General features: G+C 40.4%; 3 protein-coding genes and 1 pseudogene across 8 annotated transcripts; 3 read left to right on the forward strand and 1 right to left on the reverse strand.

Annotated features, from left to right (window-relative positions):
* Positions 1-332: 332 nt before the first annotated feature.
* On the forward strand, positions 333-8039 carry ORMDL3 (ORMDL sphingolipid biosynthesis regulator 3). 3 transcript variants are annotated; one of them, XM_077164507.1, is made up of 4 exons: positions 333-460; positions 4975-5173; positions 5916-6067; positions 6418-8039. In XM_077164507.1, exons 2-4 carry the CDS (start codon positions 5000-5002, stop codon positions 6551-6553), a joined length of 462 nt encoding a protein of 153 aa, XP_077020622.1. In that variant the 5' UTR covers positions 333-460; positions 4975-4999; the 3' UTR covers positions 6554-8039. The 3 variants fall into 3 exon arrangements, with proteins under 3 accessions (XP_077020622.1, XP_077020620.1, XP_077020621.1); XM_077164505.1 differs by lacking the exon at positions 333-460 and adding an exon at positions 708-857; XM_077164506.1 differs by lacking the exon at positions 333-460 and adding an exon at positions 1277-1384.
* Positions 6084-41190, forward strand: GSDMB (gasdermin B). 3 transcript variants are annotated; one of them, XM_077164502.1, is made up of 12 exons: positions 8150-9238; positions 10208-10355; positions 11673-11924; positions 13607-13787; positions 32383-32545; positions 33156-33240; positions 33605-33643; positions 38178-38204; positions 38855-39015; positions 39135-39273; positions 39647-39720; positions 40141-41190. In XM_077164502.1, exons 2-12 carry the CDS (start codon positions 10223-10225, stop codon positions 40291-40293), a joined length of 1407 nt encoding a protein of 468 aa, XP_077020617.1. In that variant the 5' UTR covers positions 8150-9238; positions 10208-10222; the 3' UTR covers positions 40294-41190. The 3 variants fall into 3 exon arrangements, with proteins under 3 accessions (XP_077020618.1, XP_077020617.1, XP_077020619.1); XM_077164503.1 differs by lacking the exons at positions 8150-9238; positions 10208-10355 and adding an exon at positions 6084-6417; XM_077164504.1 differs by lacking the exon at positions 39647-39720 and having other exon boundaries at positions 8150-10355; positions 40141-40290.
* A 16838-nt stretch (positions 41191-58028) lies between these two features.
* Positions 58029-67221, reverse strand: ZPBP2 (zona pellucida binding protein 2). 2 transcript variants are annotated; one of them, XM_077164508.1, is made up of 8 exons: positions 66977-67221; positions 66771-66836; positions 65505-65630; positions 64596-64757; positions 63601-63819; positions 62969-63051; positions 58969-59149; positions 58029-58383 (listed from the first exon to the last, which is right to left on the reverse strand). In XM_077164508.1, the coding sequence occupies exons 1-8, from the start codon at positions 67026-67028 to the stop codon at positions 58289-58291; spliced, it is 984 nt and encodes a 327-aa protein (XP_077020623.1). In that variant the 5' UTR covers positions 67029-67221; the 3' UTR covers positions 58029-58288. The 2 variants fall into 2 exon arrangements, with proteins under 2 accessions (XP_077020623.1, XP_077020624.1); XM_077164509.1 differs by lacking the exon at positions 66771-66836.
* LOC143687496 (transcription factor Dp-1 pseudogene) lies at positions 59727-61081 on the forward strand (annotated as a pseudogene).
* Positions 67222-70933: the final 3712 nt, after the last annotated feature.

Raw genomic sequence — 70933 nt, forward strand, 5'->3', positions numbered from 1 at the left:
GGGGCGTACAGAAACGAAAACTGTACACAAGAGAGATGGAGCCTCCCACACATTGACCTGGGAGAGGAATTCAGTCACCTAACTCTCCATTAAGGAGTATTTCCATGACACATGGCCTTCTTCTCTGCAGCCTGCCGGGGGCGGGGTGAAGGCCGAGCATGTGGGCTGGACAGGACGTTCTGAATCAATGCTGTCTCTGGGCCACCTACTCCACCCTCCAGTCTCTCACCCCAGCCAACATTGTAAGGACTCGCTCCCAGGAGAGCCCAGCGAGCCCAGGGGCCGACCTCGTGCGCTTTTTGGAAGAGCCAATCTGGGATTAGGGCGGGGGCGGAGAGATGTAGTGGAAAAAGCCTTTCCTTGGGGTCAGAATCCTAGGCTCTGGTCCAGGGGCTCAGCGGGAAATTTCAGCAAGTTACTTAAGACTCCAAGTTTCCTCACGTGCAAAACCGAAGTGACGGTAAGCCGCAGTTGGTGGACGAGGACGAGAAAGCAGGGATTTTTATGCGCCAAAGTCATACCATTTTATTATCACATCCGGGTGAGGCATTCGGTTCTGCGATTCCAGCGAGGTCGCGACAGGAGCAGCGGGAAAAAACTACAACTCCCAGGAGCCTTCGGGCAGGTCCGCGAGAGGGGCGGGGGAGAAACTACAACTCCCAGGAGGCACCGGGCAATCTGGCGCGGGGCGGTGACGTCACGGGGGCCGGCACGGGGCGCTGATTCGGCCCGGGCTGCCAGCGGGGAGGCTGCCCCTGCGGGTTGTTACAGGGCTGGGGCAGCAGCGGTCCCGGCGCTTGCCCCGTCCCGCAGCCCCCGGGTACCCGTCCTGGGCCCTCGACCTCTGGTTTCGCAAGGTGAGTCTGGACGGGCGGCCTCCGGGATGGAGGGGCCGGAGGGTCTTTGGCAGTAGAGGCAGGGGGTCCGGAGAGGAGTGGGGGCTGCCGGGGAGGCGTCCCGGGCTGGAGGAGACCTGGACAGCGTGAGAATGGGGTGCATCAGCCTAAGGGGCGCCCAAAGAGGGACGTGGGGGCGGGAGGTCGGGGTTCGGACGACCGGGAGGGGCGCTGTAGCTGGGAGTGGGGGGCGGGGAGCGGCTTGGCTTTGGGGATAAAGGTTTGGCCGCTTCCAAGGCTTGGTGTACGCGTGGAGATGGGGGTGGGGCCCTGGAACGGGCCAGGCTTCCAGTGCTAGGTCCCGGGCTGGGGAGCGGAGTGGGAGGCTCCTCCGGCGGCCGGAGGTCCCATTCAGAAAGCCCCACAACAATAGTGAGAACTCCGCCTCCTCGCTCCTCCCTCTTTCTGGGCTCTTGGGGGTTTGCTTCGGTACTCGCGGTCTTTCTTCTCCCACGGCGGAGTCCCGGAGGCCCAGCCGGAGCTGAGAGGTGAGGAACTGCAGCCTTTTCTGGGTTTGGAAGGTGGGCGGAATGGAAATGGCGTTGTGGAGTGCTGCCGGGGACTCTCCGTTGGGGTGCAGACCTGGATTTTTGTACCCTGAACCCAGAAAGCAAAAGGTTTGCGTAAAGGGCTGCCCTTACCTGGGGAAGGGGATGGAAAGCGCTCACCTGGCTGCTGCCCTGGGGCATACTCTGGCCTTGACTTAGTTGTCTGACAGACTGGCAGAGCCAGGATAGCAGTGTGGGGTGCCAGTGGGTAGGGGAGGGAGGAGGAGGAGTGGGAAAAAACTGCTAGCAAGAAAGTGGTTAACAGAACAGAGTTGCTGCAGGCACTGGTTTGGGGCAGGTTTTGAAACCACATCAGGGGCTGGTGCAGGCAGCCACCTGCCAGCTGTGGAAGTAGAACTTTTCAGGCTGGTCTGCTGTTGATTGTACCTCTGCTGGCCTCTTCTCCACGTTTCTTCCCTTCAGGGAGAGGGGTCAACTGATTATTTTACTAATGGAAGTGATATTTACCTTTACTCACAAGGGTGCTTCCTGGCTGTCAGTCTTTTTTTTTGGTTTATGGATTTCTTCTGCCTTTGTCTTTTGGGGGGCAGGGGGCAAGGAGGTGTTCCTGGGTTTTTCTCCTCTCAGTGCACCTAGTGTTCAGTGTCAGGAAGAAGCTTCCCAGAGCAGTTAGCTAGGACATGGGGTCTAGGCCCCTCCTACACCATTCAGGCTGGATGACAAGACCTGTGCCAGCCAGAAGGGGGTGTTGGGTCTTGTGATCTAGGATTCAACTAGGGTCTTGGCACTTTTGGACAAAATACTAGGGAAAACTAGAGGTCTTTCTATACCACCCCACACCTGGGTGCGGTAGTCTGGGTAGAGAGAAGGAGGGGAGGTGTCGGGAGAGCAGCAGTTTTGGTCAGACTTGGGGAACTTTTCCCTTCAGTTAGTAATAAGTCCTTCAAACTCTCACTTCACAGCCTCCGCACACACACACACCGAGGCTTTTATCTAGTAGTAGGTATCCCAGGGGCTGTGTTAGGGTAACTGAAGCCCCAAGGCCCTAGGAAGGTAAACAGCCGAGCTGGCTCTGGTTTTCTACTTCCTTAGGCTTCTGATAGGCCCAATTATCCAGCCTAATGGGCTAGGCTGATGAGCCCCAGGAGCATCGCTTCTTTCACTTGTCACCTTGGGCCAGCCCTTATGTTTGTATGCTGGGAAGATAAGTTATAAGGCACGTTTTCCCTGAGAGCTCTAAGCTTGGAGCTGAATGAGAAAAAGAAACTTGCTCCCATTATCCTGGAAATAGAGAAGGGACCCTTGGGAATTCTGGCTCTTGTGCAGACCCGCTTGGGATCCTGGCCAGAGGGAGACTGCAGATGATCTGAGAGGGTTGTTTGCAGTGGAGTGAAAAAGGTGGCCTTCTGGGCACTCCCAGAATAGCTGCATTTGGGGTCCCTTTCTGCATCTCCAGGAAAGATTGGTGAGGACCTTATGGTCTTCGTGAGGCAGGACATTCCCTTGAGCAGGAAGGTGAGTCAGTACACAGGCACCATCTGTTCCCATCTCCAGCTAGTCCAGGACCCTCAGGGATCTGGGAAGAGCCAAGCTCTGGACAAGGGACTGCTCATTCCCCTCCCTGCCTTCTCCACGTCACTTAACCCACTCTGGGTTGTTGCCACCATTGTTTCTTGGGCATGAAGGGCAGCCCTCCTGGTTCCTCCCGCTGCATAGCTTCTACCGTTGGAGTTGGGAAGGTGGAGATATGGTGTTAACTTACACCTGGAAGTAGGTCCTAGTTTGGAAAGAAGGCTGAGGTGAGGATAGGCGGGGCAGAGAAGGGCAGGAGGGAGGCTGGAGGTAGGGCTTTGTGTTCTTGGGAGGAGGGTGTTGCTATGGATTCCAGCTACCTGTGGGAGCGTAGAGTCAGCCAGGTTTTTTTTCCCATTCATTATACATTTTATTGTATTTCCTTCTGTACTTAAAAAAATTTTTTTTTATTAATTAAAAAAATTAACAAACAAAACAATCAGATATCATTCCATTCTACATATACAATCAGTAATTCTTAGTATCATCACATAGTTGCATATTCATCATTTCTTAGAACATTTGCATTGATTTAGAAAAAGAAAGAAAAAGACAACAGAAAAAGAAATAAAATGATAATAGAGAAAAAAATTATACATATCATACCCCTTACCCCTCGCTTTCATTTACCACTAGCATTTCAAACTAAATTTATTTTAGCATTTGTTCCCCCTATTATTTATTTTTATTCCATATGTTCTACTCTTTTGTTAATATGGTAGATAAAAGGAGCATCAGACACAAGGTTTTCACATTCACAGAGTCACATTGTGAAAGCTATATCATTGTTCAATCATCATCAAGAAACATGGCTACTGGAACACAGCTCTACATTTTCAGGCAGTTCCCTCCAGCCTCTCCACTACATCCTGAACAACAAGGTGATATCTACTTAATGCGTAAGAATAACCTCCAGGATAACCTCTCGGCTCTGTTTGGAATCTCTCAGCCATTGACACTTAGTCTCATTTCACTCTTCCCCCTTTTGGTCGAGAAGGCTCTCTCAATCCCTTGATGTTAATTCTCAGCTCATTCTAGGGTTTTTCTCAGTCCCTTGATGCTGAGTCTCAGCTCATTCCAGGATCTCTGTCCCCCATTGCCAGGAAGGTCCACACCCCTGGGAGTCATGTCCCATGCAGAGAGGGGGAGGGTGGTGAGACTGCTCGTCATGTTGTCAGCCAGGTTTTTTATCCTCACTGCTCCTCTGGTAGGTCAAAGGGCCTTTTTCTCTGAATGTTTTGGTGGCAGAATAGGTGGCATCACAAGGGTTAGCCTGAGTGACTGCTAAATGGAGAAGACATCTGGATGGATTGTTCTGTGTCAACAAGATGGAACCTACCAGGTCTGGGCAAAGGTTGTCCCTACGCTTTTGTTTTCTTCTTTCTTCTCACCTTCTTTCTTTTTACCCTGTCAGTGTCCTAGTAGGGGTGGGGAGAAACCCAGGATTGGAGAATTAGGGAAGGTTGGTGGAAGTGATGTCAGCAAAAGATTTCATCCAGTGCTGCTGGTGCCCATAGGCCCTGTCTCCTTTTACGGGAAGGACTTGGGGGAAGAAGATGTCCCATGCCAGGCCCTCAGTGTGACAGAGTCCGGCAGGGGTTGTGTTGAGTGAGAATTCTTAGGGAAGGGGAGGGCCTCTTCCCCTTTCCCCTGGCTTCAGGGAGGAGGGCCTTCATGGGATAGCTATAGGGGATGGGTTTGGGGATGAAGCATTGATTCATTTGATCTGGGACTGGATGCCACTCGATGACTCGGCCTTCCAAGCATTTCCAGTGCCGTCATGGGTGGGGCAGCATGTTGTTTCTCCCAGCCTGGCAGTGGGGAATGAATAGAGCTGTCAACATGGACTTCCTCCTACCCTCTTGCTTGAGAATCAAAACAGCGGAACTGTGTGTAGTTCTCAGGGAGAGAAGGGTCTGCCTTCTTGTAGGATTTAGAGGTTGTGAGGGGGCAGAGAAAGTGGCACGACCTGTCTCACCTGTACTGCTTGTTTGCAGGACAGCGGCAGAGAGGGGCGGCAGGATGAACGTGGGCACTGCGCACAGCGAGGTGAACCCTAACACGCGGGTGATGAACAGCCGAGGCATCTGGCTGTCCTACGTGCTGGCCATCGGGCTTCTCCATGTGGTGCTGCTCAGCATCCCCTTCGTGAGCGTCCCTGTCGTCTGGACTCTCACCAACCTCATCCACAACATGGTGAGGGGTAACCTGCCACCCATCCCTGGCCTTGTCAGCTGCTGTTTGGTAGAAGGAGCCCACCAGACAAGAGCCAGATGTCAGGGTGATGCACTTAACATCTGTTTCCAGAGCCCAGACCCAACTCTCATCTCTAATTCCCCTCTTGGATTCCAGGCCTGTGCACTCCTATAGGAGGGACAAAATCTGTAGATTTGTCTATATCTCCAGGATGAGTTGGTTTGTGTATCAGGAAAATGGGCCAATGAGAACTGAACCAAGGGCTCCAGGAGTCCTGGTGCCTAGCCCAGTGCAGAAATGCCCCTTTCCCAAGTGAAGATCTCAAACCGTATCTCCTTTCTGCTCCCTGGTCACCTTCTACCTTATACCCTTTGGGTGGGCAAGTAGGGTTCTGGTCCCTTTTCATCTTGCCAAGAATACTCCCCTTCCAGCCACATAGGGAGGCTACAGCTGGGCTCGGGGAAGGTGGGTCAGGCATCTCCGTGCCCATTCTGGAACTAACTTCTCCTTTGAGTGCTGTCCTCATGCCAGACCTGTCCTCTCACCCAGTTGGTCTCCTTCATTCTTCTCCTGCCAGGCTCCTGTCTGCTCTGTCCTGACCTCTAGCCTGCATCCCCCTGCCCAGCAGAGTGAGGCTGTACATTACATGCCCCCCCGCCCCCACTGTCTGTGACTAGGGGGGAGTAGCTGAGTGGAGGGCCTTTTGCCTTTCATATCCTCTAACGAAGGCCCCTTTCTTCAGGGCATGTACATCTTCCTGCACACGGTGAAGGGGACACCCTTTGAGACCCCGGACCAGGGCAAGGCAAGGTTGCTGACTCACTGGGAGCAGATGGACTATGGAGTCCAGTTCACCGCATCTCGCAAGTTCTTGACTATCACACCCATCGTGCTGTGAGTGCTTTGGGTGAAGGAAGGCACCAGTAGGCAGAGCAAGGCCTGGGAGACTGTGAGGCCCAGCCAGGCTTAAATTTCCCAGTTCTGGCCCCTGGGATAGGGAGGAGCAGAAGGAAGATCTCTGGGTCTTCGTGACTCAGGCCTTGGGCCTTCCTGGTCCCATCTTCCCTCAGGGGTTGGGGGCTCTTTAACCTGGGAGATCTAGCCCCCCCTCTTCTGGTCTAGGGCTGGGTGGGTCTCCCATAGTGCCCTGGTTGCTCAGAATTCTGCTTCTTCCCATCCAGGAAGGAGGGAGAAAGAAGTCCTCCAGACAGAGGCTTACACTTCTCCCCAATCCTTCCACTCAGGTACTTCCTCACCAGCTTCTACACCAAGTATGACCAGATCCATTTCATTCTCAACACTGTGTCCTTGATGAGCGTGCTCATCCCCAAGCTGCCCCAGCTCCACGGAGTCCGGATTTTTGGAATCAATAAGTACTGAGGATGCAACCCCTCTCCCTGCCCAGGATGACGGGGGAGGGTAGAAGGCCTGTGCTGGATGCTGAAAAAGGAAGGAGCCTCTGGACACTGCCAGAGATGGGGGTTGAGCCTCTGGACCCTAGTTTAACCCCTTGCTTCCCCCAGTAGCCGACTTGGAGTAGCTTACAATGGGCACGGAGATGCCTGTCCCACCTCTCCCAGGGCTCCAACCCTTCTGATTTTTTTGATCTTTTTCTTTTGTCTTTTGAATAGAGACTCCGTGGGGTAGCCATGGAATGGGTTAGGCTCCCAGGCTGAACATGGACCCAAGAGATTGGGACAGGAGGCTAGGGGAACCTTCTGCTCACTTGCTTACCCTCAGGTGGCCAAAGCACTTTAACCCCTGCAAAGGGAGCAGAGGGGACGGTACAGCTTCTAGATTGCTCACTGTAATTCTAAAGTCTAGGATGACACTCAGTGTGTGCTTATATTTATGAGAGCAAGCGTGTGATGCTGCTTCATCTCTCTGGGCAGAGTGCTGTCTAATCCAAGTCACACTTGGGGACTGGGTGGGGTTGGGGAGGGTAAGGTAGGATGGTAGGGCTGGGTGTGGATGCTTGTTCCCAGAGGTTTGGGGGCACTCTGCTGTCATCTTGGCCCTAATGGGGGAGTGTGGAAAGAGTGTGGATTGAGTTTGGAAGAATGGGCCTCATAGCAGCAGAGATTGGTGTAAGTAAAGGAGTGGGGACAGAAACCACACCCAGCGTTATCATTTGGGATATGGGCAGGGAAAGGAGCAGGCTTGGAGGGTTAGCTTACCCGCAGAATGGCAGTGGTAATGGAGGAGGGAGGCTGCTGTGGCTTGGAAGCTGCTGGGTTAGAGTGAGGAGGTGGAGCTGAGTAAAAGAGGCCTGTGAGTTGTTATGCTTACAGGTCCACTTGGACACCACACTGGTGTGAGGGGCTCGGGGAAGCTGAGACAGAAATGATGGATCATGGGGTCTCTTTTGCAGCACCTCTCCTCTAACCCCGCACAGTCTAGCTTTGGGGCAGGGTCTCTCTTATGTGGCATGCACATGTAGGGAGATGAGGTCACTCCCAATGGGAATGGAGGGCTGTAGAGCCCCTAGAATCCCTCCTCAAGTACGGCGATGGCAGGAGCAAAGACTGGCCTGCAGGGGCTGTCTTAGCCTGTGAGGAAGAGCGAGGTAGGGCCAGGAGCCTGAGCATAGACCTGGAGAGGAGCATTCTACTCCCCTACCCAGTCTGTCCAGGGTTTCTGAGTTACTTTTGAAAAGGTATGGGTTCCCTTGCCCTCTCCCAGGGGCCTGAAGGAAGAGAGGAAGTTACTGGTTCAATTTTCTGCTTCCTGGCCCTTCCCCTTCCTAGCCTTGTATCATAGGGAACTTTCATCTCCAAATCTTTCTAAGCAAAGTGTGAATAGAATTTTTACTCTCTTTGTACAGTATTCTGAGAGATGCAAATAAAAGGCAATGTGTTCCTCTTTCCTCCCGGCCTGGCCTCTGCTTTCTGGAGGGCCCTGAGGGAAGGACAGAGGGAGGGTAGCAGCTCTGCTGAGGGCAGGGGTGTGGGCATCAGTTTGACCCTCTGGATGATGGAAAGGACTTGGGGAGTGCTGATCTCTACTGCCCCACTTTGGGGAAAGGGATGCTGCCGGAGCAAGCAGAGGGAACTAGATGGAGCTGGCAGAGGCAGCAGCTGGCCAGACAGCAGATCCTGCCCTGTGCCTTTGTGGGCTGCTCCTCTGACAGGCCTTATGCTTCTGGGCTCCATAAGCTAGGTCAACCCGAAGGGGGCCCATCTTTGTTTCTGTCTAAGCCCCCATTACTTCTCCATTCCTCATTCTTTCCAAGGCTGTTTTCCCCTCAGCCATACCTGTCCGGAAAAGGCTGCATTTCCTTCTGATATTTCTGAACCAGAGGGATCTTCACTGGTCCTCCCTTCCGTAAGCCTGAGGGGGAGAAGAAGAGGTCACCTCCCCTCCCCCCAGGATTTATTAAGCTCAGGCCAAGCCAGATAAGGGAGGAGTCTACAGCTGTGGAATCCTTATCTCCAGAGGGCATGGCCTTTCAGAATGTTCTGTGCTGTTCCTGGGACAGTACAAAGTCCCTGGCAGGAGGGGGGTGCTGCCGCTAGTAACCTGGACCCCTCTCTGGTCCTGGTTCAGTGTCACAGCGTCCTGAGTGGGCAGCTGGAAGAGGGTGGGCTCTTTGCCGGACTCCATGATCCCCAGAGTGAGGCCGACACAGTGCTAGGAGGAGAAATGCAGTCCTGTGGGCTCACCCTTGGGGTGGGGTGCCTTGGAGCTTCCATGGACCTACAAGAGTGCAGCCACAGTGAAGGCCTGGGGCGCAAGAACTATCTGGGTTCAAATCCCAGCTCTGCCACTTTCTAGCCACATGATGTGTCAGATCGCTTCCCTTCCGAGTCAGTTTCCTCGGTAGAATAAGGATAATACCTCTAGGGCTATTGTGGGGAATAGCATGGATCCTGGCATGTAAGTAGACGCTTTACCTGCTAGCCATGCTGTTGTTACTACTGTTACCATCAGCATCATCGTCATCACTGTCCCCTTAACTGCTCTTTTAGAACCGAGGGAGGCAAGAAGACAGGCGGAGCTCTCTGGGGTGGTTATATCTGAGACAGAAGAGAGGATGGGGCCAAAGATCTCTCCCTGGAGAAGAAGGTGGGAAAGAGGGTAGAACCTATCCAGTTAAGGAGTGTCTGCATGCCCCTTTGAGGGGCACATGGGAGTGTGAGATGGGGAGGGAGGCTGAACCCTCCCTACTTGACTCATCCCGTTCCCACTAGGTGTTAGTTGCTGTGTTCTGACCCTTCCTTGTTGCCTGCCCTGTGTGGCATTTGAGAAGCTGGATCCAGCTAGCTTACTCTTCTTTTTTTTTTTTGGCCATACAAAGGGGATTTACTAGGTTACAAATGGACAATTCTAAGGCCATGAAAATGTCCAAATTAATGTATCAACAAGAGGATGTCTTCACTCAAGAAAGGCCAATCATATCTGGGGTTTCTCTGTCACATGGGAAGGCATATGGCAATGTCTCCTGGCCCTTCTCTTCTGGGTTGGTTTCCAAAATGGCTCTCTCATTAGCTGTACATCCTTCTGGTTTCTGCTAGGGCATGTTCTTTCCATAAGCATCTGTGCTTTCTCCAAAAATGTCTCCCTCTCAAAGGACTCCAGTAATCAGATTAAGAACCACCTTGAATGGGAGGGGTCACATTTCCGTGGAAATAACCTAATCAAGAGGTTCTACCCAACAATAGGTCTCCTCCCACAAGATTGGATCAGAAGAACATGGCTTTCTGGGGTATATAACAGTTTCAGACCAGCAATTCCCCTCTGGACCTCCAAAAGACATGCTTTTTCCATATGCAAAGTACACTCATTCCATCACAATATTACAAAGGGCTTACTCTACTAATGTCCCTGGCACAGCTGTAGCCTTTTCCTGCTGGCAGTTGGCTGATACCCACCAAATTTCCAATTCTCTATCCAAACTTACTGGATTTCAGTGTACCTTGTTCTACACCATTCTCTGGCCCAGACCCATGTAGAATATATATCAGGATCTCCCCACCCACTCCTTGTGTCAGAGACGAAGGAGGGGTTCTGACCTCTGGCCTCATCTGCTTCCAGCCAGGCATATTTAACATGGCATATCTAAGGGAGGTGGGGCACCTAGCCACACCCAGCCTTCAGTTAAGTGCTCAACCTGGAGAGCTTTTGACTTCCGGAGGAATCCTGCAGAGCTCTGACGAGGGAATTCCTACAACCTCCACATTTGGTGAGCGACTGAGGAGGGAGGAGAGGGAGTAGAGAGGAGGTGGATGGGCCCTGGGTTCAGACTTTCCACTCAACCCAGGAAAGTTCCCATTTGGGGGGTGAATTGAGTTGGCCATGGTAGGGCAGGAGCAGAGGAGAAGAATCAGTGAGCAGAAGGGACTTCAAGAAGGCAGATAGGATGGGGAAATAGAGCCCAGGGAGTTGTAAGGGTAGTCCTGGCCCCAGGAGAAAAGCAAAGGAGCCTGAGTAAGGTAGAAAGATCTCAAGAGGAAGGAGTTGTGGAGTTATTAGCAGAACGGGAGGAGAGCAAGATGCATTTGGAAGTAAGAAAGCCTGAGAGATGGAATGTGGCTATGAAGAACTGCTGAATAGAAACAGGGAAGAGCCAGCTATGTTGGATAGGGTGGGTGATGGGCATGTGGAGAGTTCAGCAAGGGCAGGGCAGTAGAGGCCCTGAGACTGGAAATAGAGCAGGAGAGAGTGAGGGGATGGGAGTGATGGTGTCCAGGTGAGACGTTGAAATTCATTTTACTGAGGGGTAAGGAACTCTTCAAAAGGTGGCCAGACAGTGAGGAGAAAGGACCTATGACAGTCATGGTGTCCAGCTTCAAACTGCTCTTGTACTTTTTCCTTTCGCTTTTGCTTCTTCCTGAGGCTAGCTTATCACTGCTTCTTTTTTTTTTTTACATGGGCAGGCACCGGGAATCGAACCCGGGTCCTCTTGCATGGCAGGCAAGCATTCTTGCCTGCTGAGCCACCGTGGCCTGCCCGTCACTGCTTCTTTTGATGAGAAGTGGTTGGAAGGGAGGTACCCATCCAGGTGCTTTGGAGAGTACAGCTTGCCTAGGACAGAGGGTGGGGGCCCAGAAATCAGAGCCAAGGGAAGTTGGTGCTGACAAAGGAAGGTCTGGCAGCTATGCCCCTCATCCCATCCAGGTTCCTCTGCTCATCCACATTGGGTTGCCTGAGGGATGGTGGGCTTGAATTCTCACCCTGCAGGCTGCTCTGAGAAGCGGAGTAACTGCTATAGAAGATGCAGAAACTGGGCCTCCTTTTCCTAGTTTAGGGCAATCTTGGCTTCGTCTTTCCTCCAGATAATTTCAATGAAAGACTGAGGAGAGTCTGGGATTTGTGATATCCACCCTCCTTAGTGTGTCATGGTCAGCTTACTGTCTAGAAGGAGAAAAAGCAAATCCTCTCAGGTCCTGATTATCCTGAGATCTTTGGCTCTTACTTGACCCAGGCAGCCAAAGGGAAATTTAAGAACTTGAACCCCATATGCCCCTCTACAAAACTGAAATTGCCCTCCTTTTCCCAGTTGGTCTAGGCACAATGCCCAGCGCATTTGAGGAAATCGCGAGAGGTGTGATCCGAAAGCTGGACTCTGGAAGGGAGATGATTGCTGTTAGAAATGTCATTGATGCAGACAGATTCCGTTGCTTCTGTCTGGTGAGAGTGAAGAGAAGTTTCTTAAGACTCCAGTATTACAAAACAGACCTCACCCTGAAGGACATCCTGGAGAGGGAGGAGGGTGAAAGGCCGATTGATGAGCTGGATTCTGAATTCCCAGGTCAGTGTGAAATGGGGGAGAGCCAGGAGGCCTTGTCCACTTTTTAAATCTACCCCACCATTATCTCCTCATTGCCATCAACCATGTCAACCTGCTGACAAAGAAGCTGTGAGATTTATATGTACCTGTCCACATACCCCAATTGAAGAAACACACAGAAGAGCTACACAGGGAGAAGGGAGCAGGGGAAGTAATTTATTTATATTGCAAACTATTCCTAATAGTCTTCCTTTCTCATGCTTCCCTTTAGTAAAGAATTCACTTTTAAATTAGCTGAGCTGTCCTTGTGCATTTATGTATTTATAATTTAAATCAACAAATAAATTGAGGCATTTGAATGCAGGCTTTAAAGCTGGGGATATCTGAGTTCAAAGCCTGGTTCTGACACTTTACCAGCTGGGTAACCATTACATTATGCAAGTCTGAGTTTCCTCATATGTCTGTTGTAGAAGACTGTCTTAAGAATCAAAGAGATAAAATAAGCTCATTGTTTTGAGGTGGTGTTAATTGTATTTTCTCTTCATTTTTCCTGGAGATCATGACTGAAAGGAAGTTACTGTTGAGTAGAAGACCCTAAGGTCTTAAAGGGATTTAGAGAAGTCTCCAAACTCATTTATTCCTGGGGTGCCATCTTGGTTTCCAGAACCGCAGGGAGAATGTTGCACTGTCGTTTGGAGACCCATTTCAGTATTTCACTTCCTCTTGGTGAGGAGTTGATAGCTCAGACCTCTCTGCTAGGCTGCTGCTTCTTGTTGGGTCATACCGCATACCATAGATGGAGGAGTTCAACAATGCCTCTGAACTATTTTGGACCATATACCATGGACCAGGCATGGGTATAGTGTGACAAGAGAAGTGTCCAGGGCACTTGGAGGTGGTGGGTCTTTCACAGGTAGAATTTAATTGAGCAAGCAAAGGGCTTTAGGAGAAATTTCAAGTGAGAATTTTTAAAAAACTCTAAGTTAATTCTCTGAAAAGCAAATTGCCAAGACCCAATTTACTAAACACCAGTTCTCAAAAAATTAGTTTGGCAAATGTCTAGTACACTAAAAACAAAAATATTTTAAACTGGGACTAGGATGTTTTGTCACAATGACTACCTAAAGGCACGGGCAAAGTCTAAGTCCAGAAAAAGTTTTGACTAAGTTGATGAAATTCCCTTAGGGGAAAGCACATTTGTGTAAACACCAAAGATTGAACTCTGCTCAGTATTCATTTCCCAATTCTCAGGAATACCTAATTTTTCAGGTTTACTTTTCCTTGTCTCATTTTAGCCTCTCAAAGAGTTAAGTAAAACTAGCTTGCATTTATTGAGAACTTAGTATGTGTACCAGGCACTATGTTAAGTGCTTAACTGAATGATTTTATTTATTTTTTCCCAAGCATATAGGGAGGAGGTACTGTATTATTCTTTCATAGTAGAAGAAATGGAGATTCAAATAGGTTAAGTGACTCATCCAAAATCACATGCTAAGAAAGTGGTAGAATGGGCTCAAACCCATTTGTGTGACCCTCATTGATTCCTAATGAGAATATTATTTCCTGGAGAGCCACAGCTGCAGCGCTCAGAAGGTGGGGGAACATTGAGGCAAGCCCAGTATGGGACTGTTCCAGAGAGAGTCTTCCAGGAAGAGATCTATTGGGTTAGCACCAGAGTATGACCTTTATCCTTTTCTTTCCAGGTCAAAGGGCTGAATTCCAAATTGTTGGCACTGTGGACTCAAAGACAGAGTTTACAGTGAAATTACCAAGTATTATAACAATCGAAGGGATGGCTGGGGAGTGCCAGGGGACCCAGGAGCAGGGTATCAAGATATTGATGACCCAGATATCCCAGCAATGTCTGCATTCCCTTAATAACAGGTGAAGTAGGTGGGGAGCAGTGGGGGGAGAGGTTGGGAGGGAGGGAACAGCCATCATGGGTACCAAGTGCATCTGGGGGACAGCACCCTTACTGGTGCAACTTCTCACTCTTCCTCCTGGCTCTTCCCCATCCCCACCTGTACTCAAGCTAACCTTCCTCTCCCTCTTGGAAGTCTTCTCATTTTTCCAGGATCAGCCACTAGGAAATCTTCCTCTGATACCCCAGTGCTACCCTCCAGGCTGATTAATTCCTCTGGTGGATGAAACTTGGTGGCTTCAAGAGGTCACACGCCTGCCCACCGACCTGCCTCAACTTGTATTTTGCTTGTTGACCTCTGCCTTGTAAGCAAGCCTAATGGTTTCCATGTCCCTCCCCCACTGGACTGGGAGCAGCTAGTGACCAGGGGCTGAGTTTACTAACCTCTCTATATTGATCCCTAGCGCATGGTACGTACTTAGTAAAGGCTGAAATGAAGCAAAATGAAATCAAAGCGCCCCTTGTAGAATATTCAAATATTCTTTGTTTGAATAAAGGGCCACTACCCCCTCCCACCAGGGAGCAAGATGACTCTTCTCAGGAGACTCACCCCAATCGAATACCACAGAGTTTCTGATAGCTGGGGCCATCGTGCTTCCACCTTATGGACACACCAGCCTTCCCTTCAGCAGTAGTTTTGTTGATGGCGATGGTGATTTTTTCCTCCAGCTGGGATTATTGGAGAATGAAGAGATGTGCAGGGAAGGTGCCCCACAATTCTCCTGTGCTAGCTCACCCAGTGGGGTGGGTGCCTTTTGTTTTTCTTGTTTTAATTAAAACTGAAAGACTTACAGTGAAAATCCACTGGTCCCTTAAACTACCTCTTCCTACCCACAGTGTTGCTGGACATGGCTTTTCTGAGTTATTTATTTAGGTAGTTTGTTAGTATTTTTTAGAGCAGTTGTAGGTTTATAGAAAAAAATCATTTGGAATGTACAGAGTTCCTATATACCCCCATCACAGTTCCCTGTTAATATTTTGTTTTAGTGTGGTACATTTTTTATAATTGATGAGCCAATATTATTATGATTATGTTACTAACTGAAGTCCATAATTATCATTGTTAGGGTTCATTCTTTGTGTTGTATAGCTCTTTGAGGTTTTCTAAAAATTTTTATCGTGGTATCATAGGTACAATATCAAATTTTCCCTTTAACCACTTTTAAATACAGGCACACTTTGGAGATATTGCAGGCTTGGGTCTAGACCACTGTAAGAAAGTGAATATCGCAGTAAAGTGAGTCATGTGGAGCTTTTTCTTTTCTAGTACATATAAATACAGTAATATTTATTGTATATGAAATACAATAACGTTTACTATATTATAGTCTATTAAGTGTGCCATTGTATTGTCTAAAAAAAAAACCAATGTACATACTTTAATTAAAATGTGATTTTACAAAATATAAAAGATGGAAGCAGCCCATGTGTCCATCAACCAATGGATAAATAAAATTTGTTACGTATATACAATGGAATATTATTCAGCTATAAAAAGGAATGAAGTCCTGATGCATCAGGCAACATGGATGAACCCTGAGGACATCATTCATGTTTAGTGCAATAAGCCAGATACAAAAGGATAAATATTTTATGATCTCACTATTCTGAAACAATTAGAATGGGCAAACTCATAGAGTCAGTATCTAGAGTATAGGTTACAAGGAGGTGGGGTGGGGATAGGGAATGTGAAGTTAAGGCTTAAAATGTGCAGGGTTCCTAGGGTAGCACAACATTGTGAATGCAATAACTGCACTGAAATATAAATCTTTGAATGTGATCAATAGGGGAAATGTTATATTGTATCTATGGTAACAGAATAAAAATTAAGAAAAAAAATCCTTGGAACAACACTATACAAACAATGAGCCCTAAGTTAAACCTCAGACGTTAATTAATGGTACAACTATAAAAACGTACTATCATCAGTTGGAACAAATGTTCCACACCAGTGCTGGGTGTTCGTGGTAAGGTGGTGTATTGGAATCCTGTATTTTATGCATGGTTGTTTTGTAAACCCACAACTTCTGTAAATAAAAAATAAATAAATTAAAAAAAATGTGACATGGAGATGTGGTGCACTTCCTAGTAGAAAAATGGTGCCAATAAATGTGCTTGATGCAGGGTTGCCACAAGCCTTCAATTTTTAAAAAACACAATATCTGCAAAATGCAATATGGATAAGTACAGTAAAGCTAAGGGCAGTAAATTGAGGTATGCCTATGTACAATTCAGTGGTGTCAATTACATTTACAATGTCGTGCTAATTAAAACTGAAAGACTTACAGTGAAAATCCACTGGTCCCTTAAACTACGTCTTCCTACCCACAGTGTTGTCATCGCAGTAAAGTGAGTCATGTGGAGCTTTTTCTTTTCTAGTACATATAAATACAGTACTATCCATTTCATCCATTTCCAAACTTTTAGACATTGGATTTGTACCATTAATGACCAGGTTTAACTTAGGGCTTATTGTGTAGTGTTGTTCCAAAGATCATCCATTTCCAAACTTTTCATCAACCCAAACAGAACTCTGTACCTGTTAGTCATTGACCCTCCATTCCTCTTTGCACCCCATCCCCTGGTAACTTCTATTCTAATTTCTGACTCTATGAATTTGCATATTCTAGTTATTTCATATGGGTGAGATCATATAATATTTATCCTTTTGTGTCTGACTTATTGCACTAAACCTGATATCTTCAAGGTTCATCTGTGTTGTGCTATGTATCAGAACTTCATTTTTTTCTACGGCTGAATAATAGTCTATTGTAGGTATATACCACATTTTGTTTATTCATTCACCCACTGATGGGCACTTGGATTGCTTCCAGCTTTTGGCTATTGTGAATAAGACTGCTATGAACTTTAGTATACAAATATCTGTTTGAGTCTCCGCTATCATTTATTTTGGGTATGTCTCTCTAGAAGTAGGATTGCCAGGTCATATAATAATTCTATATTTAACTTTTTGAGGAACCACCAAACACTTTTTCCGATTTTACCACATTCTCACCAAAACTTATTTTCCTTCTTATTTATTTATTTATTTTTTAAGTAGTAGCCATTCTATTAGAATCTTATTGTGGTTTTAATTTGCATTTCTCTAATGGCTAATGATGTTGAGCATCTTTTCATGTGCTTATTGGACATTTGTATATATCTTTGGAGAAATGTTTATCCAAGTCCTTAGTCCATTTTTTAATTGGGTTGTTTATCTTGTTGTTGTTGAGTTGTAGAATTTTTTTTTTTTTTTTTAAAGGAAAGACAGAGAGAGAAGGAAGGAAGGATAGAAGGAAGGAAGGAAGGAAGAAAGGGAAACAACTTTTTTTAAACATTTTCTTGTTTTATTGTATTTTGTTTTTCCGTTTTTTGTTACATGGGCTAGGGCCAGGAATCGAACCGAGGTCCTCCGGCATAGCAGGCAAGCACTTTGCCCGCTGAGCCACCGCGGCCCGCCCAAATTTTTTTAATATATTCTTGATATTAACCATTATCAGATATATGATTTCCAAATATTTTCTTCTATTCTATAGAATGTCTTTTCACTTTCTTGATAATGTCCTTTGATGCACAAAAGTTTTTAATTTTCATGAATTCTGATCCATCTGTTTTTCATTTGCTGCTTGTGCTTTTGATTAACCTATACTCTAGATACTGACTCTATGAGTTTGCACAATTATAATGGGCAAACTCATAGAGTCAGTATCTAGGGTATAGGTTACAAGGAGGTGGGGTGGGGATAGGGAATGTGAAGTTAAGGCTTAAAATGTGCAGGGTTCCTAGGGTAGCACAACATTGTGAATGCAATAACCGCACTGAAATATAAATCTTTGAATGTGATTAATAGGGGAAATGTTATATTGTATCTATGGTAACAGAATAAAAATTAAGAAAAAAAATCCTTGGAACAACACTACACAATGAGCCCTAAGTTAAACCTGGTCGTTAATGGTACAAATCCAATGTCTAAAAATCCAATACCTAAGACAAGGTCCTGAAGATTTTCCTCAATGTTATCTTATAGGAGTTTTATAGTTTTACCTCATAAATTTAGGTCTTTGATCCATTTAGAGTTGATTTTTGTATATGGTATGAAGTAGGGATTCTTTTGCATTGAGTGGCTGGTTTTCCCAGCACCATTTGTTGAAGAGACTGTGCTTTCCCCTTTGAGAGAAGTTGGCACCTTTGTTAAAAATCAATTATCCATAGATAGGAGGGTTTATTTTTGGAATCTCAAATCAATTCTATTGGAACTGTCCTTGTACCAGTACCATGCTGTTTTGATTACTATAGCTTTGTAATACATTTTTATGTTGGGAGGTGTAAGTCCTCCAACTTTGTTCTTCCTTTTCAGGATGGTTTTGGCTATTCAGGGCCCCTTACTCTTTTTTTGGGGGGGGGGATCTTTTTATTTATTTATTTATTTATATTAATGAAAAATTAACAACAAATAAAACATTAAGATATCATTCCATTCTACATATACAATCAGTAATTCTTAATATCATCACATAGTTGCATATTCATCATTTCTTAGAACATTTGCATCGATTTAGAAAAAGAAATAAAAAGACAACAGAAAAAGAAATAAAACGATAACAGAGAAAAAAAAGATTATACATACCATACCCCTTACCCCTCACTTTCATTTACCACTAGCATTTCAAACTAAATTTATTTTAACATTTGTTCCCCCTATTATTTATTTTTATTCCATGTGTTCTACTCTTCTGTTGATATAGTAGCTAAAAGGAGCATCAGACATAAGGTTTTCACATTCACAGAGTCTCATTGTGAAAGCTATATCATTGTTCAATCATCATCAAGAAACATGGCTACTGGAACACAGCTCTACATTTTCAGGCAGTTCCCTCCAGTCTCTCCACTACATCTTGAACAACAAGGTGATATCTACTTAATGCGTAAGAATAACCTCCAGGATAACCTCTCGACTCTGTTTGGAATCTCTCAGCCATTGACACTTAGTCTCATTTCACTCTTCCCCCTTTGGTCGAGAAGTTTCTCTCAATCCCTTGATGTTAATTCTCAGCTCATTCTAGGGTTTTTCTCAGTCCTTTGATGCTGAGTTTCACCTCATTCCAGGATTTCTGTCCCACGTTGCCAGGAAGGTCCACATCCCTGGGAGTCATGTCCCATGCAGAGAGGGGGAGGGTGGTGAGACTGATCGTCGTGTTGGCTGGAGAGAGAGGCAGGGCCCCTTACTCTTCCATATGTATTTGAGAATTGGCTTTTCCATTCGGCAAAGAAGGCTGTTGGAATATTGATTTGGACTGAGTTGAATTTGTAGATAGCTTTTCGCAAAATTGACTCTTAACAATATTAAGTTTTCCAATCCATGAACACAGAATATCCTTCCATTTATGTAGTTCATCTTTCCTTTCAACAATGTTTTATAGTTCCATGTACAAATCCTTCACTTCCTTGGTCAGTTTATTCCTAGATATTTTATACTTTTAGTTGCTATTATAAATTGAATGTTTTTTTCTTGATTTCCTTTGCAAAATGTTCAATAGTGTATAGAAAATACTAACTGTGTGTTGATCTTGTACCCTGCCACTTTGCTACATTCATTTATTAGCTATAATAGTTTTGTTTTGGATGCTTCAGGATTTTCTACATATAGGACCATGTCATCCACAAATAGGGAAAGTTTTGCTTTTTCCTTTTCATTCTGGGTGTCCTTTCTTTCTTTTTGCGTAATTGTATTGCCTAGAACTTCCAGTACAGTGTTGAATAGCAGTGGTGTGAATCCTTGTCTTGTTCCTGATCTTAGAAGGATAGAATTTAGTCTTTCACCATTGAGGATGATGTTAAGTACGATGTTTTTCATATATGCCCTTTATCATATTGAAGAATTTCCTTCTATTTCACTTTTCTTAGTTCTCTACATGTTTTTATCAAGAAAGAGTGCTAGATTTTGGCAAATACCTTTTCTGCATTAATTGAGATGATCATGTTTTTTTTTCCTTTGTTCTATTAATGTGGTGTAGTGCATTAATTGATTTTATTATGTTAGTCCACCCTTGCATACCTGGGATGAATCCTACTTGATCATGGTGTAGAATTCTGTTAATGTGCTGTTGGATTCAGTTTGCTAGTATTTTGTTGAGGAGTTTTGAATCTACATTCATAAAGGTATTGGCCTGGAATTTTCTTTTCTTGTGTCTTCATCTGGCTTTTGTGTTAGAGTGATGTTGGCTTCATAGAGTTCGGTATTGTTTCCTCCTCTTTAAGTTTTTGGTAGAGTTTGAGTAGGATTAGGGTTAATTCTTATTTTAATGTTTGATAAAATTTACCAGTGAAGCCACCTTTGTTGGGAGGTTTTTAATACTGATTCAACCTGTTATTGATCTGTTGAGGGCTTCTGTTTCTTCTTGGTTCAGTTTAGGTAATTTGTGTGTCTCTAGGAATTTGTCCATTTTTTTGTAGGTTATATAATTTGTTGGTGTACAATTGTTTATAGAAATTGTTATTTCTGTGGAGTCATTAGTAATGACCCCCATTTCATTTCTGATTTTAGTTACTTGTACCCTCCTTTTTTCTTTCTCAGTCTAACTAAAGATTTGTCAATTTTATCTGTCTTTTCTAAGAACTAACTTTTGATTTTGTTGATTCGCCCTCTTGTTTTCCTATTCTCTATTTCATTATCTCTGCTTTAATCTTTGTTATTTCTTTCCTTCTGCTAGCTTTGGGTTTAGTTTACTCTTCTTTTTGTAGTTCCTCCAGGTGTGAAGTTAGGTTATTAATTTGAGATCTCCCTTTTTTAAAAAAACATTTTTTATTGTGAAATATATATAAAAAAGCAATGAATTTCAACATACATTTTATCAACTAGTTATAGAACAGATTTTAGAGTTTGGTATGTGTTATTGTTCCACAATTTTAGTTTTTTCTTTCTAGCTACTCCAAGACACTGGAGACTTAAAGAAATATCAATATAATGATTCAGCTGTCATACTCATTTGTTAAATCCTATCTTCTGTGTTATAACTCCTCCTCCTCCTCTGATCCTTCTCCCAGTCTTTGGGGGTATTTCGGCTCTGTTCCTTCTAACTTTTTCATGTTGGAAAGGGGTGTTGATAATATGGGATACGAGGATGGAACTTGTTGATAGTCTTGGTGAGGCTGACCCCTCTGGGTTTCAGGACTTATCTGGCCTAGGAACCCATCTTGTGGTTGTAGGTTTCTGGAAAGTAATCCTGGTATGTGAAACTTTTTTTTAAATCGTAAACAACAAACAAACATACAAACATTCGTGACATGGTTGCAATTAGTGGCTCACAATATCATCACATAGTTGTGTATTCATCACCATGATCATTTTTTTGAACATTTGCATCTCGCCAGCAAAAGAAATAAAAAAGAAAAAGCTCCTGCGTGCCATACCCTGTATCTCTCCCTGTCATTGACCACTAGTATTTCAATCTACTCAATTTATTTTAACATTTGTTCCTCCTATTATTTGTTTATTTTTATCCATATTTTTTACTCATCTGTCCTTTCTGTAGATAAAAGGAGCATCAGACACAAGGTTTTCATAATCACACAGTTACATTGCAAAAGCTGTATCATTATACAACCATCTTCAAGAAAAATGGCTACTGGAACGTAACTCTACAGTTTGAGGTACTTCCCTCCAGCCACTCTAGTACACCATAAACTAAAAAGGGGATATCTATATAATTCATAAGAATAACTTACAGGAGAGCCTCTCCACTCTACTTGAAATCTCAGCCACTGACAGAAGTGTTCCAGATGGTATCATCCTTTCTTGAGTGAAAGTAACCTCTTGTTGGTGCCTTAATTTGGACATTTTCACAGCCTTATAATTGTAACTTGTAATGTAATAAATTCCCTTTATGAAAGCTGTTCCATTTGTAATGTATTGCATTCTGGCAGCATTAGCAAATGAATACGCTAAGTCTTGAAGATGTTTCCCTATATTTTCTTCTACAGGTTTTGTGGTACTGGCTCTTATATTTAGGTCTTTGATCTGCTTTGAATTAATTTTTGTATGAGTGTGAGGTAAGGGTCTTCTTTCATTCTTTTGGCTATTGATATCCAGTTCTCTCATGGCCATTTATTGAAAAGACTATTTTGTCCCAGTTCAGTGATTTGGGGGCCTTGTCAAAAATCAATTGGCCATAGATTTGGTGGTCTATCTCCACACACTTGATTAGATTCCACTGTTCAATACGTCTGTCTTTGGACCAGTACCATGTTGTTTTGACCACTGTGGCTTTGTAATAAGCTTTAAAATCAGGGAATGTTAGTCCTCCTACTTTGTTCATATTTTCTAGGACATTTTTAGCGCTAAAAGGTCTATTTCTCTTCCAAATGAATTTGATAACTATCTTTTCTAAGTCTTCAAAGTCAGTTGTTGGATTTTGATGGGTATTGTGTTGAATCTGTAGATTAATTTGAGTAGAACTGACATCTTAACTACTTTAACCTTCCTATCCATGAGCAGGGAATGTCTTTCCACCTATTTAGATCTTTGATTTCTTTTAACAATGTTTTGTAGTTCTCCATGTACAGATCCTTTACATCCCTGGTTAAGTATCTTCTAAGATACTTGATTCTTTTAGTTGTGCTTTTTAATGAAATTTTTTCTTTAATTGCCTCCTCGGTTAGGTCATTGCTTGTGTTTAGAAACATAACTGATTTTTGTATCCTGCTACTTTGCTCAATTTGTTTATTAGCTCAAGTAGCTTTATCATAGATTTCTCAGGATTTTCCAAATATAGTATCATGCCATCTGCAAATAATGAAAGTTTTACTTCTTCCTTTCTAATTTGGATTCCTTTTATTTCTTTTTCCTGCCTGATTGTTCTAGCTAGAACTTCTGGTTCAGTGTTGAATAATGGTTGTGGTGGAGGGCATCTTTGTCTTGTTCCTGGTCCTAGGGAGAAGGCTTTCAGTCTCTCCCCATTGAGTATGATGCTGGCTATGGATTTTTCATATATGCCCTTTATCATATTCAGGAAATTTCCTTTATTCCTACCTTTTGAAGTATTTTTATCAGAAAAGGATGCTGAATTTTGTTGAATGCTTTTTCAGCATCAATCAATCCCCCTTTGGTTGTGGAGTATAATTCTTTTAATGTATTGTTAGATTCAATTTGCTAGCATTTTGTTGAGAATTTTTACAGCTATGTTTATTAAGGGATTGGCCTGTAGTTTCCTTTCTTGTAGGATCTTTACCCGGTTTTGGTATTAGAATGACGTTAACTTCTTAAAATGAGTTAGTAGTGTTCCTTTTTCCTAAATTTTTTTGAAAAGTTTGAGCAGGATTGGTGTTAATTCTTTTTGGAATGTTTGAGAAAATTCCCCTTTGAAGTCAAATGGCCCTGGATTTTATTTTGTAGGAAGATTTTTGATGACTGATTGACTCTCTTTACTTGTGATTGGTTTATTGAGATCTTCTGTTTCTTCTCAAGTCAGGGTAGGTTGTTTGAGTGTTTATAGGAATTTGTCCATTTCATCTAAGTTGTCTAGTTTGTTGGCATATAGATGTTCATAGTGACCTCTTATGACTTTTTAAAATTTCTTCAGGGTCCATGGTAACAACCCCCTCTCATTTCTGATTTTGTTTATTTGTATCCTCTCTCTCTTTTTCCTTGTCAGCCTAGCCAGGGGTCCATCGATTGTTCTGATTTTCTTAAAGAGCCAACTTTTGGCTTTATTTATTCTTTCTATTGTATTTTTTTTCTTGTTGTTTTTCTCCAATTCATTTATTTCTGCTTTAATCTTTGTTATTTCTTGTTTTCCATTTGCTTTTGGGCTAATTTGCTGTTCTTTCTCTAGTTCCTCCAGGTGGGCAGTTAAGTCCTTGATTTTTTTTCTCTTTCTTCTTTTTTAATATAGGCATTTAGGGCAATAAATTTTCTTTTCAGCACTGCCTTTGCTGTATTCCATAAGTTCTGATATGTTGTATTTTCATTTTTGTTTGTCTCCAGATATTTACCAGTTTCTCTAATAATTTATTCTTTTACCCACTGATTGTTTAAGGGTGTATTCTTTATCTCTATATATTTGTGAAAATTCTCGTTCTTTGGTGGTTATTGATTTCCAGCTTCATTCCATTGTGATCAGAGAAAATGCTTTGAATAATTTCAGTCTTTTAAAATTTATAAAGACCTGTTTTGTGCCCCAGCATATAATCTATCCTAGATAACATTCCTTTAACACTAGAGAAGAATGTGTATTCTGGTGTTTTGGGGTGTAATCATCTATATATGTCTGTTAGGTCTAATTCATTTATCAAACTGTTTGAGTTCTGTATTTCCTTGTTGAGCCTGTGTCTGGTTTTTCTATCTACAGAGGAGAGTAGTATATTGAAATATCCCTCTGGTGTTGTTGAAACTTTTATTACCCCATCAGTTTTGTTTTTTTTTTTACTTTATTTTATTTATTAAACATACCAACATACAAAATTCTTACCATATGATCATTCCATTCTACATATATAATCAGTAATTCACAATATCATCACATAGTTGTATATTCATCATCATGATCATTTCTTAGAACATTTGCATCAATTCAGAAAAAAAGAAATAAAAAGAAAACAGAAAAAAATTCATATATACCATAACCCTTACCCCTCCCTTTCATTGATCACTAGCATTTCAATCTACTAAATTTAACATTTGTTTCCCCATTATTTATTTATTTTTAATCCATATGTTTTACTCATCTATCCATAAAGTAGATAAAGAAGCATCAGACACAAGGTTTTCACAATCATGCAGTCACATTGCGAAAGATATATCATTATGCAATCATCTTCAAGAAACATGGCTACTGGCACACAGGTCTACAGTTTGAGGTACTTCCCTCCAGCCTCTCCATTACACCTTAACTAAAAAGGTGATAGCTATTTAATGCTTAAGAATAACCTCCAGGATAACCTCTTGACTGTGTTTGGAATCTCTCAGCCACTGACACTTTATTTTCTCTCTTCCCCCTTTCAGTCGAGGTTTTCTCATTCCCTTGGTGCTGAGTCCCAGCTCATTCTAGGATTTCTGTCCCACGTTGCCAGGAAGGTCCACACCCCTGGGAGTCATGTCCCAAGTAGAGAGCAGGAGGGCAGTGAGTTTGCATGTCGTGTTGGCTGACAGAGAGAGGCCACATTTGAGAAACAAAAGAGGTTCTCTTGGGGGTGACTCTTAGGCCTAATTTTAAGTAGGCTTAGCCTATCCTTTGTGGGGTTAAGTTTCATATGAACAAACCCCAAGATTGGGGGCGCAGCCTATTGCTTTGGTTGTCCCCATTGCTTGTGAGAATATCAAGAATTCTCCACTTGGGGAAGCTGAATTTTCCCCCTTTCTCACCATTCTCCCAAGGGGACTTTGTGAATACTGTTTTATTCACTGTTCAAATCACTCTGGGATTTATCGCGGTGTCATTCTGGACAAACCTACAAAATCTCATGCCCTACTCAAGGTTCCATGTACTTATAGTGTTCAATTAAACTGTCTACATAAATTATATTAGGAAATACACTAGTCAAAATATAAATTTTGGGGCCACGGTGGCTCAGCAGGCAAAGACGCTTGCCTGCCATGCCAGAGGACCCGGGTTTGATTCCCGGTGCCTGCCCATATTAAAAAAAAATATATATATATATACAAATTTTGTACCAAATAAACATTTTTTGCTTTAGTCTCACACATAAGTTAAAGTTTTAAAATATTAATTAACCTCTATTTTCAACACCCTGCAGTATTGACATTCCTTTGTTCTTCCTCATGCAAAAACATTTTTAAATTTGCACATTTAGTCACTATCATTATACACTCTAGGCATTCCTAGATTATGCCATCTCAGTCTTTATCGTCTATCTTTCCTTCGGATTTCATTTGTGCCCCCAGGCCTCCTCCCTCTATCATTCTCACATTCAGCTTCACTCAGTGTTTTAATATTATTGTATTACAGCTAGGTAGTATTGTGCTATCCATTTCTGAATTTTTACAATCAGTCCTTGTTCTAGTTTGCTAGCTGCTGGAATGCAACACACCAGAGATGGATTGGCTCTTAATAAAAGGGGATTTATTTTGTTGGTTCTTCAGAGGAAAGGCAGCTAACTTTCCACTGAGGTTCTTACGTGGAAGGCACAAGATGGTTTCTGCTGGTCTCTCCAGGCCCCTGGGTTCCAACAACTTTCCCCAGGGTGACTTCTTTCTGCATCTCCAAAGGCCTGGGCTGAGCTGCGAGTGCTGAGATGAGGAATGCTGAGCTGCTTGGCAGTGCTGCATTGCAATCTCTCATTTAAGCACCAGCCAATTAAGTCAAACGTCACTCATTGCAGCAGATACGCCTCCTAGCTGACTGCAGATGTAATTGGCAACAGATGAGTTTCACGTACCGCTTGGCTTATGTCCGCAGCAACAAGACTAGTAATGCTCACCTGGCCAAGTTGACAACTGAATCTAACTAACACAGTCCTGTTGTACAATCTGTATCCCTTCAATTCCAATTACCCTATTTTTATCTCCTGATGACCTCTGTTCTTAACTATTCTCCAAGTTCATTTGTCAATGTTAGTTCATATCAGTGAGACCATACAGTATTTGTCCTTTTGTTTCTGGCTAATCTCACTCAACGTAATGTCCTCAAGGTCCATCCATGCTGTTACATACTTCATAACTTTATTCTCTCTTACAGCTGTATATTATTCCATCGTATGTATATACCATAGCTTGTTTAGCCACTCGTCTGTTGATGGACATTCTGGCTGTTTCCATCTCTTTGCAATTGTAAATAATGCTGCTATAAACATTAGTATGCAAATGTCCATTTGTGTCCTTGCCCTCATGTCTGCTGAGTAGATACTAGCAATGGTATTGCCGGGTCATATGGCAATTCTATACTTAACTTCCTGAGGACCCGCCAAACTGCCTTCTAGAGCGGTTGTACCATTTGACATTCCCACCAACAGTGGATAAGTGTGCCTCTTTCTCTACATCCTTTCCAGCACTTATCGTTTTCTGTTTTTTTGATAATGGCCATTCTAGTGGGTATCCCCTTCGGTTTTGCCAATGTTTGCCTCATATACTTTGGAGCTCTTTGATTGAGAACATGGACATTTATGATTATTATTTCTTCTTGGTGAATTGTCCCTTTTATTAATATGTAGTATCCTTCTATGTCTCTTATGACATCTTTGCATTTAAAGTCTATTTTGCCTGATATTAGTATATCTCCTCCTGCTTTCTTTTGGTTACACCTTGCATGGAACATCTTTTTTCCATCCTTTCATTTTCAGTCTATTTGTATCCTTGGATCTAAGATGAGTCTCTTGTAAGCAGCACATGGATGGATCATATTTCTTAATCCATTCTGCCAATGTATCTTTTAATTGGTAAGTGTAAGTCCATTAACACTCAAAGTTTTTACTATAAAGGCATTTCTTTTTTTTTTTTTTAACATGGGCAGGCACCGGGAATCGAACCCAGGTCCTCTGGCATGTAAAGGCATTTCTTGAATCTATCATCTTATCCTTTAGTTTTTATTTGTCAGATCTCTCTCTTTTTATCCTTTAAGTTACCATTACTGGTACTCTTCAATTCTGGGCCCTTCTTCAGACCTCCCTCTCCTGTCTTTTTTGGTTTTTTTTTCAGCCAACAGAACTCCTTTGTGTACTTCTTGTAGGGCCTGGCACTTTTTGACAAATTCTCTCAGGCTTTGTCTGTGAAAAATTTAATCTCTCTCACTTTTGAAGGATAACTTGGTTGGATAAAGAATTCTTGGCTGGAAATCTTTTTCTTTCAGGATCTAAAATATTTGCCTGTTGAGTAGTCCAAACTCAGTCTTATGTGGTTTCCTTAGTATGATAGTGAGTTTCTTTTCTTTTGCCACTTTCAGGACTTTCTGCTTCTCTTCAACATTTGACAGACTTATTAGTATGTGTCATGGAGTAGGCCAGTTGAATTTATTCTATTTGGGGTTCATCGGGATTCTTTGATTTTCATATTTATGACTTTTATTAGTGTTGGGAAGTTTTCCCTCATTATCTCCTCAACTAATTTTCCTAGTCTTTTACTCTTCCCTTCTTCTGGGACACTGATGATTTTTATATTTGTGCACTTTCTGTTGTTCATCATTTCCCTGAGGTCCAATTCAAATTTTTCCATCTTTTTTGCCATTTGTTCTTTTGTGCATTCAAATTCAATTGTTCTGTCCTGTAATTCACTTATTCTTTCTTATACCTCTTCAAATCCACTGTTGTGTGTCTCAAGTATATTTTAAATTTGGTATCTATTATCTCTGTGATAACTGCTATTTTTTGTACTTATTCTTTCAAATTCTTCTTTATGCTCTTCTAGTGTCTTCTTGATAGCTTTTATGATATTAGCCAACCCATTGAATTTATTTAGGGGATTTGTTCGAACATCTTTGATTAATTGTTCTAAAGTCTGTATTTCCTTTCTTGATTTAATTTGGTAATTTGGCTGGGCCATATCTGCCTGCATCTTCATATGCTTTGTGATTTTCTATTGACTTTAAGGCATTTGATCCTCTTGATAGGGTTATTTTGAAAGTTGGTTTCCCTCAGTCATCTAAGATTTTTTATTTGTTTGGGTTTGCATTGAAGGTCTCCTTTTGCACTTGGTTAGTCAGTGATTCCCCGCCGAACCAAGGCCCAGACCTCAAGCAGTGGATGCAACTCTACTTGAGGATCTGTTGGAAGTTAGACAGATAAGCAGTTTGCCAGACTGCACTTTCTGTTTCGTCCCAGAAGATGGCGCTCTTGGGCCTCCTCTTCCCTTCAGGTCCCCTCTCTCCCTGACTGCGGCAGCTGGCTGAACTGTTTGGAGACCTGGTGCAATTCTAGCCAGGTCTGCTGGTTCATGTATGTGCTGAAAGCTGCCAACCCTGGGGCTGGGGGGTGAACAGTGTGTACCTTGGTGGAAATTCTGCTTGTGGGCCTGTTGGGACTGGTGGCCCTCAGGCTTTTTCTTGGAATGACCTTGGGCTGTGGAACTGGGTATGTCAACTACCCCTGCCCACAGCCAACCTTGAAATGCCTGCCATCTAGGCATGGCACAGGGTTTGGGGCACAGCCTGGCACCAGGATGCAGATCAGGGCATGGTTTACAGGTTATCAGGACATGGATGTACAGGCATGGGGTGCTGCATGACTTGCTTCTTCATCCCTGCCTCTGTGTCCATGCACTCGTAGGGCTCTAGGCCTCCCTATGGAAAGGCGAGCAGTAGGATCTGTGCACTAACTGGATGATCTCTATGAGCAGGGAAAGCAAGTTTACTGGCTTCTGGGTTCCCCAAGTAAGCTCTGGGCTTTGGAGCTGAGGGGGCTGACATCCCAAGCTAGCTGCTGGGGCAGGCACTTTCCTGGGTGTGGCCTCTTGTCCCTGCTGGAGTCTTGACAGACTCACTCAGCCCATTCTGTTTCCCAATTCCTCCCCCCTCCCTTTTTTAAAAATATTTTTATTGAGACATCTTCACACACATACATTCCATACATGGTATACAATCAATGGTTTACAATATCATCACATAGGTTTGTATTCATCACCATGATCATTTTTAGAACATTTGCATTACTCCAGAAAAGAAATAAAAAGAAAAAAGGAAAAACTTATACATCTGTTCTGGTTTGCAAGCTGCTAGAATATGATATACCAGAAAAGGAACAGCTTTTAAAAAGAGGAATTTATTAAGTTGCTAGTTCACATGTTCTAAGGCTGTGAAAATGTCCAAATTCAAGCAAGGCTATAGAAATGCCCAATCTAAGGCATCCAGGGAAACATATCTTGGTTCAAGAAGGCTGATGACGTTCAGGGTTTCTCTCTCAACTGGAAAAGCACATGGTGTACATGGCGACATCTGCTAGCTTTCTCTCCATGCTTCTTGAAACTCCATGGGGGCATTTTACTTCTTCATCTCCAAAGGTCTCTGGCTGTATGAGCTCTAAAGCCTTTTCCAAAATGGTTCCTTCTTAAAGGGCTCCAATAAGCAATCCCACCTTGAATGGGTGGAGACACATCTTCATGGAAACCATCTAATCAAAAGTTACCGCCCACAAAAACTCAAAAATGGACAGCACAATAATACCTAATTGTAAAGTAATCATGTTAAAACACTGAATGAAGCTGCATCTGAGCTATAGGTTTTTGTTTTGTTTTGTTTTGTTTTGATTTTACTATTATTACTTTTATTTTTTTCTCTATATTAACATTCTATATCTTTTTCGGTTATGTTGCTAGTTCTTCTAAACCAATGCAAATGTACTAAGAAATGATGATCATGCATCTATGTGATGATGTTAAGAATTAATGATTGCATGTGTAGAATGGTATGATCTCTAAATGTTGGGTTAATTTCTTTTTTTCCGTTAATTAAAAAAAAAAAAAAAGAGAAGGGATAATTGGAGATGAAGGGATACAGACTGTACAACAGGACTGGATATAAAAACTCAGAAATGGACAGCACAGTACTACCCAATTGTAATGCAATTATGTTAAAACACTGAATGAAGCTGCATGTGAGGTATAGGTTTTTTGTTTTTGTTTTTTTTGTTTTTTTTTCTTTCTATTACTGTTTTAATTCTTATTCTGTTGTCTTTTTATTTCTTTTTCTAAATCGATGCAAATGTACTAAGAAATGATGAATATGCAACTATGTGATGTTATTAAGAATTACTGATTGTACATGTAGATTGGAATGATTTCTAATTGTTTTGTTAATTCTTTTTTTAATTAATAAAAAAAAAATTCAAAAAAAAAAAAAAAAGTTACCGCCCACAATTGAGTGGGTCACATCTCCATGGATAATCAGAAAGCTCCCACCTAATCAATATTGAATGAGGATTAAAAGACATGGTTTTTCTAGGGTATACCACAGATTTAAACCAGCACAACATCCCATACCCGTACTCCTGCCTCTCATTGACCACTATTATTTCAATCTACCCAATTTATTTTACCCCTTATCCCCTCCATTATTTTTTTTATCCATATATTTTTTTACTCATCAGTCCTTATACCTTGGATGAAAGAAGCATTAGACACAAGGTTTTCACAATCACACAGTCCTCTCCTTCCTTTTTTTTTTTTTGCATGGGCAGGCACTGGAATCAAACCCAGGTCTCTGGCATGGCAGGCAAATACTCTGCCTGCTGAGCCACTATAGCCTGCCCCCCTTTTCTTTTTTAATGTAAGCATTTAGAGCTATAAATTTCCCTCCCAGCACTGCCCTTGCTGCTTCCCATAAGTTTTGATGAGCTGTGTTTTCATTTTCATTTGCCCATCAAGATATCTCCTAATTTCCCTTGTGATTTCTTCTTTGACTCATTGGTTATTTAAGAATATATGTGCAATTTCTACATGTTTTTGAATTTTCAAGTTCTCCCTCTGTTACTGATTTCTAGCTTCATTCCATTGTTTTCAGAGGAGATGCATTATACATTTCAATATTTTTTTAACTTGTTGAGACTTATTTTGTGACATAACGTGATCTATCCTGGAAATGATCCCTGTGCACTAGAGAAGAATGTGTAGTCTTCTGTTGTTGGGTAAAGTGCTCTATACACATCTCTTAGGTCAGGTTGGTTTATAGTATCATTCAAGTCTTTCATTTCCTTATTGATCTTCTGTCCAGAAGCTCTATCCAGTTGAAAGTGATGTTTGAAGTCTCCTGCTATTAATGCTGAACCATCTGTTTTTCCCTTCAAGTCTGTCAATATTTGCTTCATATATTTTGGGGCTCTGCTGTTAGGTCATATATATTTATAATTGTTATAATAATGAGTTAACTTTCTGAGTTTTTTTGAAGAGACCTCATTCTCTTCTAGAATGTCTGTTGTCTCTAGGGTGAGTATGTATGCATACGATGGGTGAGGGCAATTTATAGGTAAGGAAAGGTCATCAGTGAGCAGGGACGTATGTCTTCCTTAAGGATATTTTAGTTACACATAAGAAAAGTACCATAAAGCTGTTTTAAATCACGAAATGAATTTCTCTGTGGAATCAGAGATGCCTTGTGGAGCCCAAGGCACCAAAGGTGGGCAGAGCTGGAATCCCTTCTCAGAGAAGGGGATATCTTGAGCTGGGCAGAGCTCTAGCTCAGTGTGTGGGAAAGCCACATACTTTGAATTCCTATGGACTTGTTTGAATTCCAACTTTCCACTTATTAGTTGTATGAGCTTGGACCATTCACAACCTGTCTCTAAGATTCAATTTCCTCATATGACAAATGGGTGGAATCCTGCCTACATGACAGGGTTGTGCCTACACCACAGGTAACAGCAGGGGTAAAATGATGACAGAAGCCTCTCACACAGTGTTGGTACTTCACAGCCTTCCATAAAAGCTATTTACTTCCCTTCGCACTTTGCACCCATTTCCAGCGGTGGGTAAGGGGATCTGTGATGAGGGTGTGAAGTTCCCTGATTTTCCAGCCTCAGAAGCAATTAATCCCAAATTGGAACTAGCTGATGGAGGTGGAGGGGTGTCTCTGCAGAACGGAGCCCCTGAGATCCTAAACTCTCATCCCCCTTTACTCCTTCCAGGAAGCTGAAGGCGAAGCTGCCCTCTTCATTCCAATCAATTCAGGCGAGGAAAGAAGATCTGTATCTGGTGACAAAAACTCTGGAGACCACAGCTGAGGAAACCTTGAAGAACAATCGTCAGTATAAGTTTTTCAGCCAGAGCTGGTTTGAATTTGAACGAAAGGTTAGGTTTCCAGGAGTCAGGGATAGGGGAATTGGCCCCCACCCATCTGCACAGGTCAGGGGATGCCTGCCCCTCTCCAGGCTCTTCAGAGCTCTCCCTGGGCTTCTTGAGCTATCTTTACCCTCTTTGCTCTGGGAAAGGGTCTGTGGCACCATTAAGGAACTCCTCTCCTATCATGCTGTAATGATGCCTTTTCTTTTTCTTCATAGTGCTTCCCAATGTTTATAGGTTCCTGAGTGCTGTTGTGTGTGTGTGTGTGTGTGTGTGTGTGTGTGTGTTTGCCTTTTCATTGTCTGTCTCCCTTTCCAGGAGGCAGAAGGCAGGAGGCAGGAGTCACAGTGTCTGGAACAAAGCAGGTCCTCAGTAAACATTTGTCAATGGATAGTGGAAACCACAAGAATTTTGGAGTCAGATGTGGGCTCAAATCTTGGCTTTCCCACTCTTTTTAGCTGTGAGAATGGATCATGTGCTTACCCTCTCTGAGCATCAGTTCTCACCTCTGGGAAATGGGGGCAAAAATCACTACTTCCTGGGATTGCTCGGAAGATCAGGCAAGATAACTAGGTAAAGCCCCCAGGGACTCTGATTAATGTCAGCTCCTTTCTCCTAGCACAAAAGGGAAGTGACCATCCCCGCCAAGTGGGTCTTGGGATATCAAATAATGCAGCTTGTCTTCGACAGCGAGAATAGGATGAGTAAGCAAGACCTGGTGGGGCGGGGTGGTGTGGGGGTGGACCCTGAGCACTTGCGTGGGGGTGGGGGTGGATCAGGCTGGCTTTGCCCCAAATGGGGCCCCTCAACTTGGAGGTAAGAAAGGGCCTCCCAGGGGGAAGGGAGGATTTAGGAATGGGAAGAAGGATGTGGGTTCCTTCTGATCCAGGATTTGCCTCATCATAACAAGTCCTTCCCTAGGGGTGTTAACTTCCACTGCAGTCTTCCCAGTATTTTTTTTAAGGGGCAGGGTATGGAGATTGGGGGAGGGGGGCTGTAAAGAGGAAATTAAAAAGAGATGACTGGTCTTTCTGACAGCTGGTCTTTCTTTTTTTTCCACTTGTTTAGGGATTTGTTTCTCAGGCAAAACAAAATCCTTTCCGGAAGGTGAGTGATCTGGGTCTCCTGTTCTTTGTTCTAGGATGGGCAAGGAAATTATTTTTAAAAAGAGGCCACAAGTGGCCTGCAATTATAGAGTTGCTGGGATGAGAATGTGGTAGAAGGCTCCAGGTGGGAACAATGGTGAGGGCAGAAGTCCAGCAGGTGGAGAAGCAGACTGCATTGTATGTCAGCCAAGTCTACCAGGCCCTCCCAGGATAACTTTAACTTGCTTTAAGCCAGATCCTGTAATCTCAGCCTCATCAGGGGCTTGTTGACTGAGGAAGCACAATTTAATTACCTGGCCAGTCCTCACACAATAGCATTGACTGCAGAAAAAGCCCTGGACTGCAGAAAAAGCCAGACTGTCTTGGCATTTAATTCCTGTTCTGTCGCTCCCAGGTTCTATAGCTTCCTGAGCCATTATTTATGTGACTTTACAGTGAAGTGGTGAGAACACAGGACCAAGATGGTGGCATTGTAAAAATTGGCAAAGCCATCTTCCTCAGAACTCCAGAAAATAGTTAAAGGGTTGCAGCAACTGGTGCCCTTGCTGGCCCCTTCTCTGCCCTCCCCGCTTTCTGGCAGGTGTGATGTGGAGCCAGTGTGTGCTCCCCTTGTGTTTCCCTGGCCTTATTATGGAGGGAAAAGACTAAATCCTATGCACATACTGTTGTGCCTGTATGTTGGTGCCAATCCCTAAAGTGGGATCCTTAAAGTCTGAACAAGGAAACTCATCTTTGGCTCACCCCCTCAGAACTTGCCCTGCAGGCAGAAGCACTTGAAGACAGCTAAGGCTTTAACAAAAAATATGAATTTGCACATTCAAGAATCCCAATGAATCCCAAATAAGATAAATTAAAGAGAACCAACTCCAAACACATAGTAGTCAAATTTTCAAATGCCAAGGACAAGGAAATAGTTCAGAAACCATGGAGGCAAGAGGTCAGGGGGCTGAAATATTTAAAGTCCTGAAAAAAAAATTGCCAACCAAGAATTTTATATCCAATGAGACTGTCAAAAATGAGGAAGAGATTAAGACATTCCCAAATAAAGAAAAGCTGAGGGAGTTCATCACCATTAGCTCTGCCAAAAAAGCAATGCTAAAAAGGGAGTTCTTCAGACTGAAAGGAAATGACATTAGACAATAGATCGAAGAGGCATTAAGAAATAAAGCCCACTGCAAAAGTAACCTTTTGCATGGGTAATTATAAGTGTTAGTACTGTTATAATTTTTTGGGTGTGTAATTCCACTTTTACTTCTTATGGGTTCTAAAATGCAAATTCATAACAAGCAATGATAACTTATGGTTTTGAACATTCAATGTTGTATTAGTTAGGGTTCTCTAGAGAAACAGAATCAACAGGAAACACTCGCAAATATAAAATTTATGGAAGTGTCTCATGTGACGACGGGAACACAGAATCCAAAATCTGCAGGGCAGGCTGTGAAGCCGACAATTCCGATGGAGGGTCTGGATGAACTCCACAGGAGAGGCTCACCAGCCAAGACAGGAAGAGCCTGTCTCTTCTGAGTCCTCCTTAAAAAGGCTTCCAGGGATCAAATTAAGCATTACTCATTGCAGAAGACACTCCCCTTTGGCTGATTACAAATGTAATCAGCTGTCGATGTAGCTGACATGATCATGATTTAATTCTATGAAATGTCCTCATCACAACAGACAGGCCAGCACTTGCCCAACCATACAAACAGGTACCACCACTTGGCCAAGTTGACACATGAACCTGACCATGACAAGTGTATAAAGATATAATTTGTAACAAATACAGCAAAGATGGGGGTACAGAGGGGTAAAGGAATGCTATTGAAGTTAAGTTGGTATCAAAATAAAACATGATTGTTATTGATTTAGAAGGTTAGATTTAAGCCTCATGATAATCACAAGAAAATATATGAAAAATATACTGAAAAAAATGAGAAGAGACTAAATATGTTACAGTACAACAAATTAATAAATATGAAAGTAGGCATTAATGAAGAAATGAAGGACAAAGAGGCATAAGACTTACAAAGACAAAATAGCAAAATTACAAAAGAAAGCCCTGCTACTTAAATGTAAATGGATTAAACTCTCCTGTCAAAAGGCAGAGAATGGCAGAATGGATAAAAAAGCATGGCAGCTGTATTTGGTTTATAGGAGACACACGTTAAATTCAAAGACACAGGTTGTTAAGGATGAAAGGATGGAATAAAATATACCATGGAAATAGTAACCTTAAGAGAGCTGGAGTAGCTATATTAATATAAAATAAAATAAACTCTAAGTAAAAAACTGTTATGAGGGATGAAAAAAGATTAGTAAATGGTTTTACCTTAACAGTAGGAGACTTCAAATACCACTTTCAACTGGATAGAACTTCTGGACAGAAGATCAATAAGGAAATGAAAGACTTGAATGATACTATAAACCAACCTGACCTAAGAGATGTGTATATGAATATGGCACTTTACCCAACAACAGAAGACTACACATTCTTCTCTAGTGCACAGGGATCATTTCCAGGATAGATCACATGTTATGTCACAAAACAAGTCTCAGTAATTTAAAAAAATATTGAAATGTATAATAAGCTCTTGAAAAGGTGCTTAACATCCTTATCCATTTGGGAAATGGAAATCAAACCAACAATGAGATACTATTTCCCACCACTAGAATGGCTACTATTAAAAATAAAACAAAATAAAAAATAGTAAATGTAGGAGAGGATGTGATGAAATAGAAATGCTCATTCATTGTTGGTGGAAATGTAAAATGGTGTAGCCGCTGCTGGGGGCAACGGTTTGGCAGCTCCTCAGAAAGTTAATTACAGAACAACCGTATGACCTTGCAATCCCACTTCTATGTACTCCAAAGAGTTGAAAGCAGATACTCGAACAGATATTTGCACACTGATATTCATAGCAGAATTATTCACAACAGCCAAAAGATGGAAGTAACCCAGTTCCCATCAACTGATGAATGGATAAACAAAATGGTGTCTAGTCATACAATGGAATATTATTTATCCATAAGAATTGAAGTGCTGTTGCATGCTACAACATAATGAAGTTTGAAGACATAATGTTGAATGAAATCAACTATAAAAGGAAAAATATTGTATGAGCTCACTGATATGAAATAATTAGAATAAACACATTTGTAGAGTTAGAAACAAGAATACAGATTAGCAGGGCAGAGTTGGAGAAGGCAATGGGAAGTTAATGCTTAATTGGTACAGAATTTCCGTTTGGGGTGATGGAAAAGTTTTGGTAATGGAAGATAGCGTGATATACTTAAATATGGCTAAAAGAGGAATTTTAGATTGTATATGTTACTAGACTAAAAAAAAACATAGGATTGTACAGCAGAAAATGTGAGCTAATGTAAACTATGGGTTATAGTTAATAGTATAATTATAGTAATATTGTTTCATAAATTTTAATAAAGTTAACCAACTAATACAAAGTATTAATAATAAGAAAAACTGTGTTTGAGGTAGTATATGGGAATTCTATATTTTCTGCATGATTTGTCACTAACCATACAACTCCAATTAAAAAAAAAAGTACATTACTGAACAAAAATATAAATTCTCTAAGGAGAAATAAGTAAGTATAGGATTTTTAAAAAAATGAAGGGATGAGACTAGAATGTTCCTATGGTTCTGAACATGGCTTTCCCTAGGATTTCATGGCCTTTCCCTGGAGCCCAGAGGAGCTGCACTGTCTTTTAGGCCCTTGGGAAGGGATATTGAGAGATGCACATAGAGCAGAAACTCCTTGAAGTTGTAGAATTTGCAGGTATGGTCCTGCACAGTCTTGCTTGCTCAAGAGAGTGACTGTCATGCCATAACAGAGGCTGACAAGAGTCAGGATGGGTTGCCGTTCCATCCTGCAATCCTGATCCAAATTTGCTGGGTGGCTGGTGGCATGTTGCTCCTGCTCTGGGCCTCGGTTTGTTCTTCAATCATCTAGGAATAATCCTAAAAATGCTCATCACAAAACCTTATGTCTGATGCTCCTTTTAGCTACTATATCAACAGAAGAGTAGAACATATGGAATAAAAATAAATAATAGGGGGAACAAATGTTAAAATAAATTCAGTTTGAAATAGTGGTAAATGAAAGTGAGGGATAAGGGATATGGTACGTATAGTCTTTTTTTTCTCTATTACCATTTTATTTCTTTTTCTGTTGTCCTTTTATTTCTTTTTCTAAATCGATGCAAATGTACTAAGAAATGATTAATATGCAACTATGTGATGATATTAAGAATTACTGATTATATATGTAGACTGGAATGATATCTAAATGTTTTGTTTGTTTCTTTTTTTTTAATTAATAAAAAAAGTTTAAAAAAAATGCTCATCACAAAGGATATGGGAAGGGGCCTGTAAACATCGTGCTTTGCCATTTACATGCAATGATGAGGATGCAGGCTCCCTGGCATGGGCATTGAGGGCCTTCCACCCTCACCACTGGGAAGAGAATATCATCGGGTGATCTGGAGACTCTCTGAGATTTTTCTTCTTCTCTTTGCAGAGAAGGATGGTGGTTCATTCGATTTAGGTAAGGATGGGAGCTTGCTATGTTAAGGGTGGCTGAATTCCTGACTCAAGGCCTGCAGTTCAAATAGGGTTTGCTGATTGCGGTTGGGGCTGTGTGGGAAAGGGGAGGGCAGTGATGTGCCCATCACATGTTTCAACTTTGGTCTGGAGATTACTTCTGTGTCTTCCAAACACAGTGGTTCTCAGTCTAGGTCATATATTGTAATCATCTGATTGCCACCTCCAGAAATGCTGATTTTATTGATGTAGGACTGGTCCAGGCATTCGGATTTCTAACAGCTCCATGATTCTCATTAACAGTCAAGGCTGAGCACCACTGTTCCACATTTTCTCTATATCCTCACCATCACTAGTGTGGTGTGAGAACCACACTTTGAAAGGACTAAATAACTAGGCCTTGATTTCCTGAAGGTAATGACAAATTTGGAGTTGGGACTAGAATGGGGATGAGCCAGAAGATGGAAAGATGGAAGTGGTGTCAGAAGGAGATAATCATGATGGGTATCTTAGAAGAAGGATGCCTCATTTTAACAGGAAAAGACTGGAAGGGAAGACACTGAGAAGTTGCCTCTAAAGAAAGGTAGAAAAAGATGGGCCTTGGGAATGGACCCTATTGGCTGGGTGAGTCGGGTCCTTATTCTGCTTCTACAGGGAAGCCCTTGATTTTGGAGGATGTCAGAAGCATGGAGGAGAAGGTGCAGGACATGGGAAGAAGCCTCCAGGATCTGACTGAAGAGGAGCGAAAAGATGTGCTAAGCTGCCTCACTAAATTCCTCAGTGAGGATGGGCAACTGCAGGATCTAGAGCAGAGTGTAAGGGTCCTTCAGAAAGAACTGGGGCAGAGAGAGAAGCCAGTGGGACGGTAGGTGGTGTACTGAGGACATATGCTACAGTGGGCCTGGTACTCATCTCCCCCTCTTCTTGGCCCCAGGTGTCTGAGGTGCTGAGCTCTGGTGAGCTGCAGATAGAGGACCCAGCCAATCCTCTCATAAGCAGCCTTTTTAATGCCGCTGGGATCTTGGTAGAAGCACGTGCAGAAGCCATTCTGAACCTCCTGGATGCCTTGATAGGTGAGGAGAGGGCTGTATATATGTTGGTGTAGATGATATGCTGAGCAGAGGGGCCCCAAATCTTGGGGGCAGGGTACACATTTTCCTTTACATTTAGGGAAGGATAGATCTTCACCTTTCAGGGACTAGCCATCTTCCCCAGGCTCAGCATTAAGGGGCTGGTTCCTCTTCTCTCTTGGTACAGCCTATGACCTCCTACAGGCTGAGGGAAGCAGGAACCACAGAAGGAACTCACTGGGAATAGCTCCCATCTAGCATTTCCAGGGGCTCTCTAGAACCTCCATGCTGCCCTTCTGATGTCTATCCTGGGCCTGGTCAGAACCGGGAGCCCTGCATTTCCCTCTCTGCCAACCATCCTTCTCTTTGTCCCCAGAGCTGTCTGAGGAGGAGCAGCAGCTTGTGGTTGAAGCCCTGGAGAAGGAAATGCTGCCCCAGTTGCTGGATAAGGTGATACAAAGTCATAGTGGAAGTGGTGCCTTTGCTCTCCAGGCACAATTCTTTCCTACTCCATAGTTCTCTACCTTGGCTCTTGTCCATGCACCCTGCGGCAAAACCCTGGACACACAGTTGCCAGGGCATTTTGGAATGGGCACTTTTCTCTCAGTTGCCTGTGTATGGGCAAGAGAGGGTGAAAAATGTTATTCTTGAGATGGCAGTTAGTACCATCTTAGGGCCAACGTGATTGCTCAGCAACGCCTTCCACATGTTGAGAGTGTGTGAGGCTCTCTGGGGTGCACAGGAAAGAGTGCCATGATTGATTACTATGCCTGCCATGAGCTCTGGATTGAAGAGTGTTGCCAAAGATTTTACTATTTTTGGTATATTTCCTTGTTCCTGGCTTTTACATTTTCGTGGGTTTCCTTTCAGGTGCAAACTATCCTGAAGCAAAACTGGGATAGGCAGCTTGGCAAGTCCAATGACGAAGACAGTGACCTTGAGAAACAATACATCAGTGGTCTCTATGTTGTACTCCCCATCCTGCTGCAGCTGGCCAAGGGGTCTACCTCTGCCCCTTCCTAACTGCATAAATCCTTTAACCATCCTACCCATCAGTCTCCAGGTTGCCCCCTCCCCAGTCCATCTCCACCACCACTACCACCCTGTCACCAGCATGGTCTAAAGCATCTGGCCATGCTTTGATCTATCAATTCCTGACATACTATGTCTAAAATCAGCTTGGATTTATACATGGATTTCTGATTAAAAGTGGCAGATTGATCATATAATTTACTCTTCCGCTTGACATTCACTAAGTGACAGTAAAGCAATAAAAAAGGTATAAACCCATTAGGATAAAAAAACTTGAGTCATTAGATAAGAGATGTTTTTGGAAGCTAGAAATCAATTAAAGGGGTATAAATTGGGACTTTGGGAAACGGGTGGGGAGGAGTCGGGGAGGGGACTGCTGTTTTCATCATAAACCATTTCATTCTATTTGAGTTTTAAAGCAACTAATTAAACGTAAAAGAAATACATGTTTTTGTGAAGTATTTCAAATATTTCTCAGATAGAAAATAGAAGGTGAAGGTACTTTTCACCTCCTATTCTGTTTCCATTACATCTACTGGTAATATTTTGATATGCTAACTTAAAAAAAAATTTTTTTATTAATTTTTAATTTTTTAAAAAAATATGACAAGAAAGAAACACAAACATTCTTAACATATGATCATTCTGTTCTACATATGTAATCAGTAATTCACAATATCATGACCTAGTTGCATATTCATCATCATGATCGTTTCTTAGAACATTTGCATCAATTCAGAAAAAGAAATAAAAAGACAACAGAAAAAAATTCATACATACCATAACCCTTACCCCTCCCTTTCATTGATCACTAGCATTTCAATCTAAGTTTATTTTAACTTTATTTATTTTTAAATTTATTTAAAATAAATTATTTTATTTATTTTATTTATTTATTATTATTTATTATTTATTCCCCCTATTATTTATTTTTATTCCATATGTTTTACTTGTCTGTTGATAAGGTAGATAAAAGGAGCATCAGACACAAGGTTTTCACAATCACACAGTCACATTGTGAAAGCTATATCATTATACAATCATCTTCAAGAAACATGGCTATTGGAACATAGCTCTACATTTTCAGGCAGTTCCCTCCAGCCTCTCCATTACATCTTGACTAACACGGTGTTATCTACTTAATACATAAGAATAACCTCCAGGATAACCTCTTGACTCTGTTTGGAATCTCTCAGCCATTGACACTTTGTCTCATTTCTCTCTTTCCCCTTTTGGTCAAGAAACCTGTCCCTCATTGCTAGGGAGATTTACATCCCTGAGAGTCATGTCCCATGTAGTGAGGGAGGGAAGTAAGTTCACTTGCCAAGTTGGCTTAGAGAGAGAGAGGCCACATCTGAGCAACAAAAGAGGTTCTCTCGGGTGTGACTCTTAGGCCTAATTTTAAGAAGGCTTAGGCTATCCTATGCAGGGATAAGTTTCATAGGGGTGAACCCCAAGATCAAGGCCTTGGCTTATTGATTTGGTTGTCCCCACTGCTTGTGAGAATATCAGAAATTCTCCAAATGGGCTGATGGGGGAATCTTTTTTTTTTTAAATATATATATTAATTTATTTTGAATTAGCAAACTAAAACAGCATATAAACATGAACATTCTTAACATACAAACATTCCATGTATAGTATATAATCAATGGCTCACAATAGCATCACATAGTAGTATATTCATCACCATGATCATTTTTTTTGAACATTTGCATCACTCCAGAAAAAGAAATTAAAAAAAAAACCTCACACATTTCATACCCCCTACCCCTCCCTCTCGTTGACCACTAGTATTTCCATCTACTCAATAGATTTTAATGTTTGTTCCCCCTATTTTTTCTATACCCCTTACCACTCCTTTTCATTGTTCACTAGTATTTCAACCTACTCAATTTATTTTAACATTTGTTCCCCCATTATTTATTTATTTTTATCCATATTTTTTACTCATCTATCAATGTCATAGATAAAAGGAGCATCAGACACAAGGTTTTCACAATCACACAGTCACATTGCGAAAGCTGTATCATTATACAATCATCTTCAAGAAGCATGGCTACTGGAACACAGCTCTGCAGTTTCCAGCACTTTCCTTTAGCCTCTCTGATACACCTTAAACTAAAAGGGGATATCTATAAAATGCATAAGAATAACCTCCAGGATAACCTCTAGACTCTGTTTGAAATCTCTCAGCCACTGAAACTTTATTTTGTCTCATTTCTCTCTTCCCCCTTTTGGTTGAGAAGATTTTCTCAATCCCTTGATGCTGAGTCCCAGCTCATTCTAGGATTTCTGTCCCATGTTGCCAGGGAGGTTTACTCCCCTGGAAGTCATGTCCCACATAGAGAGAGGGAGGGCAGTTTGTTTGCCATGTTGGCTGAGAGAAAGATAGGCCACATCTGAGCAAGAAAAGAGGTTCTCTGGGGTGACACTCAGTCCTAATTTTAAGTAGGCTTAGTCTGTCCTTTGCAGGGATAAGTTTCATATGAACAAACCCCAAGATTGAGGGCTTGGCTAATTGATTTGGTTGTCCTCACTACTTGCTAGAATATCAGGAATTCTCCAAATGGGGAAGTTGATATTCCCCCTTTCTCACCATTCCCCCAAGGGGACTTTGCAAATACTTTTTTAGTCACTGTTCAAATCACTCTGGGATTTATCAGGGCATCACACTAACCTGGACAAACCTACAAAATCTAATGCTCTATTCAAGGTTCCATGTACTTATGGTGTTCGATTAAACTGTCCATATAAGTTATATTAGGAATGCACTAGTCAAAATATAAATTTTGCACCAAATAAACATTTTTTTCTTTAGTTCCACACATAAGCTTTAAAATATGAATGACCATCTATTTTCAACACACTGCAATATTGACATTCCTTTGTTCATGTAAAAACATTTTTTAATTTGTGATGGGGGATCTTGAGCAAAGCTTGTGTACTAGAGGACTTCCGTTCAGGCAGGAATGGCTTGGCTTTAGTATCTCCACTGTTCTCAGTGTTTGGATGGCAGCAGCTTGGGGAAGCTTGGCCTGGGGAGAGAGATGTAAAGGGGCAGCCACTGGAGGTCCTTTTAACTATTCTCCCCCAGGTGAATATCTTAAAGAAGATCCCCTCCATAGCTGCCACAATACTGCATGACCTCTTTACAGGAAGTTTAAGAATAGTAAAAACTAAGCAATGAAAGGTGCACAGGTAATTCAGCGGTAGAATTCTTTCCTGCCATGCAGGAGACCTGGGTTTGATTCCTGGCCCATGGACCCAAAAAAGAAAGAAAGAAACAACAACAAAACCATTGTGAACAAAATTCCCTATGATATACATATCACATATCTGCCTCTCTCTGTGTGTATGTATAGATATATAAATACATACATGTAGGGAGACAAAAAAACTGAGCAATGGTGGTAGAAGTTCAAATAGTGGTTATCTTAGAAGGGACAGTATTAACCGGGAAGGCACATGAGGGTGTCCTCTGAGGTGCTGGATTTGTTCTTAATCTTGATCTAAGTGAAGTTTACATTGGTGTATATTTATATGTCTTTGTACTAATTCATTGAGTTAATACTTGAGAGCAATGCACTTTATTATACCTCAATAAAATGTTTTTTTAATGATGGTCTATAGTTAATAGTACAATTATAAAAATGTTCTTTCATGAATTATAATAATTAGACCACACTAATGTAAGGTGTTAATAATAGAGTTATAAACGGGAACTCTGTCTTTTAAATATTTTATGCATGATTTCTCTGTAAACCTATAATTTCTCTAATAAAAAAAGAAAAAAACTTAAAAATGTTTTTAAAAAGTAAACACTGTAAGATCTATGTAATGAAGTGAAAAGAGGGAAATGTAAACAATGTAAGTCAGAAGAGTGGTTATTTCAGTCTGGGCTATATTCCCTGGGATGAGGCATGAGGGAATCTTCTGGAATGCTGGAAGTATTTTATATCTTGATAGGGGTAGGGGTTATATGGGTGTTTTACATGTGTAAAAATCCTTTGAGCTGTATGCTTAAGATTGTGCACTTTACTGCATCTCAATAAAAATTTTAATTTAAAATCATAACATATTCTCATAAGAACATAATTTAACCATGCAGAAGAATAGAAAAACTAACTCATCGTCTCCTCTCAAACCTCCCCACCCCATAACCAAGTCCCATTTTCCAGAGACAGGCACATTAACACTCTGTTTAGTTTTTCTGCTTGTTGCCCTTATAACTAAAAATGATATTCTCATATTTAATTTTTGTTTCATTAACCTTAGATAGTATCTATTGATTCCCATTAGGAAAGATGAATATTGGGGGAAACAGAGATTGGACAGGAAGTTCAAAGAAGAGTTATAAAAGAATAATGTAGTGGACAATGGGAATATTTAATAAAGGGTAAAAGTGGTGGTAACTCTTTGCCACTGTCTGCTGTCTCCTTCCTTAAACGCTGACTCAAGGAATACTAATTTGTCTTTTGTTTGAACATATCATATATTTTCCCTGATACTTGTTTTTATGCAGGTTGTACACTCCCTTTCCCTGGATCACCTCCCTCACTTCATCTATTCTTTAAGCTCTGGCTCAAATATCCCTTACTATGTAGTTATTGGGGATTGAATCACGCCCCCCCAAAAAGGCATGTTCAGGTACCAACCCCTGATCCTGTGGGTGTGAATCCATTTGTAAATAGAACCATTGAAGATGGTATTAATGTGTACCCAAACTTAATGAGGGTAGCCTTAATCCAATATTGCTGAAGTCCTTATATGCAAAGGAAAATGGTCACAGAAAGAGAAGCCATGGAAAACAGCCAGACACTGGAAGTCAATGGAATCTAGAAGAGAAAGGAGAAGACACTGCTATGTGCATTGCTATGTGATGCAGAAGCCAAGGATTCCCCCAAATTGCTGGTCAACCAAAAGGTACCAACATGTGGAGGAAGTAAGCCTTCTAGCCTCTGAAACTGAGCCAATAAATTCCTGTTGTTAAGCCAACCCATTGTATGCTATTTGTTTTAACAGCTGGGAAACTAATACAGTGGTCATCTGAGTTTCCCAAAGGATTTAGTTACTTCCTCCTCTGTAGGGCTCAGAGCCTGTTAATGTGTTTGCATTTTGAAATTCATTTTATTATACTGATACTATTTATAATAGTCTCTGTCCACTAAAAAACTTCTCAATTACAGGTTGCTTTTTTTTTTGCCAGGACTCAATAAACAATTGTTCGCTTCAAAAGGGCTTGGAATTTGGGAATTTTGGGGAGCTACAACAGAAGTTTATGAGGCTGACTCAACTTCAGAACTACTAGTTGTCACTAAGAATTTTCTTTCTCCCCTCTCAGAATCTCTGCAAGGGACTACCTCTTTGAGGGAGGTTAACCCAGTAGCTTGAGACCTGTATTTTACCTGCTGATTTCTCTCTCTTCTCATTTTACAGTTCCGATTCCAGAGAAAAATCCAGTAGTTTCCTTGCATAAATCTGTAAGGTATTTCCTATTTCAGTAGCTGAAACTAGTGCTAGAGATGACTTTGAAAAGGGGATACTTGGGATAGCCATTATTTGAGCTTAGAAGGAAGTGGGAGATTCCACCAACTTCTATTCATCCTTTAGAACTTTTAGCCCACATTTTATGTTCTTCTGAGGAATGATTTATCTCTCTAGTTGAGTTAAGGGAATACTAAACACTCTGTGATCACCTCTGTTGGAAAAGACACTGGGGGAAACGCTAGTTAAGCTGCTTGAGGGAGGTAAACACTACATGGTGGGATGTCAGTGGGTCATGTGGAAAGGGAAAACTGCTATGAAGGAAACAAATTCAGGAATTGTTTTGTTCCTGAGATTGAAGGTAGGGATGCTGAAAAGAGAAAATACACAAAGAGAGAAGCACAAGTAAATTGAGAGAGGCAGGGACTAGGTGAGGCAAAGGGCAATAAAAACTTCTGGATATGGGATAGCTGAAGAACATTTAACAATGATGATGGCAAACATGTTTCTGGTAACAGCAGTCTAGCTTTTTTGCTCCAGCTCTCCCATGGAAAACAAAAATGCTGGATAAATAATTTTAAAACATCCATTAAAAGCATCGGATTGCTGAAAAGACAACAAACAAGTCAAATATGAAAAAGTAAAAGGAGACCCAGAAAGGTAAGTGAAGTATTAGAACACTAAAGAAATGTGCCCTAGGTGAGAAGGGGACAAATCCAAACCATTGCTTCGGAGTGCCAGGCTTGTGGGTTGATCAGTCCAGAAGTCAAGGCCCAGGGCCCACTGAGATGAGAAGTCTAATAGACAGAGGTTTTCCCCATATTAAATTGGAATCGCAAGAGGTTATAGCATCAGAATAAGGGTGAGTCAGCAGTAAACTTATAGCTCTTATCCCAACCCCAGGGGAGTGCAGGGAAGATTCTCTTGGAACTGGGGGAAGATGAGATTAAAATGAGGAAAGAAAAAAAAACCATCTTGGAGAAATTGTGGCCAATACGCCAGTCTTTTCACAGAAAAGCCAGGATTTGCACCATCTGGTGTTTCATTGAATTTCAAATTGTGAACTTAATTTGTGGTAGTCTTGGACTGATTGTGCCCCAGATGTTTGTCAGAATTAAACATAATCCTCTCTGGAGGAAGTCATCTTCATCCCTATAAGGACTTTTTTTTTTTTTTAAGGAAAGTGAATGGTTCCCAGCAAAATAACAAAGCATACAAGGAAAGACGACGTCATGAGTAAGAATGAGCACTAACCACAGGCAGCAGAAAGAGACATATAAAGACATCAGTCATTGGGATGTTTGGATTGGATCATAAAACACTTTTATTATGTTTAAAGACATTTTTTATTCTGTTTAATAATTTATTTTTGATTGTAATAAAATATACATAACATAAAAAATAATTTTAACCATTTTAAGGGGACAATTCTTTTTACATTAAGTCACTGACAATAATGTGCAACTTTCACCACTATTTCCAAACTATTTTCCTCATTCCATATAAAAATTCATATTCATTTAGTAGTAACTCCCTATTTGCCATCCCCTACCCCTGGCAACCACTATTCTATTGCCTCTCTGAATTTGCTTTTTTTTTTAAGTACTTAATATAAAATAAATCATACAATATCTGTCTTTTTTGTCTGGCTTATTTCACTCAACATGATGTCTTCAAGTCTCGTTCACGTTGTAGTGCACTAGCACTTCATTTCTTTTTATAGTTGAATAATACTCCATTGTATGTATATTCCACATTTGGTTTATCCATTCATCTGCTGATGGACACTTAACTTGGGTTGCTTCCACCTTCTGGCTATTGTGAATAATTCTGCAATGAACACTGGTGTACAAATATCTAAGTCCCTGCTTTCACTTTTTTTGGGTATTTAACCAGGAGTGGAATTGCCAGTCATATGGTAATTCTATGTTTAACTTTCTGAAGAACCATCAAACTGTTTTCCATAGTGACTACACCATTTTATATCCCCACCAACAACGTCAGAGGGTTCCTATTTCTCTGCATCCTTGACAATACTTATTTAGGTCATTGATCCATTTTGAATCAATTCTTTATATGGTAAGAAAGAAATTTTAAAGTGAGTTTAAAAAAATACCAATAGCGAACAGGAAACTACAATAAGTGACCTAGCATATCCGAAAAAGAACCAAATAGAACTTTTAGAAATAAATATTTTGACATTAAAAACTTAACGGATAGGTTGACGAGGATATTGAATATAGCCCAAGATAGAATCAGTGAAAGAGAAATCATAAAAAAAAATTACTCAAAATATAGTCCAGAGAGACAAAACGATAGAAGATATGGAGTGAGGTCAAGGTACACGGAAGATAGCATGACAACATCTAACATATGTTCAGAGTTCCAAAACAAGAGGAGAGAAAGATTAAGGTTAAGGCAATATTTGAGATCATGTTTGAGAATTTTGCACAGGAGTGAACGATACCAAGCCATAGATATAAGCTTAATGAATCCCAAGCAGGATACATAAAAAGAAATCCACAAGATCTAGATAAATCACAGTAAAACTGCAGAACAACAAAAGATAAAATCTTAAAAGTAGCTAGAGAAAAAGACAGTTTACCTTCAAAGGATATATAGTTCAACCTCAAAATTCACTTTAAGGGAAGCAATTTGTTGATGAAATTATATCTTCTATATGTTGAAAGAAAAAAAAGTGCTAACCTGAATTTTATACCCAGTAAAACAATTTTTTTCATGAAGATAAATAAAGACAGTTTTAGACAAAAATTGGGAGAGTTTCCCACCAGTAAATCCTCATTAAAAGAAATCCAGACAAAAAGAAAGAAATTTCAAAAGAAAGGTCTAACATCAGTAGGAAATTAAATGCTTTGAACAACAAAATTAGTAAACGTGACCTAATGGACATATTTGCAGCATGTACTCAGCAATTATAGAAGTATAGCATATACTTGCAACCTTTATAAACATTATCAAATATTAGACCATAAAATAAGTTTCAACATATTTTAAGGATTGAAATCATGCATAGCACAGCCACGATAAAATGGGGGTAGAAACCAATAGCAAAAACATTACTAGAATATTAAAATATTCAGAAAATTAAGGCACGCACTTTTTTTTTTCTTGGAACATTTGCATCTTTTCAGAGAAAGAATTAAAACGAAAACAGAAAAAAAATTTATACATATCATACCCTTACCCCTCCCTTTCCATTGATCACTAGCATTTCAAACTAAATTTATTTTAACATTTGTTCCCCCTATTATTTATTTTTATTCCATATGTTCTACTCGTCTGTTGACAAGGTAGGTAAAAGGAGCATCAGACACAAGGTTTTCACAATCACACAGTCACACTGTGAAAGCTATATCATTATAAAATCATCTTCAAGAAACATGGGTACTGGAACACAGCTCTACATTTTCAGGCAGTTCCCACCAACCTCTCCATTACATCTTGAATAACAAGGTGATATCTACTTATTGTGTAAGAATAACCTCCAGGATAACCTCTGGACTCTGTTTGGAGTCTCTCAGTCATTGACACTTTGTCTCATTTCACTCTTCCCCCTTTTGGTCAAGAAGGTGTTCTCAATTCCTTGATGCTGAGTCTCAGCTCATTCTAGGGTTTTTCTCAATCCCTTGATGCTGAGTCTCAGCTCATTCTAGGATTTTTGTCCCACGTTAGGGCACACACTTTTAAATAACTAGTGAATCAAAGGAGAAATCCTAATGTAAAATAGAATTTTTTTTTAATTCAGCTGTACTAAAAATATACATTTCATACTTGTATTAGGCTTTACGCTATTTTAGGGGAAAATACTGCTTTAATTGTTTATGTCAGAAAGGAAAAATGATTTTAAAAAATGAACTAAGTTCCTAAGTCAAGAAACTAGAAAAAACTTAGCAAAATAAACTAAAGAAAATGAAGGGAAGGAAAATAAAGGTTACAAATTAATAAAATAGAAAACAAACAATAATGAACACCAATAGACAGACATTGGATTTTAGAAACAACTAATAAAAATCGAGAAACCTCTGACAAGAATGATTAAAAGAGAGAGAGAGAGGGAGAGAGAGAGAGAGAGAGAGAGAGAGAGAGAGAGAGAGAGAGAGAGAGAGAGAGAGAGAGCATGGTTATATAGTCAATCAAGAATGAAAAGGGGACAGTCCTACAGATGCTATTGGTAGTAAAAAGAGAGGATATTAGTAACAATGTTATGCCAATAAATTTGAACTTTTAGATTAAAAAAGCACTACCCTAGGAAAAAATAATTTACCAAAACTGACTCAAAGAGAAATAGAAAATATGACCGATCACATAACCATAAAGGACATTGTATCAATAGTTAAATATTTTCCCAGAAAGAAAATTCCAAGTCCAGACAGTTTTTCCAGTAAGTTCAATTAAATATCCAAGAATAAGTTATTCCAATCTTGTACAAACTCATCAGAGAATAGACAAAGAAACTCTTCAACTCATTTACCATGTTGGCAAAACCTAACAAGGACAAAAGGAGAAAGGGAAATGAAGGCCAATCTCACTTCTGAATTCAGATGCAAGTAAGGTGGGGTAGGGGACAGCAAGACAAATCAGGCAATAAAAAAGGATAATACAGGGTGGGCCATGGTGGCTCAGCAGGTAAGAATGCTTGCCTGCCATGCCTGAGGACCTGGGTTTGATTCCCGGTGCCTGCCCATGTAAAAAAAAAAAAAGGCTAATACATTATGTTCCAGTTCATCTGAAATTTCAAGGTTGGTAGAACATTGAAAAACAATTAATGTAATTCACCATATTAACATTTTAAAAGAGAATGATATGATCTCAATAGATACAAGCATTTGATAAAATTCACTATCCATTCATGATTTTTAAAAATTCCTAGTAAACTAGGCCTAGAAGAGAACTTCTTTCATCTGATAAGGGAGCATACAAAATGTCTATAATGAACATCATATTTAATGATGAAGTGTTTTAAGTTTTCTTCCTGAGGTCAGAAACAAGATTCAGGAGAAAGCCAGCAGACATCGCCATGTTAGCCACGTGCCCTTCCAGCTGAGAGAGAAACGTTGAATGTTGTCGGCCTTCTTGAACCAAGCATAGAAAAGTGTCAGCTTTGAAAGGGACATGAAATGACCCAGAGTGCATCAACAATAGGCATGCTTGGAAGCAGCTCTTCAAACCCCTGGAGCAGGCTATCCAGGAGGGCGACAATGTGTACATACACATACTCCTGTGTATTTACCCGTCCTCACATTCCATCAGAATGGTCCTGGACCAGGTGTCCCAAAGCATCATCTCCTGCCTCCTGATCACCTGGCTGGTTGACTATCCAGATGATTTTTATCAGCCTCCGGACTTTCCTTGCCTCAAGCAGCTGGTGGACTTGTGCAGGTTGCCCTGCCTGGGTCTGTCCTGGAGAGACGAGCTTACGACCTCTTCTCTGAGCTGCAGCAGTCAAAATCCTCTGAGACCAAGACAGAGGAACCAGCAACAGTGCCATCTCTGGATCGAGTGTGTGCTATGTCACCAGCTGTAGCACCAGCTGCAGAGCAGGAGGCTGTACTGGTGCCACCTCTAGTGACACCTGTGGAGGTGCAATCAGCGCCACCTCTCATGCCATCACAAGAGCCTTCCTTCTCAGCTGAAAGCCCAGAATATGGGCTAAGTGAGGTGAAGTCTCCACTCCTGGCATTCTGTCCCAGGCAGATGGCAGAGCAGCTAACAGCGATGGAAGTGGAGCTGTTCAGGAAAGTCCAGGATTTCCACTGTCTGCATGCCATCTGGTCGCAGTTGGCGAAGCTGGGCAAAGAGTATCTGGAATCCAACATCCAGGCCACCAGCAGCCAATTCAAATGTGTTACCAACACTGTAATCACCACATGCCTCAGGAACCAGAGCATGAAGGCCTCGGACAGGGCCATGGTGGTGGAACACTGGATTCAGGTGGCCAGAGAGTGCCAAGACCTGAAGAATTTTTCCTCCCTGCATGCAAGCATCTTTGCCCTGCAGAATAACTCCATTGAATGTCTGAAGCAGACATGGGAGGAAGTCTCCAGTGAGAGCTCCTGTCAATTGCAAGACGAGGCAAACCTCCTTGAATTGGGACCTCCCAATCCAGGAGGGGTCCTCCATGGATTCCACTGGAGAGATGAAGCTGAAGAGAGAGCAGGAGAGTCCACTGTGCGAGTGGGCCTCTGTTCTCCACCTATGGATGCTCCTGTCACAGAGAATCTGCCAGAATACAGCTCACCTAGACACTTAGGAAGGGAGATTGATCAATTATGAGACAGCATTGAAGGATTACCAGCTCATTCTGAGGATCCAGCTCTTCCAGCAGAGGTGGACCTACATCTACCATAGGTCCATGGAGCAATTTGGGGCCTGGTTTGGTGCTATAGAGCAGCTCAGCGAGTCAGAGCACTACCATCTGTCTTGTGAGCGGGAGTCCCCAGCCTGTTGGCCAGCAACACACTCCAGGCCCCAAGACTCCCAGATGTTCTCCAGCTTCAGAGAACTGAACATCAGGAAACCACTGTTGAGCCCAGCAGCAGTGGCACTTCCCCATCCAGTGACCAGCTCCTGTGTGGCCACAACTTCAGCATTGGGGATGCAAGTGCCTCACTCCCAGGACATGTGTTCTGCACCTCTAATCCTGATCTGGAAATCAGCATGGGCCTTGTCACCAAATATTCTGGTGGAGAGGAGAAGCAGGTGCCTGCCCACGCCTGCTCCCTGAAGTATGGAGAGTCGACCTCGCCATTGTGCCAGGAGTTGTCCAGTGTCACTGCAGCCTCCAGTGACATCACTTCCTCCTCAGCTCACTTCCCCGACATGGCCCCTGTTTGGCCCCAAAGAGCCTCAGACTCACAGCCGCTCTACAACAATAAGGTGGGCGACTGCTGCATCATCCGTTTCAGCCTGGATGGAGACAAAAGCACTGTGTATAAGAGCATCCTGGTGACCTGTGATGACAGGGCTCCAGCCGTGATTCGCAAAGCCCTGGCCAAGTACCACCAGGAGGAGGAAGCCCCACAGGACTATGAGCTGGTGCAGATAATTTCAAAACATCGAAGTCTGAAAACTCCACTCAATGCTAACGTATTCTATGGCTTAGACCCTTCTGGAAATCATAACTTCATCTTACATAAGCGGACCTCCCCACTGGGGACCAAGAATAAGAGAAGTTGCTCAACCCTCCTTCTCAGGAAGGGGAAGGGGCTCAAGATGAGAAAGGACCACTTTTAAGTGGCCCTGATGCCTACCGGCCTCAGGGTCCCCTCCCTGGATCTAGCTGGTTGGGAGGTTTAGCTTTCTTGAAATACAATAGGCCAAGCCAGGCGGGCACATCCCTCCCACCAGCCAGGGGAGGCCTCCCTGCCCTACATCTAACTTCAGCCCTGAACCTCTCCTCCTGTCTGGAACCTAGGAGTTCTGAGCACAGAGTGGCACAGAGGTCACTGTATCCTGGATCCACATCTCTTAGTTAAATTGAAAAAAGTCATCTCTTGTGAAAATGTTCAAACTTCCCCATCTCAATCTTAAAAGCATGTCAATCTACATATAATGCCATAAATATAAACTGCAAGGGAAAATGGTACCATCTTAGTGGATAGGAATTGGAATCAAAAGGGTTTGCTGTCCTTTGAATGTTCTAAAAAATATCAAGGCAGTTGCTTGTGTTTAACTGTGAACAAATAAAAATTTGTTTTGCACTGAAAAAAAAAAGAAACAAGATTCAGACACCTATAGGTATCTGAATCTTGTATTTGTAAATCCTCTATGTATTTGACATTGTACAGAAAGTCTAGAAAGTTCAATAAGGCAAGAAAAAGGAACAAAAGATATAAGGATTGTAAAAAACATGAAAATCACATTACTTGCAGATGATCTAATGTGTACATAGAAAATCCAGAATAATCTACAGATAAATTATTAAAATCAGATAATTTGCTAGCATCAATACACATGAACCAACAGAATATCAAAAGATCCAATATTTCTACATATATAAGCAGCAAACAAAAAATGAAATTTGAAAACAACGATTTCAACAGGACCATAAATATGAAATACCTAGGAAAATATCTAACAAAAGGTCTGAAAGAGCTCTAATATATTATGACATTTTACTGAAAGACCACAGGGAAGACTTAACAAAAGAAGAGATACTACGTTGAAGTATTAGAGGACATAATATTATAAAAATCTCAGCTCCACAAATTAATTTATGGATTCAATGCAATTTCAATAAGAAAACCTAAGTAGGGGTGTGTGTCTGTGTGTGTATGTAGTTTAAGAAGCTGATTCTAAAATTGATACGAAAGTGCAAAGGGGCAAAAATAGCCACGAACACCTGAAGAACAAGATGGAAAGATTTGCTCTATCAGATTTCATGAATGACTATGAAAGCTATTATACTGTAGGGTAGAATGGGAGTGGGGATAGACAAATAGAAAAACGGAACAGAAGAGAGAGCTCAGAAATAGATTAGTATGCATAAAAGGACACTTGATATATGAGAGAAGTTTCAAAGCAGATTAGAGGAGACAGGCTTAACTTTTCAACAACTGGTAGCAGGACAATTGGGTAAACACTGCATAAAAAATGAAATTTGATCTCTATCACACAGTACACATAAATATTAATTCCAGATGGGCTGAAGGATGCACAGAGAAGTAGATTGGCGAATGATGGTATATACATATAATCGAATATTGTGCTGCTACAAAAAGGAACCAAGTTATGAGGCATGCAACACTGCGAATGAATCCGTGGGACATTTGGTGAGGCAAAATAAGCCAGAAACAAAAGAGCAATTATTCTATGGTCTCATTCAGAAAATACTTGTAAGAAAACAGGGGCCTAGATTGTATGCTCTTATAGCAGTCACATTTTGTCCAGAGTGGTAATTATTTCTGGTTTTTAGAGGTGGTTTTATATATGTATAACCTGGTATTCAGAGATAAGAATGGCGGTGATCAGGTGAGGATTAAGGTAATTCAGAACACAGTGGTAAGGAAGACATTGTCTATATTTTAGAACCTCACCTACTCTTTGAGACTAAAGGAAGAAAGACTCATTTTGCCCAGAACCTAATTTTTCTGTAGCACATAATCTAACTCAACCTGTTTAGATGCTCATTTAAACAATCAAAACCCAGGGACCCCAGAATAAAAATGGGCCTTTAATCCTGTATAGCTTAATATAATGTCTGGATATATCCCAGAATATATTAAGCAGATAATCAAAAAGTATTGGCAAAGTTCCCTGAGGGTTGGGGAAAAAATATATGAAACTATTAAATTTTATCACTGGTGAAACCCCTGATACTGTGTCAAACATTAGGGACACCCAAATCAATAGGCCCAGCCCTTAACCTTGAGGCTTGCCCTTGTGAAGCTTATGCATGTAGTAGAAAAGCTTAGCCCACCTATAGGTGTGCCTAAGAGTCACTTGTGGAGGACCTCTTTTGTTGCTCAGATGTGGCCTCATTCTAAGCCCAACTCTGCAAGTGAAATCATTGCCCTCCCCATTAATTGGGACATGACATCCAGGGTGAAAGTCTCCCTGGCAGTGTGGGAGATGACTCTGAGAGATGAGTCTGGCTCTGGCACTGTGGGGTCAACAATGCCATTCTGACTGAAAGGGGGAAAAAGAAGTGTAACAAATAAGGTATAAGTGGCTAAAAGAGTTCAAATAGAGTTGAGGGGCTACTCTGGAGGTTGCTCTTTTGCAAACTTCAGTTAGACATTGCTACCTACCATAACTTGCCAACCCCCAACCAAAACCTTCCCAGCCAACCCTAAAGAACACCTAGGGCAATATGTAAGATTCTACAAAGGTTCCATGCAGTAGGTTAACTTTCTAGAAACCTACAACCTCCAGATGGGTCCCTGGACCAGATAAGTCTCGAAATTTAGAAAGGCCAGCCTTTTAAGCACATCAACTAGTTTCATTATTATTTTTTTTAATATAATTATTTTATTTTTTTTTTGGTGTTTATTTTTTTAAACACCAAATAAACGTAAACATTCCTATTTTGATCATTCCGTTTTACATACATAATCAATAATTCACAATATCATCACACAGTTGCATATTCATCATCATGATCATTTCTTAGAACATTCGCATCTATTTAGAAAAAGAAATAAAAAGAAAACAGAAAAATATTTATACATACTATACCCCTTACCCCTCCCTTTCATTGATCACTTGCATTTCAAACTAAATTATAACATTTGTTCCCATTATTTATTTTTATTCCATATGTTCTACTCATCTGTTGACAAGGTAGATAAAAGCATCAGACACAAGGTTTTCACAATCACACAGTCACTGTGAAAGCTGTATCATTATTCAATCATCATCAAAAAACATGGCTACTGGAACACAGCTCTACACTTTCAGGCAGTTCCCTCTAGCCTCTCCATCTTGACTAACACAGTGATATCTACTTAATGTGTAAGAATAACGTCCAGAATAACCTCTCAACTCTGTTTGGAATCTCTCAGCCATTGACACTTTATTTTGTCTCATTTCGCTCTTCCCCCTTTTGGTCCAGAAGGTTTTCTCAATCCCTTGATGCTGAGTCCCAGCTCATTCTACAATTTCATCGGCCTTCTTTTGAACTAAGGTATCTTTTGAACTAAGGTATCCCTGGATGGATGCGTTTGATTGGGACATTTTCTTGGCCTTAGAACTGTAAACTAGCAACTTATTAAATTCCCCTTTTTAAAAGCCATTCTGTTCCTGGTATTTTGCATTCTAGCAGCTAGCAAACTACAACAACACAACATCAAAAGCACCATTTATTAGAGAAAAAATTGATATATTGGACTTTACTAAAATTAAAAACTCTGCTCCCTGAGAGATGTTGCTAAAAGAATGAAGAAATAAGTCAGAGAATGGGAGAAAATAGTTGCAAAACACACATCTGATAAAAGACTTGTATCTAAAGTATACAAAAATTTCTTAGAACCCAACAATAAGAGGACAATCCAATTAATAAATGGACAAAAGATCTGAAGAGACACCTCACCAAAGAAGATATGTAGATAGCAAATAAGCAAATGAAAAAAAGTTCAGCATCAACATATGCCATTAATGAATTGGAAATTAAAACAATGATATATCACTACACAGCCATTAGAATGGCTAAAATTCAAAAACAAAACAAAACAAGACAAAAAACCCAATACCACCAAATGCTGGTATGGATGCTCCTTTCACTGCTGGTGGGAACATAAAATGGTATGACAATATTGGAAGACAGTGTGGCAGTTTCTTATAAAGCTAAACATAGTCTTACCATATGACCCAGTCAATGTGCTCCTAGGTATTTATTCAATTGAGTTGAAAATTTATGTTCACACAGTAACTTGCACACAAATGTTTATAGAGGCTTTATTGATAATTATCAAAAACTGGAAGCAACTAAGATTCCTTCAATAAGTGAATGGATAAACAAAATGTGATATATCTATACAATGGAATATTACACAGTAATAAAGAGAAATGAGCTATCATGCCACTAAAAGACATGGAGGAACCTTAAAGGCATATTCTGAAGTGAAAAAAGTCAGTCTGAAATGGTTAATACTATATGATTTAAACTATATGACACTGGAAAAGGCAAAGCTTTAGAGATAGTAAAAAGATCAGGGGCTCAAGACGAGGGATGAAAAGGTGGTGCACATATTTTTAGGGGAGCAAAATTATTCTGTATGAAACGCTAATGAATACATCCATTATGCATTTGTTAATACCCATAGAACTGTACAACACAAAAAATGAATCTTAATGTAAACTATAGTTAAATGATAAACATATCAATACTGGTTAACTTAACAAATGGACGACACTAATGCAAGATGTTAAAAACAGGAACTGTGGGAGGCGGTGAGCAAAGAGGTAGGAAGTAGCGGGTACGTGGAACTATTATGTACCATCTACTCAATTATTTTATAAATCTAAAACTGTACTAAAAATAAGTCTATTTAATTATTTTAAAATAAACTAAAAGCAAAAGGATCAAAAGAATTAACTTTTGGGGGGGTTCAAATCACAAAGTATCAAACATGCCTTTATCATATGAGTGATTTCAAACAAATTAATATACGGAAAGTATAAAGTTTTTATTATATTATATTTTACCACTCTTCTTAACTGTAATATAGTCTTAGGTACAGAGCAATAGTGCGATTCAGTTTGGAAAAAACATTAACATATATATTTCATTAAAAATAATCTATTAATACTTACACTTTCCTTTGTATACTGGAGATATTGAATTAAATGCCTTCTTAGAAATGCCACTATCATTTAAAAGTTTTTAAAACGCATGTTTGCCAATGTTTTGCTCTTATAGGTCATATTTATAGAGCTATGATGCTCTGGAATGTGAATAAATCGTCTTATGTCCCCCACCTCCATGAGCAAGTAACTGTTTTCACCTCTAGTCTTCATATTGTTGATTTCTGTTCGAAGTTTATGGGCAAGATTTAGCTCCATAGGTACGGACAGATATGCAAGTCTGACAAGTAACATCAACATCGGGACTAAAAGTCCCAGGACTACAAACCACTGTTGAGGAAAACATAAGGTAGATTATTACAATTTGTTAGACATTTTATACCAATAGTATAAAATCTGCCTTCAGTATCATACTATTTCTATGCCTATGTTATATTGAGTAATGTTCAGCCAATTAAGTTATGAAGGCTGTTTTTGGGATTTAAGCTTTGTAATGTGATGTTATTAAAGACAGGTGAAAATTAGGATCTTAACTATTTGTACTTTAGTATCAGCAATTTACAGTATCTTCTGCAGTGCCCTATTTGCGAGTTCTTATTTCATTCTCTTTTTTCTAGGTAGGACCATTCTGTTTTCCTTCACAACATAATAGCTTAAGTCAGAACACTATAGAAATGAGTACATTAGGAATAATTAATATAAATTAAGATAATTATACTTATACTAGAAATACATGTAATGTAATTACAATTTATGTTTAGACATTTGGACTTTGAATTTTTACTTTCCTTCAGCTAACTATAGTTGTTTGTAAGAGAATCACTTTAAAGTCAATTCAATTATCCTAAGTGAATAACTCATCTAGTCTTCTGATTCTATCACTTAAATATTTAGATATTTATATTTTATAATTACCGCAACAGCTAGCACAATTACTGTGCATAGCTTCATTTTTTCCAAAGCCTGGACGACAGCTATCCAAACGTGCTACCTGAAAACTGTGATCTACAAAATGCATAGCTGGTGCAGTTTTATTAAAGTCATTGTAGAAAATATGTGCTTGGCTTCGAAAAAATTCTTCTATCCGATCTCTTGCCTAAAATTTAAAAACACCAGAGGGAAGTACAATTACTAAACTGTGAAAAAAAATTGTCCTCTTGTATCAGAGGCAATGAAGCTCAGTATAAGCATGACTTTCATTAAAACAGATAAATTCCTGAAATGTTATTTATTAATAAATACTAAAATAAGCCTAGCTTTGACTATATCAACTACTGCCAATTCACATGCACAACAGTTAAGAAAAATTGAGATTTTTTAAAAAAACCTGCCTTCAATTATTTACAATGTGCCTATTCCATATGCAGATAACTCAGCAGTTTATTATTTCTAATTCCATATGATAATCAAGAAAAAAGAGCCAAGCAAAATGGAAACCTAGACTTTTCCCTAATTAACATTACAAATGAATTATGTAAACTTTGTTTTATCTTTTAAGCATAGAGTTTAACAGTAACTAATATAATTGAACCCTTTCCATAAGCCATGTACAGCATAAAGAGTATGGGCTCAGGGGTAGCCGCTGCAGTTGGTGGTGGGCTTTAGGGCTCACTGCCGCCATTCGCTGGTGGGGGGCGGGGCGCAGCCGGGGAAGGAAGTTGCTCTTCAGAAAAATCATTGTTTCTTCTCTGGAGGGTGAACACTTATAGAATTGATTTCACGGATCTGGTAACATGGCAAAAGATGCTGGTCTAACTGAAGCCAATGGAGAACCTAAAGGTCTTTATAGACCAGAATCTTAGTCCTGGAAAAGGTGTGGTATCATTAGTAGTTGTTCATCCTTCCACAGTAAATACCCTTGGAAAGCAACTCTTGCCAAAAACCTTTGGAAAGTCCAACATCAACATTGCACAGCAAGTGGAAACGCAACAGAAAAGGAGAGAAGAATGGCAAGGGTCTGCGGCATTTTTCAATGAAGGTTTGTGAGAAGGTTCAGAGGAAAGGAACCACTTCATACAATGAAGTGGCAGATGAGGTGGTTGCAGAGTTCAGTGCTGCTGATAACCACATTTTACCAAATGAATCAGCTTATGACCAGAAGAATATAAGACAATGAGTCTACGATGCCTTAAATGTCTTAATGGCCATGAATATTATCTCCAAGGAAAAGAAGGAAATCAAATGGATTGGTCTGCCTACTAACTTGGCTCAGGAATGTCAGGATTTAGAGGTAGAAAGACAGAGAAGACTTGAAAGAATAAAACAGAAACAGTTTCAACTTCAAGAACTTATTCTACAGCAAACTGCTTTCAAGAATTTGGTGCAGAGAAACCGCCAAGCAGAGCAGCAAGCCAGCCGGCCACCGCCCTCCAACTCTGTCATCCACCTCCTGTTCATCATCATGAACACCAGCAAAAAGACAGTGATCGACTGCAGTACTTCTAACGACAAATTTGAGTATCTGTTTAATTTTGACAACACGTTTGAAATCCACGATGACACAGAAGTATTAAAGCGAATGGGAATGGCTTGTGGACCGGAATCAGGAAGCTGTTCAGCTGAAGACCTTAAAATGGCAAGAAGTTTGGTACCTAAAGCTCTGGAACTTTATGTGACAGCAATGGCTCAGGGATCAATCAGCGGTGTATTTGTCACGTCATCAGGTTCAACTTCAAATGGCACAAGGTTTTCTGCCAGTGACCTGACCAACGGTGCAGACAAGACATTGGCCACGAGTTCTAGCGGGTCTCAGTACAGCGGCTCCAGGGTGGAGATGCCCGTGTCTTATGTTGGGGAAGACGATGACGATGATGATGACTTTAATGAAAATGATGATGAAGACTGATTGTCTTGGCTTGTAGACTCCCCCGCCCCCTACAAATTCAGCTTCAGGAAAAAATGGTTAGGGAAGAGAAACTTTTTTTTTCTTTAACATGGGTTTTTCTTTTTCTTTTTGGCCTACCCCCCAAAAGATATTGGTAAGCTATTGAATTTAGATACAAACCTCCAATAAGCAAGCAAAGATGGTTTTTCGTAGGATTTTTTAAAATGTGGTGTGGATGTGTGTTTGGACACCAGTGTGCTGATGCAGAGCCTTTATTTACTTCTTAGGATTTTGTGTTTTCATTTTCTAATTTTAAAAAAATTTTTAATTCACAGTTCATTTTTGCCCCCTTAACAATTCTTGCTGAGTTTGCTAAAGAAATTGTACTTCATCCACATCAATGAAAATAAAATGCTATTCTTTTGTGGAAAATGGTACACTGAACAGCCATTTATTTGCAGTGTGTCTTGAATGGTGCCACTAACCGATGGATAGCAAGATTACATAGCAAGTTTTTATTTTGTTAAATCATGCAGTGTCCAAAGAACCAAGCAAAATAGCAAAGCTTTATTTTTTTAAACATCAAAGCGCCATAAATTTTATTATGCCTTTATTTTCCCTGAAATTATATTAACTCTTGTGATTCCATCAAGCTTATACTTTTTTTCCCTCTATTTTGCAGCAGACAAATTACAAAAGTTTTTGTTTGTTTGTTTGTTTTTGTTTGTTTGGTAAAAGTTTATTGCCATGCTGGTGCAGCTATATAAACTATCTTGAAGGCTTGGAATGATTTATTGCTTATGGCAAAATTTGTCTGATTTCTTAGAGGCAACGTTTGGAAACTTTTTATTATATAGTTGTTTACATACTTATAAGTCTATCATTTAAAGACAGGTACTGAAACAAATGTTGTATTTGTTTCATAAGCATCTTCCTCTAATCTATAATAAAGTTGAAATTAAATATAGGGAATGTTTTAACAAGTTTTTAAATTCAAAATTTGTCAATCATTTTTTTTTTTTTTTTTTTTTTTTTTTTTTATGAAGGAAGGAAGGAAGGATAGAAGGAAGGAAGGGAGGAAGAAAGGGAAACATCTTTAAACATTTTCTTATTTTTTATTATATTTTGTTTGTTTGTTTTTTACATGGGCTGGGGCCGGGAATCGAACCGGGGTCCTCCGGCATGGCAGGCAAGCACTCTTGCCCGCTGAGCCACCGCGGCCCGCCATGTCAATCATTTTTAATAGTTCTTTTTTTATAAAGAGAAAAAGGAATTTCAGGGCAGGCAGTAGTCTCTTTTAAAATTTATTCACAAAACAATTAACTGCACAGTTGCTGTTAGCTGCCTGTTCTAAAACAATAATCTTTTTATTGAAACACAAACTTTTCTGTAATATTTTATGAATATAAAGAGACTTTAATTGTTTAACTTGTTTAACTTGGCACTGTTAGTTTTTATTAATAAAATCTGCAGGGACATTTAAAAAAAAAAAAGCGTATGGGCTCAGGAACCTATTTCAGACCATAAGAATGAAATAATTTTTCAGATTTCATCCTTAGCCTCTGAGTATGACAGAGAAAGAAACTATCATGACCAGTTCAGATACAATTTTGGAAGAACCACTGGTTTAATTTAGAATGACAAGACTGAGGTTTTTCAAACTGCTGTTTAATCACCAGTTGAGGAACAAAGCTTAGAGACCTATCCTTCTGTCAAAGATAAAATATATAATATTAACCTGGGAGAATATATAATATTCCAGATGTACTATTACAAGATAACACATTTTGAAACAGCCAAGAATCTCACTAACTCGGTTTAAAAAACTAAAGTCAAAAATCAATAATCCTTTGTATTTTAAGGATCAATTTAAATCTACTTGTTTAGAAATGTCTTTATTATTGATAAATAGTCACAACTTTGAGAAATAGATTTTTGAAGGAAGTTTTTAATTAATAAACTCAATTATTTACAATGTGCCTATATCATATGCAGATAACTCGGGAGTTCATTATTTACAAAAGTTTAAAAATCACTTTACTGAGCAATTACAAGTATTCAAATACTTTCCCCTTACAATGAAATTCTCACCTGGAGGATATTACGATTAGTGACATCTTCACAGTCAACAGAATTATTGCAACCAGCTTTCCATCCTGATGCAAAAGGATTAACTGGAGAGGAAAAAAAAAAAATAACAGGTTCACAAAAGGATTCTAAAAAGTGCCAATTCAAGGGCGCTCCAAATTCAAATTCAGTTATGTATATTGATCTGTTTAATCCTAGTAATAAAGTAAGGTACACAATTTGAATCTTTTGTACATTATGATTTCACTCCATCTGGGGGCTAATGGATGTAACTACAAGGCTTTAAAATGAATAGAAATAAATTTGGTTTCGTTTTTTCACATTCTCAAAAATGCAACTTAAAATTCTAGAAGTTGTAAATAAAACACTAGCTGAATAGGTAAATGCTATATTCTAAAAAGTGTTTATTTCTAAAAGATAAGCAACGATGTATCGTATTTGGAGGTAAATAATTACTGTGCTAACTTTTAAAATCATAACTAGGCTAAGACCAACAATATACTTTACTGTTCAACAAACATTTAAGGTCTACATTTAAAATGTCTCATATTAATGCAGTAATTAATACTGCAATCTGTTACGGTTTAGGCTGAAACTACTTATAAAATTAAAGAAATGTTAAAAATAGTTTTTACCTTGAAAGGCTATAAATAGCTCATGTATGAGGCCATGTTTTGGAATTTTAACAATATGGCATTTATATGATGGTTCTATGATGTGGCATGCCAAGTCAGAGATTAAATTATCCAAGATCTTCTTCAGCACTCTAAAGAGCAGGTCATTATATTTTCCTATACAAGATTTGGTGGTAAAACGTACAGCCATCTGATATGAATAATCAGGTTCCCGATAGGCTGAAAAAGAGATGAGGATAAAAACAATAGTGCCTAGGATAATTTCTTCTACCAAATAACTTTCAAGTAATATGTAATATTAAATCCCATCAATCTTGCAAATCAGCACAGAAATGTTACTTACATAATACAATGTTTTTCCAGGCACTCCTCATACAAATATATTAAATCCGTAACTTTAATGAAAAAATATTTTCACCTGATACATCATGTACTTAGCACAAGAGGCAAAATGGCTTCTTTAGGTTGGCTATATTTAAGTTAACTGTGTTAAGAAAAAAATAAGCTGGAGGCCCTTTAATGTACAGAAATCTGCTGTTAACATAGTCCAAGGAAAAGGATCATTAATTTGCCTTTTTTTTCCCCCATGGGCAGGCACTGGGAATCGAACCCATGTTCGATTCTGGCATGGCAGGTGAGGTCTCTGGAATGGCAAGTGAGAATTCTTCACGGAGCCACCATAACACTGTCCCATTACTTTGCTTTTATAGAATTAAACAGGGCCTATTAAACATCAAGTTTTAAATTACCTGGCAAAACTATGATAAAGTAGATGTGTCTGCATAAACAGACAGTGGGAAGTGGTGAGATGAAAAGGAGTATTTAAGATATACTATCTTAATGTCAAATTAAGAGTTTGCCTGGTCAAATACATCTAAAATACTCCATAAGTCATAATGATTATATGTAACAGGCTAGTTTTTGCTACATGAAGAAACCAAACACAAATTCTGATGCAAACTAAATGCTCCAATTAAAATGTATCTATTTCTTACCAAAGAGCAGAAAGTCATATCTCCTCTTTTCTGTCTTTTCTTCTTGAGTTTCTGCTTTGACAGTCTTATAAGAAAGAGTACATGTGTAAAGTCCAGACAAAGGCTCTAGAAAATCTTTCACTATCAGCTTTCCTGTGTTAGTTATATTTATTCGCTCGTTTCCTAAACAGAAATAGTAAACTTATTATTTAATACATACTGATTCAAACATTATTTAGGAAATTGGGGTTACAACACAAAAATATAAAGAAATTAATGGGCTTTTTAACTTCAAGAATGCAACAAAATCTTAATTCTGTAATATTACTCTATGGAAAACCACACAAAATAAGTACTGTTCTGAAATAAATTTTGGTTTTCTTTGGTTCACTTCCTGGCATTGAGTTTTGGTTGGTTTATGCCAGTAATTAAGTAAATGGGACTGCACTGCCCTGTAGCACTGATCAATTTCTTCACATAAAACAAAAATTAACTAATGATGCTGACATTTCAAGACACATTATCTCCTGTTACAGGTGCTATGAGGATGAATTTTAGATTTCCTAAAAACTTCTGAACTGATACAGCTCTGGGAAGCAGGGTATAAAAATTATCTACAAAAAAAATTACCTATAAAAATTTTACAGAAGAAGAAAATAAGAGACGAAAAAGTAACATGATTTGTCCAAGTACGGAGCAAAGGATACCAAAGGTAATTTTAACTGAAGTTAAATTCCAATTTACTTCTTCCAATGAGAGATGCAGTGCTTTTCTTTTTTTTTACATGGGCAGGCACCGGGAATCAAACCTGGATCCTCTGGCATCTCAGGCAAGCATTCCTGCCTGCTGAGCCACTGTGGCCCTGCAGTGCTTTTCTAAATAAAAGTTTACATCATTAAAAATAAACATATCAAAAATCAAGTAATTTACCTGTTAATGTTTTTTCATTAGGCCCAATCCATAAATAGGTGGGGTCCACTGTTTCTTTCGTAGCACGTTTAAAATCCATACAGGCAAGGATTGGGCTATCTTCACGTAATTTTACATATATTTTCACTGTGACAAAATAATGTATAACTACATTATATAGCAAAATTAAATCAGAAAATACATTTCCTATCATTTTGTCCCAAAGATACTGATTAGTTCTTCGAATTTCACTATTTAAAAAATCAGCTATGTCATTATAACATTTAGAATGATAGTCTAAAATTTTTTTTTGCTTCCCATAGAAAGTTTCTACAATCCCAAACTCCAACAGAATATGGTATTTTCATTTTTGCTGTGATTTTTTTATAAAATGAAACATGAAACACTGAGATGTTCGTTTTAATGTACAGATTCAGAACTCATTTGAATTTTGAAGAGCTAGTGGAATCAATTTAAGAAGTTCAAGTAAAGGACTTGAGCTGATTGGTTGCAAAACTATTTTAAAGGTGATCACTGTCATCCCTAAGGGAAACTTGATATTTAACTATAAATTTCCTCTGTCCAAAACAATAATTTAGCCTATGTGGGGGCATACTACAACGATTTTGATCATTTTCTGCATCTACTACCTATTCTGTTTTGGATTTAGTGGAAACAGGAACAGCATGCTTGGAATCACTGAAGTCTCACGAAATATTCATTGCAAAGCCTACCAAATGCCAGTTTCTGAGCTATATAGAATATGTCATCCTACAATCTAGTGGGGGAATCGAACATGGAGAGATATCAAGCATGACAAACGCTTCCAACTGGCTCAAAGTTATCTAGGAGTACAAGTGAGTGGCTAGTTCTTCTTGGGGAGTGTTGGAAAGCTTCACCAAAGTGACAAACGACTTTTGAACTGAGCTTTAAAGCATGAGTAGGAGTTCATCTAGTTGATAAGGGGAGGGATAAGATCGCTCCCAGCAGAAACTCCCAGCCCTGTTGAACTTGGGCCTTGCAGGCTGCAAGGCAGCAGAGACAGCTGGAAGTGACGCGGCACCAGAGATGTGCTTTGAATCCTATCGGCCTTAATCCAAGTGACACACCAAAGGCGCAGGGTCGCTGTAAGGATGAAATGAAGCAACCTTCGCTAACTGTCAAGTACACAATAGGTACTCAATAAATGTTCGCTCTCTCTTCCTCTGCGGGAAGAAACTTCGCAGATCCACGGCACCCGGGACCCTTCTGATTAATTAGTTCTGAGTGTGTGGAGGTTCTTATTACCTGGTCGTCCTTGCGTGCCATAAATGAAGCCCTTCTTATTGTGTAAGGCAGAACGCTGCCATCCAACTGCGGAGGAAAGAAACCACTGACTTTTTAGGCATAAAAAGCGCCAGGGCTCAGAGTGGGGCAGGGCAGGGCGAAGCGGAGGAGGCAAGGGAACCTCGGAGGATGGGAGAGGCCTGGGGGCCAGGCGGGAGGAGCCCCACCTCTTGTGAGGTACCAGAGCACCACGGAGAGTAGGACCCACGCTCGCATCATGGCTCAGGGGATAGCGTCGCGGAAGTCGTCGAGGGATGGGTGCCTTCCTACCTCCGCGCCGGCCCAACGCCTCCCCATCGCTCCTCTACCGAGCTGAGCAAACCGCCAGCATTAGCTCCCCTACCGGTCCGTGGCTACCGCGGGAGCTGACGCGCCCTAGCGCGCGTGCGTGCTCCAAAGGCTCTCGCGCGGGTCGGCGAGGTCCCACGCGCGGGGGCGGGGCTAGAGCGAGCGGGAGGCGAGAGCCCCGCCCCCTCACGCTATGCAGACGCCGTCGTGGAGCAGAAGCTTCGCGCCTCGCGCCTAGTGCGGTTTTTTGATGTTCTCTGAACCGCCTTGGGAGAAGAAAAGAGTATAGCAGTGAACCCCAAGCTTTGCGTTTCGGGGACTTCCCTAGTTTAGGGACGGAAGGACCACCCTGGGTCCCAAGTACGGCGGTGAGGAAGGGCGGCTGGGGGATGCTATTACATGAGGAGAAGCTTGTGATAATTTCCTAGTGAAGCAGAGAGGCCTGCGTAGGAATTTCCTATGCCTTTCTCCTCATGAACTTTGTGAAACCGTGTGCCTGATAATTTTCAAACTCTCACATCCATTTTTTTTTTCCTAACTGCGTTCTTCTAACCACAAAACCGAGAACCTGAAGAAACACTATAAGGCGCCTCTTGGCCTTCCTACTCTAGAGGAATATTTAATCTTCATTTTCAACTTCAAGTATGAGAAGATGTTGAGAGATCCCCATACAGATTCATCTAGGGTTGTGAAGGACGCTTGTTTGGGAAAAAAAAATGGGCTCCGTCGAAAAGGAAGAGCCCCGGATCATCTTTTCCAGTGGAGATGGATGAGTAGTCAAGATCAGAGACTTCCAAAACAGATCATTCCTTGTGTCTTTCGTGGTTGCTTCTTGACTCCTAGTTGGTGGCCTGAAACACCCAATGTATTGACAATATCTTAGCAAAGGACACCCTCAGTTGTGGTTTTAAGTAGGTTGGCAGGTAGAGAGTCTACAGTTCAGACAGGGTGCGGAATGATATTTTGAGTGAGATCAAGGGTTTTCAGTTTTATTTCCTTTGAGCCGAGTCAGTACTTGGACTATCTCAGATGGTCCAGGAGCAGCCTTTGTCAGTGATTTCGTTTTTAGTCACTGTTAATTTTACTTATATGGCATAAGCATTAAACCGTGATTCAGTGAGTCAGATCCACCCATAGTCGGTTACCGTGTCTGGATTCATGGTTTAGTCTCAACTGTTCCCTTCTTAAAGTAATAATTCTGAAAACAACTTTAGGCAATATCTTCGATTCTTAGGAGCTTGTCACTCCAATTTTACTCAAAGTATGTTATAAATCCACAGTGTCTTTCATTTGCTTCCTAGTTATTAGTTATTATATTCAAGCTGTCCTTGTAAATCTTGTGTGATAAACTTCAAATCTTTTGAGCAGAGACCCGACCAAATGAGTATATATTGTTTTTTTAAATATCCTGTGTTACCCATCCACTTTTAAAAACGTAATTTTATTGAGATATATTCATGCACCATACAAACCATCTAATGTATATAATCATTGGCTCCTAGTATCATCACATAGCTGTGCATACATGACCATGATCAATTTTAGAACATTTTCATTACTCCACAAAGTAAAAAAAAGAAAACCCAAAACATGCCATACCCCTATCCCCACCCCCCCATTATTGACCCATAGTATTGGTGTGGTATATTTTACTGTTGAGGAAAGATTATTAAGATATTAATGTTAACTATGGTCCATCACTTGCAATACGTACATTTTCCCCATATACCACTCTATTAACTCCTTGACCCATCCACTTTTTAAAAATAAACTTTTTATTTTACAACAGCTTTATAGTTACAGAAAAATTGTAACGATAGTACAGAGTTCCCTTATATCCCACACCCAGTTTTCCCCGTTACTTCTTACATGTAATGATTCTTACGTAAGTATACTTCTTATTACTAATGAATCAATATTGATACATTCTTATTAAAGTTTATGCTTTATTCAGATTGCCTTAGTTTTTGCTTCGTCTTTTTTTTCTTTCTGGATCCCATCCAGGATACCACATCATCGTACCTCTTTAGGCTCCTCTTGGCTATGACAATTTCTCAGATTTTCCTTATTTTAATGATCTTGACAATTTTGGTAGTACTGGTCAGGTATTTTATAGACTGTTTTTCAACTAGGATTTATCAGGTGTTTTCCTCATGATTAGACTGAGGTTCTGGATTTTTGTGAGAAAGACCACATAAAGTCATTCTCCTTCACATGTCAAGGGCACATACTATCAATATGACTTATTGCTGTTGTTGTTTACCTTGATCACTTGGCTGAGGTAGTATTTGTCATGTTTCTCCTCTGTAAAGTTACCCTCTTGCCTCCTCTTTGTCATATTGTATTCTTTGGAAAGAAGTCACTATGTGCAGTACACACTTAGGAGGAGGGAGATAGGCTCCACCTCTTTGAGGACCAAGTATCTGCACAGCTGTTTTACCAAATTTCACTTTTTATCTACTCCTTAGGCATCACTCTCTGGAGTCTGAAATACTTAATAATAAGTTAACATGTTCCACTGTTATTTAAGTATATTTATAAAGAATATAATAACGGAAGATAAAAGTTCTTTATAACTTTCAAATAACCAAAAACTATTCATCCTCATACCATCCCTGTGAAATTTTACAGTTCCTCTTCTGCTACTTTTGATGTGCTATTTTTGCTTTTAGAAACTAACAAACAACAAATTTCCCCTTTCAGTACTAAAATTACACCTAGTGTTTAGAGTATTTCTCTGAAAATGATATCCTGTAGAACTCCAACCCAAACAACCTATGGAGATGTTACAGTGTTGCTGTGTTCTTAAAACAAAGTCAATGCAAGTTTTTCACTCATCAAAAAATAAATATATAATAAGTTTTATATTTAACATATATTAAAATATATATGTATCTAGGTCTGTCTATATATAGACCTCATACAAAGGCCCTAGTTGAAATAAATTAAAATTAGGGGGTGCAAGGGTAGTTCAGTAGTAGAATTTTCACTTGCTTACGCGGGAGACCCAGGTTGGATTCCGGCCCATGCACTTCCCCAAAACAAAACAAACAAACAGAAAAAACAAACAAAAAATTCAACAAAAGTTGCTGCAATAACGGGATACTCACATGGAAAAAGAATGCTCCCCGCCATGCAGCATACAAAAAGAATTAAAATTAATGAAATTACAACATGCATATTTTAGCTCAAAAGTGTGGGTTTCTTCTGAATATGAATTGCTGTTGCACAAAACCCCAACCTAAAGTCTCCAAATGTATTTGCATTTACTAACAATATAATTTTCTAAGAAAGGTAGCGGTGACTTATTTTGAGACTCATTCCTATGTTGTCCATATCAACACACTGGGTATCTTTATAAGGATTCATCTGAACAATGTCCTCTAGACCTCCGTATGAAGAAAAGTTCTGCTTTTGAAAAACTGTCATGTGGTCTCTTTGTTTTCTGTACAGCCAAATGCGTGCTTTACCTCTATAGAGTGTCGGGAGGATGTTGGAAATAAATGCTAACTGATACATCTTTGAGTTAATTTTACATCTTACCACCCCCACCTCTAACTCTGCTTTCTTTACAACTTTTCTGATCTATTTTATGGATTTTTAAAGTTGTCTCAGATCCTATTTGGAAGGAAGGAGGGTAGTAGGAAATAAACACGGGAAGCAGAGTGAGTAGTATTTTGTGAGTGGTGGTGATTAAACCAAACAGTTCCCAGAACGGAAAACAAAAGTGAGAGAATTGCTTTCCAAAATGAAAAAGTTGACAAAAGTACCAAAATCCTTTTGAACTGTCTTAGAACTTTCTGAAAACTTGGACGAAGAACTTTAATCATGTGGAA

This window comes from Tamandua tetradactyla, chromosome 6, assembly GCF_023851605.1.
Source record: "Tamandua tetradactyla isolate mTamTet1 chromosome 6, mTamTet1.pri, whole genome shotgun sequence".
Taxonomy (NCBI): Eukaryota; Metazoa; Chordata; class Mammalia; order Pilosa; family Myrmecophagidae; genus Tamandua; species Tamandua tetradactyla.

Excerpts from the sequence above, each read along its gene's own strand:
- ORMDL3 (XM_077164507.1), top strand. The coding sequence starts at position 5,000 with ATGAACGTGGGCACTGCGCACAGCGAGGTGAACCCTAACACGCGGGTG. Across the intron at positions 5,174-5,915 it reads CCAACCTCATCCACAACATG|GGCATGTACATCTTCCTGCA; the intron begins GTGAGGGGTAAC and ends CCCTTTCTTCAG. Across the intron at positions 6,068-6,417 it reads ACTATCACACCCATCGTGCT|GTACTTCCTCACCAGCTTCT; the intron begins GTGAGTGCTTTG and ends CCTTCCACTCAG.
- ZPBP2 (XM_077164508.1), bottom strand. The coding sequence starts at position 67,028 with ATGATGCGAGCGTGGGTCCTACTCTCCGTGGTGCTCTGGTACCTCACA. Across the intron at positions 64,758-65,504 it reads TAATGAAAAAACATTAACAG|GAAACGAGCGAATAAATATA; the intron begins GTAAATTACTTG and ends ATTTCTGTTTAG. Across the intron at positions 58,384-58,968 it reads TAATTGTGCTAGCTGTTGCG|TGGTTTGTAGTCCTGGGACT; the intron begins GTAATTATAAAA and ends TTTCCTCAACAG.
- GSDMB (XM_077164502.1), top strand. The coding sequence starts at position 10,223 with ATGGCATATCTAAGGGAGGTGGGGCACCTAGCCACACCCAGCCTTCAG. Across the intron at positions 11,925-13,606 it reads GCTGGATTCTGAATTCCCAG|GTCAAAGGGCTGAATTCCAA; the intron begins GTCAGTGTGAAA and ends TTTTCTTTCCAG. Across the intron at positions 13,788-32,382 it reads CTGCATTCCCTTAATAACAG|GAAGCTGAAGGCGAAGCTGC; the intron begins GTGAAGTAGGTG and ends TACTCCTTCCAG.